Raw genomic sequence first — 70,759 nt, 5'->3', positions numbered from 1 at the left:
ATTCGAACATTTCGGTCGTGGGTTCGCCCCATCGTGGCCATAATGGCGAGCATAACTCGCTCCCTCGCTTTTAGTTGTCTCCAACGTACTACAATTATTAGTAATCCGATTCGGCCCTAGGACCTAGCCATTGTGGACTGAACATTGGTGCGGATATCACCCGCACACAATGAGCCCTTTGTGGCCTAACTTAGTGGACGGGTCAGGATATGATGATTGTAGAAGACGGATGCCAACTCGTGTAGGATAAGCTCATGGCCATGAGTCTCCTCACCATGACCATTGGGCTCTACCTCTTTTCACCTGTATTTATCCTAGCCACCTTATATGATTGCACCACCTTGACCATAGCATTCCTTCGGATCTAAGCGGTGACAACCACACTGCTGCGAACTAGGGAATAGCATTGTGCCATTAGTTGCATGACCGTCATGCCCTATGAGTTGGTTTGGATCGTGGGACTGCATCTCTTCTCTCCAACCTTCGTCCGTTCCATGACAAGTTGGTCGAAAGAGTACAGATTCCATTCTTCTGTCTCTTTGGTTCTCAATCCTCATCAATCCGGTAAGATGTGGATTGAGCCCCTTGCTTGTTTGGTGTTTATTGCGCTCTTGATTCCATTCCTTTGATTCCCGTTGGCTTCTAGGGCGAGTGGATCAAAGGAAGGTGAATCTCGTGTTCTTCTCTTTTGGTTCTTTCGTGCTTAAGCCCTTGTATATTTATACCCAATTGGATCGTAGCATTTCTGTGGTTCTTGCGGTGACAACCGCAACGCTAAGAACCCTAGGGTGTCTTAGTGCATTTAGTGCACCTAGGTCTTGGTACCCTACCAGTGGATTGGGCACTCGTGTCCTTTTGTGTGTCGCTCCTTTCCGATGCCTCGTCCTTTGCCATGGTGTGTGTATAGGAAGGAGTAGACCTTTGCCATATCTTCTCTCTTGCCCCGCCCTTTCTTGGTCCTAGTCAATTACAATGGCGTACAGATTGAGAGAGAACGGAATTGTATAGCCGCTCCTTTCGATTCACGTCAATCTCTATGACGCCCGGATCGAAAGACTGCGAGCCATGGTGTTTGCTTAGGATGAGCTGAGGTCTTGGCCATTTATCTTGAAGCTGTACAGGTCGACCATAGTTGGCTCAGGAAGTACAAGCTAGGCCTTGACTTAAGCCCATGCTTAGTGAACAACCACTCCTATTTCTTTGGCCCATGGATCGGACATCAGCCGAGAGGGCCAAGTCATTTCCTCTTTGTGTTCCTTCTAGGTCTTGTCGCCTTTTTAGAATATTGTTTGTTCTCTTATCTTGAGTGTGTTTTGGAGGTAATTGCCTCGAGGACAATGTTGGATCAGAACCCAATGAGAAGGAGAACGTGATCGACGACAGGACCCTAGGAAGAGGAGACCTTGCTGATCGACTACATCAACTAACAAAGATTTGTACCACTACTACCTCGACATCGCAGGTGTCATGGCAACACCCTCTTTTAGATAATCCTATTAGACATTGCATAATATCTAGAACTGCTAGCGCTTTATAATTATTTCTTTGCTAGTACTTTGATGCATGCTACTACCTAAGCCACTATTACCCTGATGCAATCCACTCTACTACGTCACCCTGCTTTGTGCATTCGCTCGCTTATATATGCTTACTTGCCTGCTTGCTTGCATATTACACCACTATACTTATTATTAACTCCACATCGCATTATATCGAGGATATGATGCTGGTGGTGAACCCCCTAGGAATGGTTTGGCTATGGGTGCCAGACTTGGTGGTGTGTGAGCGTGCTGCGTGTGTCTTGGGTGTGTGGAGAGTGAGGGTTGTGTCGACCGAGCTAGAATAACGATGAGCCTGGGGCGAGTCTTGCCATGTGGTGCTACATGGGCACTTGGATATGGAATACCTGTGGCGGGTAAATGGTAATTGAAGGTGGCCTTGGGTGTGAACCTCGGAGAGGTGGAGCCCGGGGTAGAGGTGTTGTGGTGGTACGTAAAATGGAAACCCTGATAAAGATATTCTGGCTTGGTCAATCCCTAAGGACTTACTAGTACTCAGACTCATCGGGAATCCTTTACATCTCACTCGCCCTATATGGTGTGGGACGGTCGGACTACTTGGTAGAGCGATGCCACTACTGCTAGACGAACGTGTGCAAGGAGGTACGGGGCACGCGGTTTTTCCCCACACCCTTCCGAGACTTCAGGAGGCCTTGTGGACCCGGCTCTTGACATCCGGAGGGCCCTGGCTCTGTCTATGACTCACAGTATCAGCCATTCCAGACTAGACTTGGGATGTTCCAGGGCTGAGAGGTAGGGTGGCATCATTCTAGGCTAGCAAGCGACCAGAATTCTACTTAGAAGATACATAGCTCCGAGGATGGCTAGTCTTGTGGGTATGTAAAACCTCTGCAGAGTGTATGGTTGATCGATCGATACATATGCCGACTTGTCGACTATGGATCTTTTCTGGGTTTCGCTTAAACTAGATAGGAGATGAGTCCTTTCCTCCCTCCAGGGTTGGGGTATATTCCGGTCGTGAGCCTTGGGGGCCGCGGACCTGTTGAGACAAGGCCGAGAGAGAGTTGGCCTGTCGATCTGAGCGTGTATGAAATGAGATATGGTGTGGTGTGGAGATAGTTTGTGATGGATGATTGATGGATGGATATGGATGGTGTGGTGGTGAATGTGTTAAAAATTGGATATTATTATTATATTACTAATGTTATTTACTTCTCATGCGCTAAGGATGCAAACCACAACCAAATATTAGGATCGTCAGATCCCTTGTTTATCTTTTTTCACTAAAGCTCATCGGTGCTGACCATAGTCTGCACACATCTGACGGATGTGTAGATTTCCTGCTTCTCAGAGATGCTGACTTTAGAAGGATTAGGAGGTCTCGTGCCTACGCTCAAGTTTGGTTCGGAGATGGAATCTACGCTGCACTACGCCAACTCTGATGATGCCCGTGAAGGAGGAGCCTTCACTCGATAGTCTTCCGCTAGATTAACTATGTAATAGGTGTGTTCCCAATGATGTAATATCTTGTATTCTTGTAATCTTACGATGTATAACTATGACATTGACTAAAATATGATAATATGATAGAATCTGTTCTTGGTTTTATCATATTAAAATTCATTCTGTGTATTTTTTTTCCTTCAAGGAAAATTGTCGCAGGGCCCTCACTGAACTTGGTATGGTTTGTCTTCCTCCTCCTCAGCTCCTCTGTCCTCTCACATCGAACCGTCCTGGTCTCATCTGCTCCGTCTCCGTGGTAGCAATGCCGCCGCGGACCCGTCAAAGGAGGGAGAGGTGCCTTTCCAGCGCGGAAGAAGAGGGAGGCCGGGCGAAGACGTCGGCGACTTGCTCCGAGAAATCGGGCCAGAAACGGCGAGCGCAAATGGCGGCGGAGATGGTCGGAGGACAAGAGCAAGGTGGAGAAGGAGACGTGGGGCGACCGGACAGCGAGATCTTTGCCAAGTTGGACCCCCGAGTTCTTGACTGCATCATCTGCTCCGAGCACCTCAGGCCGCCCATCTTCCAGGTGATCACCACGCGCACCATTTGTTGCATCTGCTGCTAGTATACTAGTTCTTGCTGCTCCGTTTGTTAATTTTTTCAAAAAACATACTTGCTTCTTAATGTGTGAGGTACCGAACATTTTGCCGGTTTTCCTTCCTAGAAAGTTTTGCCCCCCAAGTGTTGAGACTGGCCTGGATAATAATAAAAAAAAGGGGCGTACTCCCCTTCTGTGCGGGGTCTAGGAAGGGGTTCTTCTGTGGTCTAGGGTAGGGAAGGGTGTTACTGGCGAGCCTTACCCTCGCCTGTGCAATGCGAGGAGACCATGACTCGAACACGGGACCTTCGGGTCACAAGTGGTAAGACTCTACCGTTTGCACCAGGCCCGCCCTTCAAATTAGTGAGAGAATGCTATACTTTGCTCTTTGCATTGCCCACCTGATGATTTGGATATGATGGATATTTGACACAGTACAGCTCCTTATAGTTGTGGTCTTGATTAGGAAGTATTATTCTGGATGTCATCTATATCACTTTGGGCAGAGAGATGATTGGCTCTGGCCTGGCCTGCAGTTTTGGTTCATTAAACATTACCATTACCATATAGGGAGAAAGAGAATACCCTGGAGGGTTATGCCAATTCCATTCTCCACTAATCTTAGTTCGTTCCAAAATCCAATCAAATTGATAAGCAGTAGTAAATTATCAAGTTAGATGGACTTTTTCGTCTTTAGCCTTATAGTTAAGGTGAATACATCTTCCTGCATTCACATAATTTACAAGGCATGGTCCATCAGTGGATTGACACTTTGTTCTGAAACTTGCTGGATTCGTTATGGGGGTTGGGGGGGGGGGGGGGGTATGCAGTTTGTTTTGCCCTCCTCCCTAAGAATATATGTGAATTGCTTTACCAATGGTGAGACTGGCCTGGATAGCACTTAAAGGGGTAAGAGGGGTAATAATATTGTTTAGCTCATTTTGATGATATATGGTGACGTAGCTTGAAACAGTACAAGTTCTTAATACACTGATCTTGGTTCTCGAAAAGATAATTGTTTTTTCTATATTGGGCAGTGAGCAAACATGATTGACTCTGAACTTTAGTTTTGGTTTATTATTGGAGAGGGGAAGAAGATAACACAGGGAGCATTGCCAATTCTACACTCCACTAGTGTAGGTTGGCTCCAAAACCCAGCTAATCTTTAAAGAATTATTACATAACCAACTTAAGAGTTTTGCTCTAATAGACCTTCCAAAAAAAAGATTGCATGAATCTTAAAGCAACCTGGTAATTAATTTAATTAATTTTGAAATGGGTAGTGTTTGGATCCGGCCCTACTCATACCCGATCCAGAATCCAAGCCCAACTCGCATAACTCTGAACCTAGATTGGCCATCGTGTTTCATTTTCCTTCATAGGCCGCATTGTCCGCTGTGCGGACGGATGGGAGGATGGCAACGCCATCCAGCGACAGAGGGTCCTCTGTTGTGCTGCTGACCTGCTGCCCGCACAATAGCTACACTTAGTTTTGGCTTCATATTCAAGTAATTGAAGACATGTAGGTGCAGGTTTTGTTTTAGATATGTAAATTTTAGTGGTTTGCGTGATAATATTAGCTACCTAGAAATCCACTTCTGAACCACTGCACGACTTAAAGCCAAACCCTTTTGCTTATGCAAATGTCAATATTCCCAAATTAGAACTTCTGACTCAGTAGAGGCTCAATAAGAAAATTCGCTGATATTACATCATGTCAAAACAACACACTCAAATATCACAAATGCTCAACCAAACTTTTTCAGTCATTGAAGTCAAAGAACTCCATGCACCTGATCCGAACTGCAAGTTTAGCTTAATCCTTAGTGCTTGTGTGATTATGTCCATTGGCAATGGTCTCCCCTTGCCGCTTCACCTCTCGCGGAGGCACCCATTGTGTGGTGCGGCAGCTGATGGCTATGGTGGTAGCCTTCAATTCGATGGCACTGTTGTGCAGGGCACAGCGAAGGAGGCTGGAGATGCGGCGGCAGGGCGATGGACCTGGACCCTCTATCGCTGGTGGCGCCACCGCCACCATCCGTCCGCACGGGCAATACCTAATCTAGGTTCAGAATTATAGGATAGAAACCATTAGGTGGTTTACTAGGGTTGGGTTTGGATTTTGGACACGGGTAGGTTGCCCATTACAAAATTAATTAAAATAATTATCAGGTTGCTTCAAGATTCGTGCAATCTTTTTTGAAAGGTCCACCGGAGCAATACTCCCATGTTAAATGGAAGTGTTTTCTTTGACCTTAGAAAATAAGGTGAAGGCATCGTGTCATGTGTACCTAGATGTTATAACTTATAATGCGTATACATTTGATGGCATAAGGATCCTTATTAGTACTTTTCTTCCATTTAGTTGCTTGATTGCTGCTCCGCTGGTGCCTATAACCTTGTAGGATCCCATTGTCAGGGAGTCAGAACAAGACATACCTCAATTTTCTGTAAGTTTGAGTACACAACTGATGAGCTGTGTATTTTATTTTGACCTTGTGTGTTCTAGACTTAGTTATGTGTCATATAGTTGAAAGTATTATGAATAAAAACTTGCCATGTGGGACACTCGAAGAAGCCATTGCATGACTTTTTTCTGAGGACATGTATCCTCTCCAAAGACAAGAAAAAACTTGCCATATGATGTTATGAATATATTTTTGAGAGATGATTTGTGGTGTTTTTCTTATGATCTTTTATATAGATTGTTTTCTGTTTGTATAAAAGTAGGTATAGATTCTTCTCTGTTTGAAAGATGTTTGATGAAATAAAAGCACTAAATATGCACTGCTCTCTTTTGTGTATCCATTCCAAATTTTCTGTCCTCTTATCATTCATTTTTTGTTTGAATAACGTGCTGATTTTCTTCATCTTCAGTGTGAGGTCGGGCATGTTTTGTGTTTTTGTCTGCCGCGGAAAACTTCGCTCCAACTTATGTCCCACCTGCTTCCAAGCAATTGGCTTCAACCGCTGCTTTGCAATTGAACAAATGGCCGATGCTGTCAAGGTGCCATTCTCAAACTCAAATTTTGGATGTGACGAGTACATCACATCCCAGAAGATGGTTGCTCATTTGAAGGATCAACGGCATCGCTTCTCAATCACTTTGTCACCGAGCACAAATGGTCTCCGACAAACTTCCATTATGACAAAGACACAGAGGATTTCCATCCCACGGCACAGTCGGTTCGTGCTCCTGGTCGGGGAGGACCAGTCCATGTTCCTCATGGTGAACACCTGTGTTCACATTGGCAATGCTCTCACCACGGTCTGCATCAGGCCCCATGAGTCCGGGTCATGCTATTCATCCAAGATCTCAGCTGTCCACCATGCTGAAGGTGTCGTGGGGAGGTATCTTTTTCAGATGGATCCTCATGTGTCGAGCAGCTCACTTCATGGTGGGGTTCAGCTGGGAAGCAGGTTTTTCCTGCTGGTGCCTCGTGATCTAGTTGATGAATCGACTGATGAACTGACAATCAACATTAGTATTGAGAAGATCAAGTGTGCTGCGCATCAATGGTCGCGTCGACATATTGGCAAGAACTGGTGGCCTCAGACTTTTGGTGTTGCAACAACTGGACTAAAGTATGGATAGTTGAATGTTGAATATCGTTGGTAGAATTTAGAAGACTAAAGATGCATCTTGAGTATCTGGTAGCTGAAGTTCCTTACCCATCATAGCCATGAATAGTTTCTCCTTAACTGTTCAACTGCTAAATTTGCCAGGCACTAAACTATTCTGTTTCTGGATAGATAGTAACTGTGTCTGTTTCAATAGCCAGCACTATGCTGGGCTGCTAGCATTCATGGGCGAGCTCTGAAGTCTGAAATATTTCTGGCTGGTTTGTCGCTTTCTCCAGTGGATTGCACGTTGGCTGTGAATTGGTAGCAGCAACGTGCCAGCGTAGTAGTCTATGGCCGGAGTCGATCGCAAGGACGCAATCGCAAGATCCCACACTACCACCGTGCAAGCATCGATCCGCTGGCCTGTTCGCTTGAACTACTTCAGATCTAACAATCTCGTATTTAACTAGAAAATAGTGTTTGTATTTATATCTTTTTATAAATTTATTATAAAAACGTATTTCAAATTTAATCTAGTGATATATGTCACAGATTTTAGTATATTTGGTTAAATTTAGAATTGCTTGACTACTCTAGAAATGTGAATTCAATGTTTTTTTTTGGACACTGAGTGAGTATACTTATTAACATTTCTTTTAGCACAGACAACAAAAGGGTAGTGCTCCTGCTTTCCCAACTCGCAACCTCCCAGGCCCTCCGAATCCATGCGTCGCGAGGTGGGAACTGGGAACTGGGAACTGGGAAGGACCCCGGAAGTCTCCAGCGGCCGCCGTCGTCCGCCACGCCCGCACGCAACCCGACCAGAGCAGAGCTGCAGGGCAGGCGCGGTAACTTCTCCACTCCTCCCGCCGCGTCTTGCTCAGTTCACGTGTCCTTAAATCTGACTTGTTTGTTTTTTTCATCTAAAATAGTATTATTTTCTCATAAATTCTATCAAATTCATCCAAATTTTTTTAGAATTTCTCCAAGCCAACGGGAGGCCCTGTTGGGTTTCTACGGGCGTTCCTAAAATTTCTGTCACATCGAATATTTAGACACATATATGGAATATTAAATATAGACTAATTACACAACTTACGACTAATTTGTGAACCGAATTTTTTAAATCTAATTAGTCTATGATTTGACAACGTGGTGCTATAGTAAACATGTGCTAATACATATTAATTAGGCTTAAAAAATCATCTCGTAAATTAGTCTTCATCTATGTAATTGATTTTATAATTAATCTATATTTAATTATCTTTTTTAGTATCTAAATATTCGATGCGACATGAATTTTAGAAGCAATTAAAGAATCAAACATCTTTTTATTATAGACAAAGGGTTCAATGTCTATTTTGATCAAACCCAAAGATAATTCTTTCTGTAAATAGATGTTTAGAAGAAATAATACTTAGACTTGGATTACGTCTTTCCTTACACCCAAAATAAAAATGGATATTCCATAGATATTATGTCGTAGATATTAGGTTGGAGACTCGTCTTAGGTTTGGGTTCGCAATGGTCAGACAGCCTGCCGATCTACTTCCAGACGAGGTGCTCTCGCCGTCCCCAACCACAACCTCCGCTTCCGCCGAAGGCCGAATCCCATATCCACCGCCCTAGCAGGTCGCAGCCGACCGTCGCCATCCACGGAACCCGTCACTGCCACAACTCGCCCCCTGCCATTACCGTTCCCCAAGCGCGAGATCTGAGCCGTCACCGTCCACACTGCCGTCAGCATCGCCAGTCAACGACTACGGCGACGGATCATTCACTGGCAGGGTGACGGGGTCCCCGATTCCATCACGCCGGCAAGGACTTCTCCCCGATTCCAGATCTTTTATATTGATGCACTGTGATAAAATCTACTGTATGAAAGAGACATGGTTTGGTGTGTGCGCCTTTTCTAATGGGAAAGCGTGTATTGTTTCTTCAGATATGATTGTTGTTTTGCTCTTTGATCATGCACTCTGTGGCAAGTTGCTGAATCTGAATTCTTGATTGCCATTTGTGTTCATATATTATCTGTAGGGATATGTGTGTGTTGCCGGTATGGTTCTTGAGCTCAGAGTTCAGTTAATAGGCAGGACCAAATTTCTGCCAACATGGCTCAGCTTCAGCCCAGAGGCCATTTGCAGCATGACCAAATTATCTGTGGTACCAGATCTATTATGATTTTGGGACCTCCCTGCCTTTCTACTGCATATGAAATACTAGAATGTTGCAGACCTACATGATGTAGTCTGAATTACATATTAATGTTTTGAGAGAAAATTTGGTTTTACGTTATTAAATCAGAATTGCTAAACAACAACCGGTTGTTTAGCTGGTTCTGGGCAACCGTTTTTTTGGGCCGTTCGATCTGGACGTGGGAATCGCGATCTGGGCGTGGGAATCGCTGGAGCTCGCTCGGGTACGGGTTGCGGAGCCGAAGGAAGAGCGTGAGGCGGCGGTTCGCGTGGGAGAATGAAGGCGGCCTGGTCGGGGCTAACGGCGAGGAGGACGTTGGCGATGGCGAGGAGCTCGTCGGTGCCGGGGAGGAGCGGGTCCGCCTCCACCGCCCGCTCCGAGGTCGAGCAGCCACCGGTAGGCCGCGCCGTCACGGAAGGCGATGTCGCCGCTTCCACCGCCTTCGGCCTCCTCCCCGTGCCTGGGGCACCCGCAGTAGGCGCAGAGGGCAGACCGCGCACTGCGCAGGAGCCCTCCTGCGGCCCTGCAGCGCACGCATCGGAGCTCCGCCGAGACAGAGGCGGCGCCAGAGTGGGAGGCTGCGGCGGCGCCAGATATGAGAGAATTTGTTTTTTTTTTTTGAAATTTGTGAACAAATTGATGATATTTGTGAATAATTTGACATACATTTCTCTGGTGCCTGGAATTCATAGAAATAATTTGTAATTTTTTTTTGAAAAATTTGGCATATATTTGTGTTATTCACAAATTACATCACTCTCTCCAATAAATTACACTGAAGAAATCAGTGTAAATATAGTAATAAAGCGGTGTAAATATAGCTATAAGATAGTGTAAGTTCATAGAAAAAATCTGGTTGTTGGCAAGAGTTAAAACAACCAGTTATTGCCTAGACAGATTCTATTAAATTGCTTGCAAAATGTAGTAGCCAGCATGCAATTGTTGCATTGTGTTTTTGTATTCAAAACCAACCAGATAGCAGAGTTGTGCCTTGGCCATTAACTATCTTTTCAAGTAGATACATGTTGCATTGCTGGACACCAGGAGTACTAAATGTTTGAGAGTATTTTTGAGAAAACAAGGCTTCAAATAGCTAGAATCTCAACTAGAATCCACAATCCAAACAGGTAGGATTTTTCTTATCTAGAATCTGGATTCTACAATGCATATCTAGAATCCAGATTTTTAGAATCTCTCAGGTAACCAGATGGGACCTGAGATCTTCTCTCATTGCAGTATTCTTTTTCAGTCTCTTTTCTGACCATCTTTTCTCTTGCCGCTTTCGTCTACCATGGATCAGAGGACCATTTTTCCTCTCTGTTTTTTTTCTCTCGTTTTCTTTTGAAAAGAATCTTGTGTAATGTTGATTCATCTTGCTAGCTCTTGAGTTGTGCCTTTTTCCCCGCTGAAGCTTTTCTTCAGCACTAATTTCTGAGTAACCGCACGTACGCACACATCCATTGACCATTGTCTTTGAGTTTGCAGCCTGCAGCGAGGTGTGGTTTGTTGTGGTTGAGACTTGAGAGAGCCCTCTACGCTGTCTTGCCAATGGATGAATGGGAACAAGATACGGTGAACATTGACAAGGCCAAACTCCAGTGCCCCATCTGTACCCACCCCTTGAAGCCTCCCATCTTCCAGGTCTGGCTGCTTTATTAGAACCCGTCAACTCGTCACTTGTTCTTTGCATTCTCTTGAGCAAGTCGAGCTTGTGCAGTGCGTTGCCGGACACTTGGCTTGCGGTGCCTGCCATGGCCAGTTCCCCAACAAGGACCGGTGCTACAAGTGCGCCCACCCTGGTGGGTACAGCCGCAGCTTCCTGCTGGAAGACGTCATCCGCTCGACCTCTGCCAAGATCTACTGCCCCGAGTGCGGCTACTATACCTCCATGACCTACAACGACCACCAGACCACCAGGCCAAGTGCCCGCACGTGCCCTGCCGCTGCTCGGAGCCTGGCTGCGCCTTCGTCGGCTCGCCGCTCGCCGGTGTGGTTCATCTACCACCTAAGGGCCACTCATTCCTGGCCCGTAAACAGCATCGACTATGGCAAGGCATACCAACTCCAGTTGCCGGCGTCAAAGCCGCGTTGCCTGCTGGTGGCGAAGGAGGACATGCGTGTGTTCGTCATGTCCGTGGGGGCGCTCGGCGAGGTCTGGTAGGGCCGCACTACACGTGCAAGATGTGGGTGACCGGGACCACGGCCACGGTGACCGGCAAGGTGCCGACCGTCTCCGTGGAGATGGAGGTGCCGAGCAGCGCGGTGGCCGAGGAGGCCACTAGCCACAGAGACGGATGGCGAGCTCGAGGCTGCACTAGTTGTGCAGAGCAAGATGCTGGACGGGCCATCCATGGAGCTGCACCTCAACGTTATAATCGACAAGGTGCAGACATGAACGCGACGAATCATGCTTCATGCTGGTAAGAATGAACGATGTCGTTGTGTTTGATATGTTAGGATTGGCTTCTTTTGTTCATGGCTTGACCATGGAAGGACTAGTACTATGTTGCTAAGTGGATTTGGACTAGTAACTATGTAGTTCAGCAAGCTGCTCAAGAATGTACTGTATTTTATAGTCCCTTTCACATGTTTCACTGGATGGTTCGTCTTACCTGAAGTGATCGCTCGCAAATTTCATTTATATTTCCTGATGGTAGGATAAGTAAATCCCCAATTCCATTAGAACCTGGCTGAACTGGACACAGGCATGGTGAGATTGACGCGAACTTTTACTGCTGGAATTAGTCATAGCAGCGTCAGTCCATACACTAGGATCAGCAGAGCAAATTTTTTGTTTGTCCGAAAACCTTTTGCGGCTTAACGAACTGATGAGTAACTCAAACCTGGTTTAGTTTACATCCATCTGTCATCATCATCAAGTGCTGGCGCACTACTACATGGGCATGGTCACTAGTACTCACTAGTGACTGACTGACTTGCGAGTTCCATACAGAATACTGAATTTTATCACGAATTGTGCTAAATTGCAGTGAGGAGTAATGACTCAAGCACGGCTAGCAACAAACGTGAATGCAGGTCACCGGCCATCGCTGCAGAGTGCAGACTCCTGGAGCTCCGAGCTCGTCTGAGCAAGGCTGTGGCTTCCGTGGGAGTGGTGGTGGCATCGGCGACATCGGGAGCAGGTCAGAGCTGGTCAATGCGTCGTATGCACATCGACAGCTGTCCGCGCGGCCACAAAAATTCCATTGATCACCTTGGCGCCGTCGCCGCCGTTCGGGATCACCTTGGCTCCGCCCGCATGCCCACTAGCGGGACCGTGGTGACCGAGCCGAGCGACGACGACGTGCAGTAGGAGATGCCCGACGAGGCCGGACAAGCACGGCGCGCCGGTGGTCGTCCGCCTGGTTGCCGGAAAGCAGACGCTGCAGGCTGAGTGCCCAGCAACGCACTGCACAGGAGATCGCCGTTGCCGATAAGAGATTCAAAAATAATGCAGCACCAAGCAAGGAATTTGTTCAGTCCTAGTATAGCATGTCTGCAGCTTAGATTGCCTGGAAGATTGGAGGCTTTGATGGAAGAGCTAATACTGTATATACACGAGAATAAACATATGGCTGCTGCAATTTTGACTAGATCGAAGTCAAATGCTCAACGACGGAGATTTTTACCACTCGCGAGAAATCACTTCCAACGATGCGATTCTGTTATGAGCTGCTACATTTGCAGCCACTGTCAACCCAGAAGAAACAATCAAAACACATGTATCAACGCCTGAAATTCCGCACATTGCAAGAACGATCAAAGCTATAAACTTCGGTAGATGATGATGATGCAATTAGCACAGCGCCGCGAGGATGAGGCCTGGATCTATGGCTCGACCACGTCGATGCGGACTCTAAGATGAATCTCCTTCAGCGGCCCGACCAGCATCGCCGGCAGCACGCACAGCGCCATCCTCTCATCCATGGCGACCCCGCCGGCGCCGGGCACCGCGCAGCTCGGCACGTCCGTCTCCATCCCCAGCCAGCGCCCCTTGTTGGCGGGCATGCCCGGCGGCGCCGCCGCTGCAGCCCAGAGCGTGTACGTGTACCGCGGCCCCGCCTTGGAGCTGGCCCTGACGCACGCCAGCGAGACGGCCCAGATGTCCTTGCCGCGCGCGCGCACGGACAGCACGAAGAGGCGCCGCTCGTCGCCCTCCACGACCAGGAGGCGGTGCAGCGGCTCGGACACGGCGGCGCGGAGGTGGAGGAGCTTCCCGTAGGACGGGACCGCGTGCACGCGCCAGGCGTGGTCGGCGGCGAGGTGGTCGCGGAGCACGGGCGGGGAGGCCTTGAAGGGGCACAGCGCGCAGCGGCAGGGCGCGTACGCGCACGCGTCCCGGTGCGCGTCGCTCTCGTGATAGGCGACGGAGCTGTCGCAGCCGTAGTCCTGGAAGGGGCACGGCACCATGAAGCCGCCGATGTAGACGTCCAGGTCCGGGCCGCAGTGCACGAAGGTGGTGTCGCGGCCGCACTTGCGGCAGTGGCCCGCACGGCCGTCGCCGCGGCAGTTGTTGCACAGGCGGTGCCCGGCGACGCACTGCGCAGTCACGATTTTGTAAGAAAGAAAATAAATTTCTTGTTATCTACTAGTAGTAGGAGAGGAGCATCTCGATCGGTGCAGCGGCATTACCTTGAAAACCGGGGGCTTGAGGGGACGGTAGCAATCGGTGACGGCGCAGTGAAGCAGCTGCGGTTGCAAGCTGACGTTGATCCGCGGCAGCTCCATGGGTGGATTGGCCTGCTCCGCCACCACACCTCTTGCGCGCAGTGACGCTCTTCCGCCTTGGGCAACCTCTGCCTCCGATTCCTTCTTCAATATGACACTGGAGACCAGGGAGAGGCAGCTAGGTGACGCGGACGGCGCCTTGGCCTTCTTGCTGACGCTGCCCTCGCCGCTCGCCGTCAGCGGGCGCTTATTTTGATGCTCCTCGCCGTCGTCGGCCATCTGCGGTCGACAAGCAAAGCGGGAGTAGTACACTGCAGTCTTCTCTTTGCTTGGGTCGCTGTGAACTAGGGGGGGGGGGGGCAGAAAAAAAAAAAGAATTCCTGATTTGAAGTTAACGCTGCCCCCAACACCCATACCCGCATTCGATTCATTCCTGGCCGTCGGATCCACCACCGCCTGCAGATTCGGCCTGTTCATCTTCTCCAAGTCCGGTGGCTTTAGAAGGAAGGCTCCGTGGAGGTAGGCCAGCCAGGCGGTAGGGATGGAGGCCGGGCGGTTAGGGGCCCTGACTGCGGTGGAGGTGTCCAGGCTAGGTCAGGGCGGCGGAGCCCATGACCAGAGCTCGCCGTGGAAACCGAAGATTGGGAAGGGGAAGGAGACCGCCGCGGCTACGCTAGGGTTTCGCCGGAGCTCCGTGGCCGTGGAGCTCCAGCGAAATCCTAGTGTGGCCGCAGCGGGGTGGTGGGCAGGGGCAAGGGCAGGGGCGAGGAGGAAGATGAACAATGTAAAAAAAAACGAGTGTTCCTTGGAAGCAATCGGCGAATCCTCCGCAGCACCGCACATAAACTCATACTCTATAGTAGGAGTTCGTACATGCTAAATTCTTTTCTGATTTTGGATACTTCTAAAAAACGGTCGGTTGTTTTTTAGGCGACCCACACGACAGCCTTTTTCTCCGGCGCTAGCGGCTCCCTCTCCTCGCCCTCCTCCTCTCCGGTGCCCCTCTCCCCCGCCGCTGCCACCGGCCCGTCGCGGCGTGATAGGGCTTCGTTGAAGCTCCGCCACGGCCATGGAGCTTCCCTGCCTCAATCTGGCCCGGCCGCCTCCACCACCGTCAACGCTCCTAACCGCCTTCCAGCAATCCCATTGCCTAGCCGGTCTTCCTCGCCCCAAACCTTCTCTTTTAAGCCCACCGGAGTTGGGAAAGATGAGAGGGAGAGAGAGAAGCTCGTCGGAACTCCAACTCGCATATTGAAAGTGTATCTAGCCCTTTAGTGGGGTTTGGATGATTGAATGACAACGTGATTAAAAGTCTAACCTGTTTGTTAAGTATGGACAGGTAATAGGTTATCTCAAAGGTACTTAATGAAAGTCAAAATGATGTATTGTTGGAAACAATCTAGTTCAAACATAAGACAAACAATGCAAATGGAATTCATGCAAATGCTTATTTATTGTGGGATTTTCATGTACTATGTGAAAGCAAGCACCGTAAGAATAAATTAATGAGACATGAGGGATTGCATATGGAATGGTCTCATATTTGAAGCTTGCTAAAATGAAATAAAAAAGATAACAATACAAATGAATGAATGATTCAACACAAGTGTGACTTGATGGCTTGAGATGGTGAAGAAAACAAGGAAAGGCTTCGAGGTACTAAGCAAGGATGAAGGGCAAGCGATGGCTTGGCGGCCAAAGAACCTAGCTAGGGTGAAGAAGGAAGTACTTGCATTTAGTTGAGGTACTAATCAAGCTATGATGGTCGTGTTGATGTGGAGGATCAAATCACTATTGGAGTGTTTGATGGAAGTGACTTGATACATTTGGGATTATTCATTTTTGATGAATGGAATCAAGTCACGTTCTCAAGATGGCTATGCTCAAGTAAAAAGATCAATATCGACATATTGACACCCTCACTTGATGAAGATTGAAAGACACGGCTTCGGTTGAAAGAGATCAACTCAAAAGGTTTAAATTCGTTATACATTTGAATTTGAGTTAATAGGAATGTCGTACTATTAAGAGGGATGCATCATATTGATAGATGATCATTCATAAGTGCTCATGCCAACCCATGTGAGTTTTGAGTGTTTGAGAGATAAAAGAGCTAACTTGGATTTTGCTGGTCTGGCGTATTGATACCAGACGTGTGTGGTATTTGTCCAGCCACGGTAAAATTCTTGGTGTTCTCGGGTTGGTTCATCGGGAGTTCCAGCAATCGTCGGGAGTTCCGAAGTCTCAACACCTAACTGACTTGGAGAGTTGACTGCCTGGTCACACCGGACGTGTTCGGTATAGTAGGCTAGAGCCCAACGGCTTGTTTTCAAACGAGCCGAGGGTTAGAAGTTCCGATAATCATCGGGAGTTCTGACGTCTCGCGCTTAACCGGTATGGCCGACCAGAGCCCCACAGCCAATTTTCAAATGGGTTCGTCGGGAGTTCCGACGGTCGGAAGTCCTAGGAAGCGTCGGGAGTTCCAACACCTCGCATACTTTAACTCAGTGACCGTTGGCGCAGTGCAAGTCATACCGGACATGTCCGGTATGCATACTGGACGTGTCCGGTATTCCAATGGCTAGAAAATGGCTAGTTTTTCAAAGGGGCTATAAATACCCTCAAGCCTCCACCTTTGGAGGCTGCTGATTCTACTGATCCTCTAGCATGTTTTTGAGCTTTGCCAACTCTCCTAAACCCTCTCTTAGTGAGTGTGTGATCCAAATTGCCAAATCCATTAGTGGGTTGAGAGAAATTCAAAAAGAGAGCAATCCAACCACTTGAACACTTGTGTATATTGTCAATCTCGTGATTCGCATTCGTTACTCTTAGACTCTTCGATCCTAGACGGTTAGGCGTCGTCGGAGAGCACCCGAGAGATTATGGTGTGCCTCAGAAAGTTTGAAACGGTCGATTTCGCCACCTTGGAATCAACTAGTGAAAGGAGGAAAAGGAGTTGGAAAAGACTCCAGCTAGAGTGACCTTCGTGGTACCCTCTAGGGCTGATCTTCGCTAGGTCACCCGCAGCCCCATCAATGGAGAGTAGGAGCTGAACGAGTCCGAACTTTGGTAAAACAAATATCGTGTCTCAATTCGTATTTCATTTGATATTTGTATTGATCTAGCTCTTGTGCAGGTTCTCTATGTATCTTATCATCTCTAGTAGGTACCTGCAGTTTGGTTTAAAGATAGAAATCAAAACAAGCAAGTTTAGGGCTGTTCCACTGAAACCGTGTATATCGGACACGTCTGGTATACCTACCGGACATGTTCGGTATTGATTACTGTGCCAGGCTATTCTGCAGAACATGTGTACCTACCGGACACATCGGTATTAGAGCTTAGTGCTGAATTTATTTGATCCATGTTCTAACTCTTGTGTAGCAGGTTCTAGGCTCCTAGGATTATTTAATATCTTTTACATACTCTGTGGCTAACTTATGAGGGGTGGTATTACTCTTATTTGGAGTTTGTTTTTGTATTTAAAGGTGTTATTTTTCATAAACGCCTATTCACCCCCCTCTAGGCGGTATCTTAGGTCATTTCAATTGATATTGGAGCTAGGTTCTCACCTAAAGCTTCACTGCCGTGAGAAAAGGATATCGATGCCTATCGAGTTGGAGTCAGTGCTTCTCCAAAATAATGGTTCAAACTTTCTACCTTGGTCAATTCATGTACTCAATGCTTTTAGGGATATTAGTCCTCTTGTCGAACATATTGTGGATGCAAGCATACCTCTTCCTATAGTTGATTGGAGCAACTACAAAAATTTATCAAAAGAGGAAGAGATATGCGTGCAACTCAATGCTCATGCTATTAATGTCATTTTGAGTACATTGAGTGCAAAGGTTCAAGATGAGGCAATCTTTAATGGACAACCACCTTCAGAGAGTGCTCATCTCATTTGGACTAGACTTGTTGAATTATATGGAAAATCCAAATGTGATGATGCTATTGAGTGCAATTCAATGGAAAATATGTCCATTATGTCTTCATGTAGCGAAGAAGCCTCACAAGACCTCAAGAGTACCTAGCCAGAGCAAAAAGTGCAAGCAATGCATGACCTGCTGTCTGCCTGCAAATATCAAACATGTCCGGTATACCTATCGAACGTGTCTGGTATGGCCAAGGCAGTAGAGCAGCAAGCAGCTGTTTGCAAGGATGCTCAAGACCAGTGGCGACCAAGTGATGAGTCAACCTCAGTATCTCATGATTCTCATCACTTGTGTCTCATGGCTAAGAAAAGCAAGAAGAAGAGTAACAAGAAAGATCAAGAAAAGGAGAAAGCATAAGTAGATGATTAAGATAAGAGTGATGTTGAAGTTGAAGACAACTACAACCTTGATCATCTCAACCGCAAAGACAAGTTCATCATCATAAAGATAGTTGAAAAGAATGATGAGCTTGAAGAAGAGAATGAGAAGCAAGAGCAATCACTTCAAAAGCAAGAATTGTTTCTCATCTCCAAGATGAAAGAACTAAAGGCTCTAAGTGAAAGGTATGAAAAATTGTCAATTGAGCATGCTTTAATTACTAACTCCTCTTCTAGTGTTTTATAACTAGAGAAGGAAAACTTTGAGCTCAAGGCAAGGCTAGATGAACTATCAAGCAAGTATAATGTGCTACAAGCAAACTATGTTCATCTAAAGTGCTCTTATGAGGAAGTAGTAGAATTAAGCATAATGCTTGAGGTGGCTCATGAGGTTGTGATCACATCAGTGAAATTTTCTCAACCTCTCACATATTCACTCACTAGTACACCATCTCAATTAAATATTTCTTGTACTAATGAGTGTGCTCCTCAAGCAAGCCAATCTTCGATTGAGCTAAATCTTATAGAAAATATAGAGCTCAAAGAAGAGGTGGAAAGATTAAAGAAAGATGTGATTCGATTGAAGGGTAAGGAGAAAGCACAACTGTCTCAAGATAACCATGGTAACATGGTGAAGAAGCTTAAGAAGGGTTCAAACCTTGCTTCCTCCAAAGCCCAACAAAAGAATCACATTTCAAGCAAGGCCAACACAACCAAGAGCAAGAAACATAGAAAAAGGTTATGCTATGGTTGTGGATTATATGGACATGAGTGGGCCATGTGTTCACATAAGAGTTGGGCCGACAAGTGTGAAGCGGCCGAACAAAAGGCCTCAAACAAGTTGGCCAACCAAAAGAAAAGTGACGGACAAAGCGCTTGTCTCATGTGTAAGAAATTAGGGCATCCTACCAAGAAATGCCCAATGTACAAAGAGGCAAGAAAGGAAGCCCAAGTTGCAACAAGAAGATGCTATGGATGCAATGAGATGGGCCACAAGGTTGATAGATGTCTATACAAGCAAAATAAGCATAGAGCAAACAAAGGCCGCATATGCTATGCTTGTAAAAGAAAGGGGCATATAAGCTATGAATGCCTAAATGGTAATACTCCTAAGCCAAACACATTTGTTTTATAATGATATGCTTAGGAAGACCACAAATGGAGTTAGCACTAACAAGGTGATGTGTTCACCACAAACTAGTGCTAAAGCTATTTGGATGCCTAAGCACTTGTTGACTAACCCAAAAGGACCTAACAAGAGTTGGGTACCAAAGTGTGCTTAGGTTAATGATGTAGGTACTTGGTGATGAGATGAAGGTTTCAGGGTGGTTGAGCAAGCAAATTAAAAATATTCACTCAATCTATCAACCAATTCTCATCATAATCTCCTATATGGTTGACCCGAAGATAATTTAATAAATATATCATCTACTTCATCCTCACCATTGGTAACAAGTACCTAAACCTTTTACGATAGTCACTTTGTGTATTTTGCGTTCAATGGCTCACAAATAGGTCTATTTGTGAAATATTGAAAGTGGCTAATTAGATTCAATTGAAAAGTATTTTATTTTGCCATATGGTGCTTATGGCTCTCTAGTAGAGCAATTCATTTGTTGAGATGCAAGTATACAAGAAATACTAGAGCTAAATGAAGAATCACAAGCAGCGAGTTAATTGTTTCTGTCCTGCACCTACCGAACATGTCCAGTATACCTATCGAACATGTTTGGTATGGCCAGGGACAGGAAGAAAGTGTTTCTGTTCTACGTATTCCGGACATGTCCGGTATACCTACCGGACGTGTCCGATATTGCAGGAACCAGAACACTGATTTCATTGCAACTGAGTCTTTGATCCATATATTTTTCATATATCCTTAATTTACTCAGAAGCTTGTGATTTACCAAATCTAAGTGGATTGTGAACATCTCTTGAACTCAAATCTAAGTATGGCATTATTACTTCATGTTCGTCAAAATAGAAAATTGACTCCCAAATTCTTAATAGAATTAAGTGTTAGATAAAAATCATTCAAATTACTTAAAACACTTATTTAGGGGGAGCTCAGTTTCTATTTTGCACCATTGTGGACTAACAAATTTATCTAGCATTCTTTGTAGTCCTTTGGATGAAAACCGATTTCATATATGGCATGACTACTTGGCAAATGAGGTCAACATAAAGATTATCATGTTATGTATCTTCTTAGTGAAATTCTTGTGGGCTCAAGGCAAATGTATGTATTTACATACATGCATTGTAAGTGCATCTAAGGCCCTTTATATGTTAGAATGTGCATTTGAGTGACATAGGAGAGATGTTTTTCAAAACCCATAGCTAGCGTGTGTAGGTGGTGTGAATTTGAAAAACTATTTGAATCTTGGTCTTTGTGACCTAGCCTTATCATGAGATGATTATAGCTCTCCTTGATTATTTGATTGGCTAATCACACATGACATGGCTTTCTTAAGTCCACATTTTACTATGTCTCACTATATCTCTCTCAAGTAAGCAAAATCATAAATTTGCCAAATATTTGGAAAAGTGAAAATCAATTAATGGCATTAGATAAGAATATTGATGATTCTCAGTTTAGATCAAGATTGTATACCTTTTTGGACTAAGTAATAACAGAGAAGGGGATTGGAATCAAGAGAATGAATTTTTAGAACAAAAACAGCCAGCCCGCAAATATCGGACGTGTCCGGTATGCGCGGGTCAATAAAAGGCTCGTACCCATTCGGCCCTGGTCCTCTCTCTCTCTCTCTTCTCTCCTCCAAGCCAGCACCGCCACACATCTTCCATCGTTTTGGCGACCGAGTGATTCCACCAAGAAAAAGAAGAGAGGGAGATTGGATCGGAGGAGGTTTGCATCAAGATTGAAGGCTCTGGGACTTGAATTTCGAATCTCATCTTCATCCTCTTTCTCAAGGTACCCTAATCCCGGACCTCATTCGATCTAAGCGGTTAGGGCATGTTTTTGAAATCCCTTCGGTAGAGATGCTACATTATCTGTCTAGAAGCTATGCCTAGAGTTTAGATTGGATTGGTTGAAGATTGAGCCAAGGGCCTTGGTTAGGGTTGCTGTCCGCTTTGTATGTATGAGGAAGCAGAGCAGGTTTTGCTCCCTTGTTTCAAATTTCTTAGTGGTTGATTCTTAGGACTAAGTTTAATTGTCTATCATGTTTTGTGAACCTTGTGACCTAGTTTGGTTGAGGTGATTGCAAGGCATAGGATAATTATTCTTATTTCTATATTTCAACTAAAATAAGCTATCTTTTGGGCATGTATCTAAAATTCCATGCAAATCTTTAGATACAGGGCAGTAGCCATGAGTGGAAGTCAGGAGCCCAAATCCAAGCATAGGCATGATCCAATATTAGAGAAATACAAGAAGGCAAGGCAGGACTTGCATCCTAGATTCAGTCATCAGGAGTAGAGCAGCAGTAGGAGACTCTCCAGAGCTACTAGGGGTGCTCCACAATACAGAGAGGGAGATAGTAGTTCTTCCTCTAACACAGATACAGAGGAGTATAGAGTGGAGCCCAGAGATAGAAAGAGGAAGAGCACTGACAGAGGTTCTGATAGTGGCAGCTCAGATGATGAGCAAGAGATTAAGGAGGAGCAGGCGATACCTCCAGTTCAGCACCAACCAAGTCAGGGTATGCACTATGGCTTACTTGAGACACATCCACCTAGTGTACCCTCTTATGTTTCTAGAGTTGACTATCGAGGGAAAGGCATGACCAGAAGAGCCAGAGATGAGAGGAGAATTGATCCAAGGAGCTTGCCTAGGATTCAATTTGATCATCGATTTCAGACAACCTTTCACATAGATTTCTACTCTAGTGTGATACTCACCAGGAACCCTATGGTTGCTAGATCTCAATGGATTGACTGGCAGTACATCAGAGAATTGCAGAAGTCCTCCATTGATCATGCTATTGCCATTTGTGAGCATATAGGAGTATATGAGATCATGGAGTTCTAGCATAACTAGAACACTAAGGTGATAGCTTAATTCTATGCCACTCTATATGTTGAGGAGGATGAGAGGCGTATGCACTGGATGCTCGAGGACCAGTGGTATAGTGTGGATTATGATGCTTTTGTAGCTCTACTTGGCTTCTCAAAGGATGATCTTCAAAGAGACAGGATCCACACAGAGCAGGTGTTTCCTCTAGAGCAGCTCACCTCCATGTACCCACCAGGAGGTGAGAGAGGAGCAGTGAGGAAGGTTCTAGGTCTTCACCCTACCTATAGATACCTAGACAGGATGTTCAAGAAGACCATTGACTACAATGGTGAAGACAAGGGCAACATAGCAGACTATTCTAGAAACTTACTCCACAGGATGGCACCAGATGCATGACCCTTTAGTGTATTTGACTTCATCTAGTGTGGGATCAGGAGTGTTGGAGAGAGGCCCCTCAAGGGCTGTGGTTTTCCTCCCTACATTATGCACATGATTGAGCAGGTCATAGGGCATACCTTTGAGTATGACAAGGTACATAAGGCCCTAAAGATAGTTGTAGATCTGTCTGAGATTGGAGTACCTCCAGTAGGTCTAGGGGGAGCAGCAGCAGCAGAGGTAGATGCACCTGCAGGTGGTGCAGCAGTAGAGGCAGATGCACAGCAGGAGGAGGAGCTTCCCCTCCGCCACGTGCTCCTTCTCATTCTACTTCACATTGTGGCAATCCTCCCTCGCCCATCCATAGATTCTTCGGTACTATCTTTGGGATGTACCGAGACATATAGGTTAGACAGCAGAAGGAGAGGGAAGCTAGGAGGAAGGACACTCAGACTCTGAAGCAGATTGCTGCTAGACTTGAGCTTGATCCTCCTAGGTCTCCACTATTAGATGAGGCTACTAGTGAGCCTGAGACTGAGGAGGAGGAGTAGGCTAGGTACGACAGAGAGTTTGCTGAGTTTCTTCAGCGATAGGAGCAGCAGTAGCAGTAGGCACCAGAGCACCCTGACACTTTACCACTATAGGCTCGTGTGCCTACTCACTCTCAGTCGTGTCCCAGTGCTGTAAACAAGTATGCTTTAGACTGGTGGGGTGACCTCACATGTGGCTTCAACTACTACGGATCTAGTATCTATGACCCGTCTGGTGAGGGTGGTTCTCCCCCACCTAGTGCTCCATGCTCAGATGATAAAGGAGAAGGCAGAGACAGAGATGAAGATGGTGATGAGTGATCATAGCTTTCAGAGATAGCTTGCAGCCCCTTTGTGCTTAGTATGTCATTGTTGGACCTTTGTGGTGATGGATGACAAAGGGGGAGAGAGAGACTGATTAAAGCTTCAGGATGTTTGTTTTATTTGCTTATCTTTGTACCTAGAGATATGTACTATAGCTATAGTTTCTTGAGCTTCATTAATGTATCTTGAGTTTGAGATAGATTGTATCATGTGAGAGATGAGACTTATGCTTTATGGATGTTTTTGAGCTTCATTGATGTATCTCGAGTTTGAGATAGATTGTATCATGTGAAAGATGAGTCTTATACTTATGCTTTATGGATGTATCATTTGAGACTCATGTGACAATATAATGTATCTTAGTGGTTTGTGGACTTGAGAAAATGTGTAATGAGTGCTATGTGTGACATACATGTGTTGTATTTATTTTCATAAGGACCATGCATGCTAGAATGAAAATATTTGATGTGATGCTTTTATATTTATTCTTGTGTGATATATCTTGTTATATGCATCACGATTTTTACTTTGTCACACACACTTGCACCCCACGGATGCAATGATTTAGGGGGAGTCTCCTATATATTTTAGTATGTGCAATTGACATTTGAGGTCATTTTAAGAATTCTAGTCATAAACACATATTAAGGGGGAGCCTCTCATAAATCATTGAACCCAAAAGCTTAAATGTTTATATTCTTTTGTAAGCTTTAATCAAGTTGTCATCAATCACCAAAAAGGGGGAGATTGAAAGTGCATCTAGCCCTTTAGTGGGTTTTGGATAAATGAATGACAACATGATTAAAGGTCTAACCCATTTGCTAAGTGTGAACAGGTAATAGGTTATCTCACAGGTACTTAATGAAAGTCAAAATGATGTATTGTTGGAAACAATCTAGTTCAAACATAAGACAAATAATGCAAATAGAATTCATGCAAAAACTTATTTATTGTGGGATTTCCATATACTATGTGAAAGCAAGCACCGTAAGAATAAATTAATGAGACATGAGGGATTGCATATGGAATGGTCTCATATTTGAAGCTTGCTAAAATGAAATGAAAAATATAACAATACAAATGAATGGATAATTCAACACAAGATGTGACTTGATGGTTTGAGATGGTGAAGATAGCAAGGAAAGGCTTCAAGGTACTAAGCAAGGATGAAGGGCAAGCGACAGCTTGGCGGCCGAAGAACCTGGCTAGGGTGAAGAAGGAAGTACTTGCATTTAGTTGAGGTACTAATCAAGCTATGATGGTCATGTTGATGTGGAGGATCAAATCACTATTGGAGTGTTTGATGAAAGTGACTTGATGCATTTGGGATTATTCATTTCTGATGAATGGAATCAAGTCACGTGCTCAAGATGGCTATGCTCAAGTAAAAAGATCAATATCGACATATTGACACCCTCACTTGATGAAGATTGAAAGACACGGCTTTGGTTGAAAGAGATCAGCTCAAAAGGTTTAAATTCATTATACATTTGAATTTAAGTTAATAGGAATGTCGTACTATTAAGAGGGATGCATCATGTTGATAGATGATTATTCATAAGTGCTCATGCCAACCCATGTGAGTTTTGAGTGTTTGAGAGACAAAAGAGCTAACTTGGATTTTGTTGGTCTGGCAATACCGGACGTGTCTGGTATTAATACCGGATGTGTCCAGTATTTACCTGGCCACGGTAAAATTCTTGGTGTTCTCAGGTTGGTTCGTCGGGAGTTCTGACGTGAGTCGGAAGTTTCGACGGTCGGGAGTTCCAGCAATCATCGGGAGTTCCGACGTCTCAACACTTAACTGACTTGGAGAGTTGACTACCTGGTCACATCGGACGTGTCCGGTATGATACCGGACGTGTCCGGTATAGTAGGCCAGAGCCCAATGGCTAGTTTTTAAACGAGCCGAGGGTCAGGAGTTTCGACGTCTCACGTTTAACCGGTATGGCCGACCAGAGCCCCACAACCAGTTTTCAAATGGGTTCGTCGGGAGTTCCGACGGTCAGAAGTCCCGAGAAACATCGAGAGTTCCGACACATCGCATACTTTAACTCAGTGACTGTTGGCATAGTGCAAGTCATAACGGACGTGTCCGATATGCATACCGGACGTGTCCGGTATTCCAACAGCTAGAAAACGGCTAGTTTTTCAAAGGGGCTATAAATACCCCCAAGCCACCATCTTTGGAGGATGCTGATTTTGCTGATCCTCTAGCATGTTTTGAGCTTTGCTAACTCTCCCAAACCCTCTCTTAGTGAGTGTGTGATCCAAATTGCCAAATCCATTAGTGGGTTGAGAGAAATTCAAAAAGAGAGCAATCCAACCACTTGAGCACTTGTGCATATTGTCAATCTCGTGATTCGCATTCGTTACTCTTGGACTCTTTAGTCCAAGATGGTTAGGCATCGCCGGAGAGCACCCGAGAGATTGTGGTGTGCCTTAGAAAGTTTATAACGGTTGATTCCGCCGCCTCGGAATCAACTAGTGGAAGGAGGAAAAAGAGTTAGAAAAGACTCTGGCTAGAGTGACCTTCATGGTACCCTCTAGGGCTGACCTTCACTGGGTTGCCCGTAGCCCCCTCAACGGAGAGTAGGACTCGAACGAGTCCGAACTTCAGTAAAACAAATATCGTGTCTCAATTTGCATTTCATTTGATATTTGTGTTGCTCTAGCTCTTGTGCAGGTTCTCTGTGTATCTTGTTATCTCTAGTAGGTACCTGCAGTTTGGTTTGAAGATAGAAATCGAAAGGAGCAAGTTTGGGGTTGTTCCACTCAAACCGTGTATATCAGACATGTCTGGTATACCTACCGGCAGTGACGAATCTAGGATTTTAGCTTAGGGTATGCCGCTCAAAAATTTTCATATACAATTCGATAAATCCATTTTACCAATTCGGTAGTAATTGTAAAGTTGACAACGTAATTCGATTTATATGCACTAAGTAACACAATAAGGCTTAAATTCATGGATTAAGTTCAAACCATCAACTAAATATAGTATAAATAGTTCAAAAGTCATATCGATAATTGAAATATAGGCATAAAAGAGAACCGGAGACTTACAATGCTATTTTTCTGACTATTTTATTCGACGCTTTTGAAAGGACATAAATATCTTGATTATATCATCTTCATCAACTTGAAAAATATCTGAGTTGTAGCAGTGGCGGTGAAGACAGTTGTGGCGGTGGCGGGGGCGGTGGAGGTGGCATAGGATTTGCAATTTCCTCAATTCTCTCATGAGTCTGCTCCTCCACCACACGTTCAACCGGATCGGGGGAATGATTAGAAGCAGAAGCAGTTGCCGCTCCCTTTTTTGCTTGATGCTTCTGAAAAAGTGATGCAATATCCGAGTTTTTCTTTATAACTGTATAAATATTAAACAATTTGTTATTTGTAATGTTAACAAATAGCTATCAAATTAGACAATACTTTTCTAAAAAGACGAGGAGCAGAAAATTAAATTTTATATACCTAACACAAATAGCGAATCGACGAGCCTCCATGACTGCGTGGCCGTGCAAACTACAACTGTAGATGCGTGATCGGAGAACAGAAGGCAGCAAGGCAGAGGCCCGAGGGCACCGGCCACCAGGACCAGCAGGGCGTCGTCGTCCGTCACGCCTCACCACAGCGCGTCGGCGTCAATCGTCAGGGCGGCGGCGTCGTGAGTTCGTGAATCAGCCTCGATGAACGGATCCAGATTATAGAATACCAAAAAGCCAATAGAGAACTATCGTGTAGGCGTGTATGTACATGCTGCGTGGGCCGCTTCCTGGGCCTTCTAACTTGCTGCTTCCATGATGACGTGATTAGGTGAGTATTTTTTCTTTTTTTATAAATACATATGTATAATACTTATATTATATTGTACACTTGCCGGTCAAACAGGGTATGTCGGGGCATACTCGGCATACCCTGTGGCTCCGCCACTGCCTACCAGACACGTCCGGTATTGATTACTGTGCCAGGCTGTTCTGCAGAACACGTGTATACCGGACACGTTCGGTATACCTACATGACACGTCCGGTATTAGAGCTCAGTGCTGAATTTATTTGATCCGTATTCTAACTCCAGTGTTGCAGGTTCTAGGCTTCTAGGATTATTTAATATCTTTTACATACTCAGTGGCAAACTTGTGTGGGGTGGTATTACTCTTATTTGTAGTTTCCATTTTAGAAACTCCTATTACTAAATCGTTTCCGTATTTAAAGGTGTTAATTTTCATAAACGCATATTCACCCCCTCTAGGCGGCATCCTAGGTCCTTTCACATATCCAGGAGGAGGAGGAACCTGCCCACCTCGCGGGTGCCGCCGTCACCGGAGGGGATAGAGGGATCGGTGGAGCCACGTGAGGAGGAGCCGCATGCGCATCGGGGAAGAGCTGCCGCCGGAACCCGCCGCCACCGCGGCGCCGGACAGAGGGAGGAGCCGCATGCCCGCGGGCGCTTCAAGGAGGAGCCACGTCGGGCGCATGGGGAGCGCGCACATCGGGCCGTGCATCGGCTTGAAAACGGACGCCCGTTTTTAAGTCATTACCTATGATTTTCCTTCTTTCCACTTTGCATTACATTTTTCTTGCCTTTTGGATGCCTTGATCTTCATATGACATACTACGCTATAGCTAAGTAGTATGTGAGAATTTTTATATCACTTTCTTACTTTCACTAAATAAATAGAAGTTCTGTAAATATTTGTCTCCCAAACCCGTACGCCATCTAAAAGCAATGGATGAATTAGATAAAACTAATATAGATATCTCACATGGGAGTGAAATATGCTACCAAGTTTAGATATAAGACAGTCACACAAGACACAACTACATAACTCTTACAAGGTTATGTAAAGGGATGCCAATTTTACCCACGAGTATTGTACCCGGGTGTGTTACTGAGGGTACAAAATTCCATTTGTGGCTGCAATACCGACACGGGTACACGATTCTATTTGTGAAAACAAGTGTGATGTTGTCGCTTTCACCCATTAGTGTTTAAAATCTAAGGGATTATATCTATTGACAATCCAACTTGCATGTGTGAGTATCCGCACGTAATACCAGATAGGTGCGGGTATGAAATTTACCCTTTAGACAATTTTGTCTTTGGTGGGTATTTTAGATTTGCATCCAAAATACTTTGAATAGGAAAATTACTTTGATGTAACTATACCAAAAATAGCCTGATAAGTAGCTGCAGCGAACAGATGATTATCGGAGTATAGCACTTGTTGTCGTCCATTTTTCATGACTCCACTAATCAATAGTTTGGCACTTTGGCTTCTCTCGACTTGATCTCACTTTCAGTTATTTTTACATATATTAAAAAGGATATATGGCCATGCACCAATATTTATAACTTTTCTATTGTTCTTTTTTTTTTAAGTTTTTTTTATAAACAGCTGAGTTCTATTCAAACACAAGTGGTTTTACATGGTGGAAGTCACCCATGAAAAGCTTTGTGGTGCCACAAGTACAGGGCATTGTACATTATGGAACATGTGTTTACAGCTTATAGATGGAGTAATTCTATCAACCTGTTTCCACGCATTCCTAGTTAGAGAATGAGATGTTGTGTTTGTCTCCTCATTGATTTTTCGCACTTGAAATGGAATTCCATAATTGCTGAGGTCAGATAGGATGGGCCAAAGGTTCCAATGGCCTGGAGTGTTGATGATCTCTCTTTTTGCAAAGTTGTCACCAACACTTGGTCACAGGAGGCGGAGACGATGGCGGCTATGAGGGGAGGTGACGGCAGTCAGGCACCATTGACTAAAGGCAGCTGAAGCAACAACAAAGATTTGGAGGGGGGACCAAACGGGCTAATACTCACTGAAAACTAGGAGGTTCATTTAGCAGGGAGGGGAGATGTGGGGTTATTGGCCGGAGGGAGTCGGCGATGGCGGGGAATCGGTAAGCGACGGTGGCGGCAGTGGCACTAGAGTGATTGAGAAACCCCGCCTGTTCCCCGTCTCACCAGTGAATTGATCTTGGTACGTTAGGTCCGCTCCACCTCCAACTTGTTTTGTCCGTCTGCTCTTTCTTGTATTAACAACCCGAAATAGGTGATTGAGAGGCATATGTAGACAATACTTTGGACTTTTCTATCTTATTAATTTAAATTTAGAATCGGGAGGTTTTCCTCTCAAACTCCTAACTTTGACACTATACAAAAAGAAGATTCTTCGTCACATCAAACTTACGGTACATGCATGGAATACTAAAAGTAGACGAAATTAAAAACTAATTGCACAGTTTGGTTGTACTTTACGAGACGAACATTTTGAGCCTAATTAGTCAACGGTTGGACAATTATTACCAAATATAAACGAAATGCTACAATGACGCTACAGTACATTTTGCCAACTTTGCACCTCAAAAGTTTGCCAACTAAACATGGCCTTAGTTTTAGTAATGCCAACGGATTATAATTTTGAAAAGAGGCTCCATGCTCTTCCGATCCCTTTGACGTGACTATAGGCTCCGTTCGCTTCGCTGAGAAAACAAGTCAAAATACTGTTTCGGCTAATTTATTGGGCTAATTTACTGTGAGAGAAAATACTATTTCAACTAAAAAAACAAGCTAAAAATATGAATTATAAAAGAAGCAAACGGAGGCACAGGAGCCATGGCACTATCATGCCAAGCGCCCCGACCTCACACCGGAGTAGCGGACGGACGCCAGGTGAACTCCTCGTGAAAGGCGCCCCGCGATAACTTTCTCCGGTTTCATCTCGAACGTTACCTGCCTCGGCTCCGTGCCAGTCCAAAGTGAAAGTGTGCTGTGACGTCGCCTGCGTGATTGGGCAGCAGCAGCGCACCACAGGATTACTGTAGCTGGCTGGCACGGCCCGTGCAGACGCAGCGGCGAATGTTCCTTCATCCTGCGAAAATCTTTTGCTTGGCTGCTCGCCTGCCCAGGGCCCAGGGAGGCAGCATGGCTTGTGTGCTGCGTGCTGAACCGCTGGGCCAACACCAAACAAGACAGGAGAGCCAGGCGTACAAAACTCTGACAACTGAAACTCTGAAGGGTGAAGGGTGAAACTGCGAAAGTATGGACCGGTCCGTGGTGCTTCCTTTTTCTTTTTTGAAAATAAAATAGTGGTGCTTCCTTGGATCAAGGGTCTGTACTCTAGCGTCTACAGTACCATCCTGTTATATCAGTTGCGTCCGCATGATTTAAAAAAAAAAAAAACAGTCTACGTCCGAATTGAAACCTTTGAAATTTGAAAACAGGTACTAGTAGCACGGAGAAACGCAAGAAGAATTTTTGTTTGATGGACGCCTTTAAATTTTTGTTCGGCCACAAATCTTTTGCAGGAGCTGCATTTTGTTTGGAAACCACAGTGGCGTGAAAATAGGCAGTTTTTAGCTGATTTCTGTACGAGTCCTCCAAATCCAATTCAAATTGAGCTTCTAAATTGCGTGTGTTCCTTCTCAAAGTTGGCAATGGCACCATAAGATCTGCCTCTCCTATATGGAAACAAGTATAGAGAAATACTAACAAACACCGGCCCCTGTCCAAAAATATAGGCGACGGATGAACAATCTTGATATCTCATGTGGGCATGTCTTTTCTCTGCAATTTAATTATGCTATGCTGGCAAAAAAAAACGATAATAAAAAGGGTAATTTCCTTTCTGATGTCGCATTTGACTATTTGTGCTATCCTAAAGCAACAGTGGAAACTTGCAAATCCTCACAAAACCATTGCGTTGATTACGAATTGCTCCATCCGTCCCAAAGTAAGTGACTTTTTTTTACTTTCAGGCATTTTATTTGACCGTTTATTTGATTCAAAAATTTTGTATAAATGTTACCTATTTTATTATGACTTATTTTATCGTTAGAGATACTTTAATAGTCATTTATTTATTTTGTAATTTACATAATTTTTTTGAATAAAATGAATGGTCTAATAAGATGTCTGAAAAGTAAAAAAAGTCACTTATTTTGAGATGGATGGAGTCCTACTAGATTCCTGCTATTGCTTTTTGTACTCGGCACCAATTTTGAAGCAAAAGTTGCTTGATCATTAGAGCAAGATTAATAATACAACTGACTCGCGGGCTGTAAGGTTATTTGCAGTATTCTCTTAGCCCACGTATATAGTAAGCTTTTCATTATTAATGCATGGATGACTTATTGAAAGTTCTAGTTTGGTTTTGGTGAATTGATGAAACCCTAAGTGCTAATCTAGTTTATCAAGTGATCATAACATAGGCAGCACACTTCAAGTAGAAGAAGCTAATGAAGATCATAGCATAACAATGGTGATGGCATGGCGATGATCAAGGGCTTAAACTTGAAATGAAGAAAGAGAAAAACAAAAAGCTCAAGGCAAAGGTATAAACTATAGGAGCTATTCTATTTTGGTGATCAAGACACTTAGAGAGTGTGATCACATTTAGGTTTGATAGTCGTACTATTAAGAGGGGTGAAACTCGTATCAGAATGCGGTTATCAAAGTGCCACTAGATGCTCTAACTCATTGCATATGCATTTAGTATCTAGTGGAGTGCTAACACCCTTGATAATATTTGTGAAAATATGCTAACACATGTGCACAAGGTGTGTGCAGGATTCGGCGCTTTCGGGAAAATGAAATGCCTATTTTCTATTGCGCCGGATGCAAATTCTTGGTGGTTGGCACATTGGAGCAAGGGTGGAGAAGATAGAAGTGAGAACAGAGCTGATGCCAGCGTCGGTCCAGTGACCGGATGCTGAATCCAGAAGCACCGGACGCTGACTGCCTGCGTCCGATCGAGGAAAACCAGGTTTCGACCCTTACCGTACTCGACCGGACGCTGAGGTTCCAGCGTCCGGTCAGTTTTAACTGGAGCGTCCGATCAGCGTCATAGCCGTTGGAATCTGACGAACAGCGTTTGAAGGCGATGACACGTGGCGTCCATCTATGGACCGGACGCTGAGCCTTGGGTCCGGTCAAGTGGACCGGAGCGTCCGATCAGAGCACAGAGTACCCAGTGAAGGGGTACAACGGCTCTATTTCGTGGGAGCTTCTATTTAAGCCCCATGGCCGGCTGTGGCTCACATCTTTGGCCATTTTCATTGACATAGCAACCTTGTGAGCTAAGCCAAAGCCCTTCCACTCATCTACATTATTGATTCATCATCATAGTGAGATTGGAAGTGATCCAAGTGTATTGCTTGAGTGATTGCATCTAGAGACACTTGGTGTTTGTGTTTCGCTGCGGATTTCGCTTGTTACTCTTGGTAGTTGCCGCCACCTAAACGGCTTGGAGCAGCGAGGATCGTCGAGCGGAGGTGGTGATTGTCTCCGGCTCCGATCGCGGTGATTGTGAGGGGTTCTTGACCTTTCCCCGGCGGAGCGCTAAAAGGTACTCTAGTGGATTGCTCGTGGCTTGTGTGATCCTCATCTTGTGTTGGTTGTGCGGCACCCTATTGAGGGTTTGACGTGTGAAGCCAATTAACGCGTGAACCTCCAAGTGAGTGAATCGCCACAACGAGGACTAGCTTGCCGGCAAGCAAGTGAACCTCGGTAAAAATCATTGTGTTCATTATTGATTCCGAGGTGATTGGTCTTCATTGTTATTCATCTTTGTGATTGATTGGTTCTTCATCTACACGGCGGTATAATTATCCTAATCACTCTCTTTACTTTACCACAAACTAGTTGGCAAGCTCTTTAGTATAGCTAGTTGTGAGAGCTTGCTTGGTTGGTTGGTGTGACTCTTTAGTTAGTCTTTGAGAGCACACTAACATAGGATAGTGTCTTTGCTATTGTGTGAATAGACACTATCTAAACTAGAATTGTGGTAGGTGGCTTGCATTTTAAGTAGGCTAGCGCAACACTCGCTTCGCCTCATAATTGTCTAACCACTTTATTAAGTGTTGTTGTAGAAATTTTATTAGGCTATTCACCCCCCTCTAACCATTAGAACCTTTCACTTATCTCTCTCACAAAATTTCTTTGTTTTTGTGCTTAAGTCGGTTGTAAGCTTACAGCCTGCTTATGTTCTCTCTCCTCTCCTCTCCTCTCTCATCCATCTCAGCATTTAACTGGCTTACAACCTGCTATTATACTTGCCCTTAACACCACTCGAACTGGTATGGCAGTCAGCCTGTTCGTTTGGCTGGGCTTGTTCGTTGCTGGATCGTGAAGACGTACTGCTGGTTGGTTTGATGTGAGAGAAAAATATTATTCTGGCTGGAAATTTATGATCGTTTACGACCAAGCGAACAGGCCGATTAGCATAAACAGAATAAGTTTCTACATAGTAGTAGCATAACTGCATAAGATGGAACACGTTTTACACAATTAGTGGCTCAAATCCATATTTTTCTAAATCAATGCCAAATATCAAAATCATAATTGACATAGTGGCATAAATCTTTTTTTCAAACTTTCAGCCTGTTCGCTTAGTCGTAAACGATCGTGGATTATAAGCTAGAATAATATTTTTCTCTCACACCAAACCAGCCAGCAGTAATAATCCACGATCGTTTCGACCGAAACGAAAGCTGTTTAATCGTCATGCAGGTCCAAGGCATGCTCGCATGAGCAATGTCATGAATATCACAGTAACGTGCGGTTAGGCATAACATGTGTATCTCTAGAGCATAATGGTATGAGCAATTTGCATGAGCAAATTACTATTACCGAAGCTCAATCAAAAAATATACACTATGTTTGTTTAGGCTTGTTTGGCTGATAAGCTATGACTAAAAGTATTATTGGCTGATTTGGTATGAGAAAAAAATACTATTTATTAACTGAAAAAGTAAGCCTAAGTCCAAAACGAACGGGCCGATGATGTGTGTGATATGTGTCCCTTGGTATGCTAGTTGCAGTTGTGCAGATCCAAAGGACAGTTCTTCATATACGAGAGCCAAAATCCCAATAGGTACCCCTCTCCCGGATGGAAATGGCATCATAACAACACCTGAAATTATCTTTCTGCTAGCTAATCTTCGGCCTGTTCGAGACGCCGTAAACGACCGTGGATTATTTACTGCTGGTTGGTTTGGTGTGAGAGAAAAATACTGTTTCCGGCTGAAAATTTACGATCGTCTACGAGCAAGCGAACACGCTGCTTACTCCTACTTAAACATTATCATCCCAAAAGCCCACGATTTGGTACTAGTATTACTTGCTGATCAGCTTTGAGTGATCATCATCTCCTTGTCTTCCAAAGCAGGTTCAGGCCCGGGCGAGCGATCAATGCGGACGGAGAGGAAGAGCTCCCTGTTGCCCCCGTGCAGCATCTCCCTGGGCACGGCGAAGTACAGCTCCTTCTCGGGCGCGACGCCGGCGCCGTCGGCCAGCGCGCTGCTCCTCACCGGCACGGTCGCGAAGAAGTAGCTCCCCGCGAGCTCCGCCGCGCCGGGGGGCGGGTTGGCGTAGAACGTGCACGTGAACCGCGGGAGCGGGGGAGGTTTGGCCGTCGCCCGAAGAAGCACCACGGACACCGCCGCGCCGTCGCCCAGCGGGCCCGCGGCCATCAGGAACAGCGACGCGTCGTCCCCGCGCAGCAGCAGGCGGTTCGTCGAGCTCCGCCGCGTCGGGGCCGGGGGCGCGGGCACCGGGACGGCGAGCGGGATGGGCGCGCCGTACGCCACGTCCTCGACGGGCCAGGAGTGGTCGCAGGCGAGGTGGGCGGCGAGCGTGCGGGGCGAGCGGAGGAGCGGGCAGCCGGGCTCCGGGCAGTGGCACGGCGCGTGCTCGCACGTGTCCCTGTGGCTGGCGCTGAGGAAGTAGGAGACGAAGCTGTCGCAGCCGTACTCCTGGAAGTCGCACGGCACGCGGAGGTCGGTGAAGAAGAGGTCGGGGGGCGGGGGTGCGCCGCGGTCGCGGCAGGTCCGGCAGCGGCGGCCCGGGAGCTTCACGCGGCAGGCGCAGCACGCCAGATGCCCCACCGCGCACTGGACGCCACTAACACGCCCAACCGCAGACGGCAACACCATTAGAAATTGAAATTTGCCGTGTGGAGATGGAGATGGGGGCAAGCGAAGCGAGCAACCTGGTAGATGGGAGGCGTCAGCGCGCAGGAGCACAGCGAGCAGTAGAGCTTGCCCTTGTCCACCTGAACCGCGGTCGTCGGTGCCGGCTGCTTTTCCGCCTGGGGCTCCCATGGAACGGCGGCGATCGCTTCGGCGCCTTGTGCTGCTGCGTCGCTCGGCTCTTCTTTCCCTTCGTGCCTGATCAGTTGGGTACCGAACAGCAGCGGCCCGTCCCTCGCCCTCTTGCCGGTGCGCTTGCTGCTCCCGGGCGGCGGCGGCGGCGCCAGCAGCTCGCTGGTCGGGCCAGCCTCCCCTGCCTCCATGGTTTCTCTCCAACTTTCGTTTGGCTTGTGCTCGTCGTATAGATTCCTAAATTTTCGGAGTATTTTTCTCTCGCGCAAATAAATAACAATATTTCTTCACGAACCGACCACGACACGAACCAGCCGACAGCGAAGAGTCTGAGCTTTCTTGGGATGCTCCGTCGTACCACTGTAGAGGGAATCAAGGAAGAGAGGACTAGTGCCAGGGAAGAGGGAGGCGGTTAAAAAGGAGAATGAACAAGGAGAAAAGGGAAACTGATTTTTATGCCTTTTTAGATAGAAGGAAAATTTTATATACGCACGGATGTCAGACTGCACAAAATGCTAAAGTTGTCTTTTGAACACAAGATTTCTTAAAAGCTAATAAAAACTGAAAAGAATGAATTCCCTGTAGCTGGAAAGACGTACCACGGATTCAAAATGTAAAAATTGCACAAGAAAGTTGTTTCATTGTTTGGTTGTGGTACAGAAATTGTGAGGGGTCAATATTGGATATCCATGGAGGACTTGAGTGTTTTATCGTGCTCAATCAAATTCAGTTTAGTTCATATACTATAAAAGGGAAGTTTGTAAGGCTATCTCCAACGACAACACCCAAAATACAAGATATATTTATTCTTTGGGTAGGTTACGGGCAAAAGTTTCAATACATATTCGACATCTTCTCTAACAACAAGACCCAAAAGAGAATACTTTCTGTAAATGGGTTTCCATAAAAGAGAATGCCCATATTTGAGTTGTGTCTCTCAGACTGTCTCCAATAGGTGACCCATATGGTCACCCAAACCCAAAATGGGTAGCAGGAGACCCAAAATCAGCCTCTAACAGAGTACCTATATAGGAGACCCATTTTGGGTTGTCTGATAGGCACAACCCAAATATGAGTATCCTCTCTCCTGAAAACTTATTTGCAGAAAGGATTCTCTTTTGGGTCCTATTGTTGAAGAGGATGTCGAATGAGTATCGAACCATTTGACTGTTGCGTTACCCAAACGTTGAATGGGTCTTGTATTTTGGGTGGTGGTGTTGAAGATAGTCTCAGGTAATCTAAAATAGGTCTTTCATATAGGTACTCTGTTGGAGGCTGATTTTGGATCTCTTGCTATTTATTTTGGATTTTGGTACTCATATGGATTCGTTGTTGGAGACCGTCTAATGCGTCCTTTTTTTTTGTCTAGTTTTGAAATGTACCCAGTGTATGCTACTCGGAGCATAAAATCGGCACAGAATGCAGCATCTCGTAGCGGATTGGACAAATTTTGTTGAATTAGTTCAGCAACGGGGCTATGGTGGTATGGGGAACTGGTGTTGAAAGTTGAATACGAATTCAGAAGTGAGGATACTTTTAAGTTTGTATTAGGTTCAATTGGGAATCATCCGATTAAGCCAGCATATGACGAGTAGGGCCTTGTTTAGTTTACATCAAAATTCCAAGTTTTTTCACTCTCTCTCCATCATATCAATTTTTGAACGCTTGCATGGAGTATTAAATATAGGTAAAAAAATAACTAATTACACAGTTTAGTTGAAAATCACGAGATGAATCTTTTGAGCCTAGTTGATCCACGATTGGACAATATTTACCAAATAAGACGAAAATACTACTATTTGTCGGGTTGAAATTATTCACAATCTAAACAAGGCCTAGCACTACTCGTACATGTGATATTGCGGTGTACTACTTGAAGTACCCGTAGCGGTCTGTACACTGTACTTCTGTTCTCTTTTCAGGCCGCTGGTGCTGTGGGGCATGTACTGTCCCGTAGCAGGTTCCAAGCACCCGTTCCTCTGTCTAAAAAAAAACAAGCACTGAACCTGAACGTGAGCCAGCATTGGTCATCAGAAATCAGAAATTTTCACATATCTGGGCTGGCCACTACTGTTTGGATCGGATACTAGAATCGCTTCTTGGATTATTATGAGAGGTAAAAATCTGTGAGTTCAAATGCTACAGAATCTCTAGCTTGTTGGATGACATTCTTAGAATCCGGCTGGATTCAAACAGCCCCTAAAATCAGGGAAACACCATAGATGATTTATTAGGTCGAAACGGACATGTCTTATGACTAGTTTGTAAACGGGGACAAATTTGAATTGTCTGAAATCTAGAATGGCTTCATGCAATAACGTTGCGGGTGGAATATTTGGGCACTAACAAATGGCAAATTTGGTTTTTTTTTTTATAATCAAATGGCAAATTTGGTGACAAGTGACCATCGCAAAGCCCAAGCAATCCCAGGTAGTATCAGAAGGTACAACGTAGAAACAGTATTATTAGAAGGTCTAACACTGTTTGTTTTATCGTATGAACCATACTTATCAGCTATTATATAATGTTTTTCTCAAACACCAAAACAATCATTCAGCTTATAAGTCACAGAATCAATTGAACCAACAGGGTGCTGGTCGCAGGCTTGCAGCGAGTTCCTGCAAGAGGATGGAATTGCAATCTGCAAATGGCATGCATAGTGTTCTCCGAAACCATTTTGGTTGGAGGTTCACAGTTTACATTTGCACATAGCAACAAAATACACATGCAAGCCTTTCTCTTCCAGCTACGAATTGAAATCGATAGTTTTAGCGTAAAATCAGCACAAGAACGAGGCTGGAACCCTAAACTTTGGGAGACGATAAGCAAGCAGCGCGCTGCAGGGCCGGAGTTGAATCTGTAAGAGAATAGAACGCTCAAGTTCATTCAATGTTCAGAGTACAACAATCCTAGCCAATCAACTCTAACTATCCTGCATGTACTTAGCTGAAGACTAGGGACTATCAGTTACACGGTGGAGCAGGTCATACACTAGCTAACAGACTCCTGATGAATAGCTCGCTTACCCCCCCCCCCCCCCCCCCCCCCCCCCCCCCCCCGCAGTTGGAGCAACTGGTGATCGAATACACAACTATCTCTGAACTCGTTGAACAATGGCGTCGGCAGGCCTTTGGTCATTATATCAGCAAACTGATACCGTGTTGGTATGTGCAGCACCTTGAATTGACCTAGGGCCACCTTCTCGCGGACGAAATGGATGTCCAGTTCGACATGTTTGGTCCTGCGATGATGAACCGGGTTCTCAGACAGATACACTACAGATACATTGCCACAATAGATGACCATGGCCTTGTCAAGTACGACGTGAAGCTCGCGAAGAAGATGTCGGAGCCAGCAGCACTCAGCAGCAGCATTGGCGACCCCCGGTATTCAGCTTCAGCACTCGATCGGGAAACCGTGGTCTGTCGCTTGGACGACCACGACACGAGCGAGTCTCCAAGGAACACACAGTAGCCAGACGTCGAACGCCTGGTGTCTGGGCAACCTGCCCAATCGGCGTCGGAATATGCCTTCAAGGTTGTCGATGGAGTTGCCGAAATGGTGATGCCGGTGTTGATGGAGCCGCGCAGATAGCGCAGAATCCGCTTGACAAAATTCCAGTGAGCGTCGTGAGGAGAATGCATATGAAGGCACGCTTGATTCACGCTGTAGGCGATGTCCGGACGCGTGAGAGTGAGGTACTGGAGTGCCCCAGTGATGCTGCGGTAGAAGGTGCCATCGGTGGCAGCGTCGCCGTCCTTGGCAGACAGCTTGGGCGAGACGTCGACTGGCGTGGATGCAGGCTTACAATTCGCCATCCCAGCACGTTCCAGAATGTCTTCGGTGTACTGGGCTTGGTTGAGGTGGAAGCCAGTAGCGTCACGGCGCACCTGGATGCCAAGGAAAAAATGCAGCTCACCGAGATCCTTGATCGCGAACGCTTCCCGGAGCTGATCAACAATGTGGCGCAGTAGTGTGGGCGATGAGGCAGTGAGGATGATGTCATCCACGTACACCAGGAGGTAGGCCACATCATGACCACGCTGATAGATGAAGAGGGAGCTGTCAGAGCGCGACGCGGTGAAGCCCATGCGGAGCAGCTGACCACCAAGGCGGAGGAACCACGCCCGTGGCGCCTGCTTGAGCCCATACAAGGACTTGACGAGCTGGCACACATGATCGGGGTGGTCCTTGTCGACGAAGCCAGCCGGCTGGTAGCAGTAGACGCGCTCGGCGAGATCGCCATGCAGGAACGCATTCTTGACGTCGAGCTGGTGTACTGCCCACCGCCGTGTCGCGGCGAGGTGAAGGACAGTCCTGATGGTTGCCGGCTTGATCACTAGGGAAAAGGTCTGATGGAAGTCGACCCCTGGGCGTTGTGAGAACCCACGCACCACCCATCGGGCTTTGCGGCATTCAAGACTCCCATCAGGCTGCAGCTTGTTCTTGAATAGCCATTTGCCAGTGATGATGTTGGCATTGGCCGGTCGAGGCACCAGCGTCCAGGTGCCATTGCTTTGCAGTGCGTCGAACTCGGCTTGCATGGTGGCCTTCCAGTCCGGGTCACGGAGTGCGGCGCGGACGGACGTCGGTGGTGCAGACAGTACCGTTGTAGTAGCCACGTGCGCGTACTTGGGATTCGGCATGTGAACCCCAACTTACGCACGCGTGACCATCGGATGTCGAGGTGGTGGCCCAGCGTCTGTCGCCGTGGGAGGCGCTGGTGGTTCAGTGGGCGCTGACGGTGCGGATGGCGTAGTGGGCGTAGCCGATGGTTGTGGCGCATCCGGTGGCGTCATGATCGGCGAGGCCGGAGGTGCCAATCCGCGCGCCCGGTCGTTGCGGGATGTAGAGGCCGGGGCACGCGGAGGAGCCATTAGCGCGCGTCGTCAAGCCGAACGAGGGTCGTTTGGGATCAGAACGTCGTCCGACAAGCATGGCGCACAGGGATGATTCGGCGCCGGTGTAGTCTGGCCCTGCACAAATGGAAAACTGGTCTCATCGAAGTAGACGTGATGTGAGACAATTACACGTTTGCTCTCCAAACTGTAGCATTTGTAGCCTTTTTTATCAAGGGGATAGCCAAGGAATACACAACGCACTGAGCGCGGCGCGAGTTTGTGCGGTGCAGTGGACGCGAGGTTAGGGTAACATAAACACCCAAACACCCAGAGATGGCTGTAATCCGGTGTCGTGCCAAAGAGGAGCTCGAAGGGAGTCGCGTTGACACGGGGCCGGCAGGGACGACGATTCAGTAGGTAGGTTGAGGCCGCAAGTGCATCTGGCCAGAAGGTAGGGGGTATGCCCGCCTAGAACAGCAGTGTGCGCACGCCGTCATTGAGTGTGCGAAGCACGCGTTCAGCTTGTCCATTTTGCCGTGATGTGTAAGGACATGTGAGCCGAAGAGCAATGCCGTGCGTGGCGAAGAACGCGCGGGATGCTGAGTTATCAAATTCGCGGCCATTGTCTGTTTGGAAGCACATGATGGGCGTTTGAAACTGAGTTCGAACAAAAGCGTGGAAGGAGATGAGGGTGGGAGAGTCATGGTGGTGAGCACAGCAATCGCCTGGCTGAACTTGTTGTTCAGGCCGCGCAGGGTGTTGATGACGAGGGCGGTGTCCGAGACGGCGGTGCCGCAGTCGTAGAGCGTGTCAGCGAGCCGCTTGAGACGGCTACAGTACTCCCCAATGCCCATGTCGCCCTGGTACAGGCTATGGAACTCTTGTTGGGCGTACACCGCGCGCTGAAGGTTGTTGTCGAGGAATTGTCCGGTGATGGCGACCCAGACGGAGTAGGCGTTGGCGTTGGGGCGGTTGACGTCGTTCCAAATTTCTTTGGAGACGGTGTTGTAGAGCCAAGAAACGATGCAGGCATCGATCTAGAGCCATTCGGCGTCGTTGATCATAGCAGCGGCATCGACGGTGCCATCGATATGATTGGCGAGGCCAAACTTCCGGAGAGTGAGCTCAATGAACGAGTGCCATTGCCGGAAGTTGCCTTCCTCGGCGGACAGCACGACGGGGACATGGTTACGAATGTTGAGCAGCACGAGGGTAGCAGCGGAAGGTGGAGCGGGATCAGCAGGTCCAGCGAAGGGATTGAAGTCGGAGGAGGCAGCAGAACCGGACGGGCTTGCCATGGCTCAGAGAGGCGGAAGCAGTGGGAGGGAGGAGGGATCGTGAGATAGAGCTGATACCATGTAAGAGAATAGAACGCTCAAGTTCATTCAATGTTCAGAGTATAATACATATACATATTGCCGATCAATCCTAGCCAATCAACTCTAACTATCCTGCATGTACTTAGCTGAAGACTAGGGACTATCAGTTACACGGTGGAGCAGGTCATACGCTAGCTGTCAGACTCCTGATGAATAGCTCGCTTACAGAATCGACCACGTCGATGCGGACCCTGAGGTAGGTATAAAAACGGATCGGATACGGACGGATATCACCGATATTACATTTATTCTCATATTTCTGTCCGGATTCGGATTTAAATACGGATAGTATCAACTATATCGGATAGGATACGATTGAATATCGACATCATAAATATACGATTTGAGTATTCGGATACAAATACGGTATCGGATGTTGAATGTCCGGATTCGGTTTCGAATACGATCGGAAAATATCCGTACCGTTTTCGTCCCTGGCCTGAGGTGCATCTCCTTGGAATTGGACGGCCCGCTCAGCATCGGCGGCGGCACGTACAGCGCCATCCCGTCCTCGACGGCGGCCCCGCCGGGCACCGCGCAGCTGGCCACGTCCGTCTCCATCATCCGGCGGCGGCCCGCGCTGCCGGGGGGGCATGCCAGCAGGGACCGCCGGCGACCTCGCCCAGAGCATGTACGTGAACCGCGGGCCGGCCTCGGCGGCGGCGCTCGTCCTGACGCACGACACCGAGACGACGGCGCCGCTGGCCACGCCGGCGCCGCACGGGCGCACGGACAGCGCGAACAGGCTGCGCTCGTCGCCCTCCACGACCAGGAGGCGGTGCTGCTGCTGCTGCGGCTGCGGCTCCGACGACGCCGGCGCCGGGACCGGGACGCGGAGCGGGAGCGCCTTCCCGTAGGCCGGGAGCGTGTCCAGGGGCCAGGCGTGGTCGACGGCGAGGTGGTCGCGGAGCCTCGGCGGGGTGGCGGTGAAGGGGCACCCGGGCACCGCGCAGTGGCCGGGCGCGTAGGCGCACGCGTCCTGGTGCGCGGCGGTCGCGTGGTACGCCACGGAGGCGCCGCAGCCGTAGGACTTGAACGGGCACGGCACCCTGGCGTCGCCGACGAACAGGTCCAGCTCTGGCCCGCAGTGCGCGAAGGCGGTGGCGCGGTCGCACTTGCGGCAGTGCCCCCCGTCAAGGCAGGCGTCGCACAGCAGGTGCCCGGCCTCGCACTGCAGCCAGAAGGACGAAGACAAATCCATCAATCCGTGGTGCAAAGGAATCAAATCTTTCTTCTATCCATGGCCATTGAAGGAAACAAACCATCTACACAGCGCATCTGCTGCCTAGATTTGGTTGTCGCGACATCTCACCTTGACTACGGGAGGCTTGAGGGGGCGGAGGCACTCGGCGACGGCGCAGTGGAGAAGCTGCACGTCGACGCTGATGTTGATCCGCGGCCGCTCCAAGGCTTGACTTGCCTGCTCGGCCACCGCGGCTCCTGCGCCGCGTGACCCTCCGCCGCCGTGGGTTACGCCTCCCTGCTCCGGTTCTTCCTTCACTCCGGCACTGGAGACCGGGCAGCTGGAGCCGGACAATACCACCTTGGTCTTCTTGCTGGTGCTGGTTGTCTCGCCGCTCGGCGATTGAGAGGGCATCTTGGGCTGCTGCTCCTCGGCCATCTCCGTCCGCGTCAATGGACTTCTAGTACTAGTACATTGGCCTGAGGAGGGGACGCTGGAGGAGACTTTATACGGAGTACAATACAGGCACAGCCTACAGGTAAACAACCTCAAAACATTCGGAAAGATTTGTATAATTGCATCTACACTCTAAGGCTGTGTTTAGTTGGGGGAATTTGGATTTTGGGTTACTGTAGCACGTTCGTTTTTATTTGGCAAATAGTGTTCAAATATGGACTAATTAGGCTCAAAACGTTCATCTCGTAATTTCTCACCAAACTGTGCAATTAGTTTTTCTTTTCGTCTACATTTAATGCTCCATGCACGGGCCACAAACATTCGATGTGACAGATACTGTAGCAACTTTTTGGAAATTAGGGTAGAACTAAACAAGGGCTCACTATAAAAATCGCTCTGTGCATGATAATTAACAGTTTTAGGGGGTGTTTGGTTCCTACAGAAAAATTTTAGTCTATGTCTCATCGGATGTTTGGACACATGTATGGAGTATTAAATATAGACGAAAAAATAACTAATTACACAGATTGTGACTAAGGCCCTGTTTAGTTCCCAAAAATTTTTGCGCAATACCCATCACATCGAATCTTGCGGCACATGCATGGAGTACTAAATATAGACAAAAAAAAACTAATTGCACAGTTGGGTGAGAAATCGCGAGACGAAACTTTCGAACCTAATTAGTCCATAATTAGACACTAATTGCCAAATAAAAACGAAACTGCTACAGTAGCCAAAACCCAAAATTTTTGGGATCTAAACACGCCCTAATTTGCGAGACGAATTTTTTAAGCCTAACTAGCCCATGATTTGATAATGTGGTGCTACAGTAAATATGCGCTAATGATGGATTAATTAGGCTTAATAAATTCGTCTCGTAAATTAGTCTCCATCTATGTAATTAGTTTTATAATTAACTCATATTTAATTCTCTTAAATAACATCCGAATGTCTGATGTGACATAAACTAAAATTTAATCCGTAGAACCAAACACCCCCTTAGCGTTAGGTTTTATTACTAGCACGTAGGTCCGTGCCAGTTTTAACAGTTGTAGCTTATTTTTCTACAAACAGATAACCAAAAAAAAGATATACTCCTGTGACCACATATGCGTGCAATGCATCATGCAATTAGCAAGAGCTGGATTGAGGCTATGCAATCGGTACATCACATTACTGTATACACAGGGAGTAAAGTTTAGTATCAAGTATTTATGTACACATTAGAAAGATTAAACATAAGTCTAATTAGGTTTAATAGATTAGTCTTCTAAATTAGTATCAATCTATATAATTAGTTTTATAATTAATCTATGATTAATAATATATATATATATGTGTCAAACATTCGATACGACCGCAACTAAATTTTAGCAGCGGTTATGAAACACACTGGTCCAAAAGGCGAGAGGACGTGCACACCGCAACTAAATTTTAGCAGCGGTTATGAAACACACTGGTCCAAAAGGCGAGAGGATGTGTGCACGTCGGTCAACACGGCCACAGGGGAGCTGCCATTTCCTGTTCGCTCCCCTGAAAAGACAATCTAAAAAGTAGTTGATTTGTTCGGTCGGTTCTGTTTGTTGGTTGGTATTTGGACTGATAAATCTAGTCGGTATTAGTTTATTGTGAGAGAAAAATACTATTGTTTGACTGATAAGCTCTGACTAAAACTAACAAACGAATAAACTAATTATAAAAGAAAAATATTATTCCTTCGTAGCCGGTGCTGTGCTTTTCATCTGTCACCGTAGCAGGTGCTTTTACCTTTCACCACCCGTAGTTAGGCGGGATATTTAACTTTTTATCATTATAACGGATGACGACTCTTTTATATAGCATTTTTAGGATTGACGATATGGTTTTAGCAGCAGAAAGAAAAAAATCGATACGCATTTACCACTTTTGCTCGTGTGGCACGCCTGCACTGCAGTCAGCTTAAATCCGAGCCAGTAGCCTCGGATAAAATGACCGCCCTACCCCTATCCCTAGCTTCTCTATTCACCACCTTCTACCTCCCCATCTCACTGACACGTGAGCCTCACATGTCAGATTCTCCTTCAACCTCCGGCCATCACCACACAGTGAGGTAAGGGAAGGAGCTCGTGGAGTCCCGCCCGATGTTTTTCTTCATCGCAGGCGACCTTCTCAGGCAAGCCGCCGCGGGCCGGCGGCGCCGCGCGCGAGCGCTTCTTCTGCAGGGGAAGGACTGTGCCTTGGCGGGCGCGTCTCCTTCCTCCGAGCCGACGGGCGCTCGCCGGTGAAGCAAGGGTGGTCGTGGACGAGCAGCAGCTCTTTGATTGGCACGCCGGCTCGTGTGAGCGAAGTTGTGCAGCGTGTCGAATGCCGGCCTGAGATGTGCGCCTTGCTCCGATGCTCCAGGTCCAGCGGTGCGCATGGGATCGAGGTCGTGCTCCATGCCCGAGGCCCGCGAGTCGCGAGAGGTCCTAGGCTAGGTCCAGAGATTGGACCCACGCCGTCGCTCACCACCGCGCCGTACATGGAGACGCTGCTGTCGCTGATGCCGCCACTGTTGCACCGACAGATGGTGGCTGTGCACCTCCGCAAGAAGTGGCCAGGCTGTCGGCTTTGGGTCGCTCGATGGCCAGAGAGCTGGTGTTGTTGCAGGAGCTAGAGAAGCACCTACTCAACGACGACGACTGAGTGCATGCGGCTCCATGGTCACCACTCACCAGCTCTGCGTGGGGAGATACAGGAGCCTAATGGCATCACCGCTGCGCCTTTGACGTCTCTTCCCAACAACTACAACACCGTGCCAGCCATGTCAAGGCCTAGGTTGAACTCCTCGTCGTCCACGGCTTCTTCGCCGTCAATGGCTAGCTCGCCGCTGACCTCGACAGCCTCATCGCGGCAGCTGCTATCTGAGGCCACCGCCACCATGTCAACGACAACCAGTCAACCACGGACGAGAGCGTTCGTTCTCTCGCGCGTCCCAGACGAGAGCATGTCCCTGCCGAACCTGCGCGATGAGCTCCTCCGCAGCGTGCGTCGGTGCGCTCGGCCATGTTGTGCGCTCGGCCACGGCTCAGGCCCCTCCTCCGACGAAGGCGCTGCTGTCTGGATCTAGCGCGCCGCCCTTCCCCGGCTACGGCGGGCGCGACCCGGGCTCTAGCGGGCGTAACCGCGGCTTTGCAGAGCGCCGTCCTTCCCCGGCTTCGGCGCGTGCTACCTGGGCTCCGGTGAGCGCGGCTGGCTCCGGCAAGCGTGACCCCGGCTCCGGCGACTGCCCTCGAGCCGAGGAGGAGGGGCAGCCGAGCCAAGCAGACTGACCACGCGACGCTTGCTGCTGTCGCGGCAAGCCGAGACACACAACTTGACCTCCCCAGCTAGCTACTTGTAGCTGCCAGCCGCCTATAAGGCACAGGCAGGCGGCACACGCTCCATCAGTGAGGGAGGGAGGCCCCTGCCACCCGTGCCGTCCCTGCCACACTCGTTTGACTGCACGAGCTCCTCCCATTCGCTCACTGCGTGGTGATGGCGGGAGGTTGAAGGAAAGTCTGACTTGTGGGGCCCATGTGTAAGTGGGGAGGAGGGGGAGGGAGAATAGAGAAGCTAAGGGCAAGGGCGGTCATTTTAGTTGAACCTGCTCGGATCGAGCTGGACTGCGACGGTGGCGTGACTCGATGCTGGTATGCCATGTGAGCAAAAGTGACAAAAGTGTATCGATTTTGCTGCTAAAACCGTATGGCCAATCTAAGGGTGTGTTTAGTTCGTGAAATAAAATTTTTATATCACATCGGATGTTTCGGGGATGTCGGAAGGAGTTTTCGGATACTAATAAAAAAAACTAATTACATAGCTCGCCTGAAAACTACACGACGAATTTATTAAGTCTAATTAATCCATCATTAGCGCATGCTAGTACTGTAGCACGTATGGCTAATCATGGACTAATTAGTCTTAAAACATTCGTCTCGCGATTTCCAACCATATTGTAAAATTAGTTTTTATTTTCGTCTATATTTAATGCTTTATGCATGTGCCGTAAGATTTGATGTGATAGTTTAAGGTGAAAATTTTTGGTAACTAAACCACACCTAAAAACGCTATCCCGCGAGTCGCCGCCTGTTATAACGGTAAAAAAGTTAAATATCCCCGGTCAGTCACGCAATACCAACGCTGTACTAGGCCTGTAGCTGTAGTGATTCGGTTCCTTCTCATCCACACCAGTCGACCAGCAAGGCGAGATGATCCAACAACCGCGACCGCCGTCGACGGGGAGCGACGCGCCCGGCGCCGGCGGCGAGAAGGACAAGGAAGTGCCGAAGCTGCTGCACGTCCAAGTGGCTAACCAAGACCAAGAAAGCAAGCCCCGCGAAGCTGGTGTAACTGTTTCGTTCGGAGGCCGGCCGGCCGCGGGGGCGGCGCCGCGTCCGAAGCGGCTGACGACGGTGCTGGTGGTGGACAAGGCCCGCCTCTGCTGCTCGCTGTGCTCCCTCGCCTTGAAGCGCCCCATCTACCAGGTCAGCGACATCTTCTACTCCGATTCTCGAAAAGTTCGGTTCTTGTTTACACACTGGCTGTGATTGTTGGCTTCCCAGTGCGCGGTGGGGCACCTTGCGTGCGGCGGCTGCCGCATGAAGCTCCCGATCAACGCCTGCCGGACGTGCCGCGACCACGGGACCGCCTCCGACTACGCGCTCTGCCCCGGCCTCGACGTCTTCTACGTCGACCTCCACCTGCCGTGCCCCTACGAGCAGTTCGGGTGCCGGAGCTACATCCCCTACTACAGGGCCGCCAGCCACCAGAGCGCGTGCGGGCACGCGCCGTGCCTGTGCCCGGAGCCCGGCTGCGCCTTCGCCGCCCCGCCGCCGGCGCTCCTCGCCCACCTCGCCGCCGCCCACTCCTGGCCCGTGCACAAGATCCCCTGCTACGGCGCCATCCACTCGCTCCGCGTCCCCGCGTCAGTGCCGGACCGCCTCCTGGTCGTGGGGGAGGAGGAGCAGCAGCAGCAGGAGGAGGAGGAGGAAGGCAAGGACGACGCGGAGGAGCGCCCCGCCGTGTTCGTCCTGTCCGTGCGCGCGCGCGGCGCGGCCACCGCCGTCTCGGTCGCGTGTGTGAGGGCGAACGCCAGGGCGGGGCCGCAGTACAAGTGCGTGCTCTGGGCGAAGGCGCCCGCTCCGCGGGGCGCGGCGGGCCGCGCGGGTCCTCGCCTGTGCATGGAGACGGACGTGCCGAGCTGCGCGGCGCCCGGCCAGGCCGTGACGGAGGACGCCATGTGGCTGGGCGTGGCGCCGGTGATGATGCTCGGAGCGTCCAGGGAGATCCACCTCGGCGTTCTCATTGAGAAGCTCTGATCGCCTCGGGGCTGCGCTGCTTGCCCATCTCCACTGTCGCCGACGGGATCCGTTCATCCATCCTAGTTCAATCGTACGCTAGATTGTGGGTTTGTAAGCAAACGTATGCAGATCGATCTCGCTACTGAACTTGGTTCGGCTATGGAGTAGTAGCTCCAAGCAAAGCCATGAATTCTTTACCCCAGGTTTTCACCTGTCAGTATATTTCCCATCAGAATTGGGTACAGCTGTTTTCTCCTAAAATCTTTTGGTATGATTCAGGGCGCGGTTAGGCCCTCCACAATGTGAGCGGTGCCTGATACTGCTTATGCATACCAACCCACAGTGATGCTTTATTGACTTTCTGGCTGCAGCGTGTAAAAGTAACGTATTCTTTCTCCGCTCCCAGTTTTCGTGGCAGCAGCAGTCTCACAGCAGCAGCAGAGTACTTGCCGCAGTCTCATATCAACAGGACAGTACTAGTTTTTTATTGTTTGGAGCACCGGCGCAGCTACTTTCTTCGCTCCCAGTTTTCGTGGCATCGCTTCAAATTGGCATCGCCTACCACAGCGTGTGAAGTGAAGCCTAAATGCTCTCTCTCCTCTTTTGGCACCACTCAAGCACAACATTGTGGAGGGCCTTAGTTCCCAAAATTTTTTTTGGATCGGCGGTAGCACTTTCGTTTGTATTTGGTAATTAGTATCTAATTATGGACTAATTAGGTTCGAAAGATTCGTCTCGCGATTCCTCACCTAACTGTGCAATTAGTTTTGTTTTTCGTCTATATTTAGTACTCCATACATATGCCGCAAGATTCGATGGGACACTTTGGGTTGAAAATTTTTGAAATCTAAACATGGCCTCAATTAGGCCTTTTTTTTTTGCTATTGTTGAATGTACGGTGGAGTAGGTGCAAAAATGGGAGATTTTATGTAGAACACTAAAAAATTTGCACAAGGTCTCCTTGGAGAAGCACAGTAATTGTTTGATGTTCGGGAATCATGAACAAATTGACTAATCTGGAAGATCAAGTTGATTTCGTAGTTCCAACGTCGGTTTTAGTAGCCCACTATTCTAGTACCAAGGTCATCTAGTGCCAAAATTTCAATATTTAGACTTTGTATCGATTATTTGACACCAAGATGGATTCTAATTTTTCTCGAGCTCTACAATCTTCATATAATCTATATCCAAACTCATATTGAGAAAATTATGTTTTATGAAAAATATTATATAGCAAGAAAAGGAAGTCACGCCATATGCAATAGCAAAATAAAATCTGATCATCTCAATGGTTAAAGGACTGTTTCTACATTTGTTACATGCATAATATTTATTGCCGAAAATGAGTTTCATATTAAAAAATTTAAGAGGTATTTTTAAAATAAAAGTACGAAGTAGTCTACTGCTCTCTCCGTTCCAAATTATAAGTCACTTTGATTTTTTGGTTCATCTACTCCTTCCGTCCCCAAAAGAATGCAATTCTGGAATATTATCATATTTTTGTATATCACTTTGGACCAATTATAGTTAAAAAATATAAATATTTATAATATAAAATAAATATCATTAGATTAATTACGAAATGTATTTTTATAATAAAATAATTTGGAGCCATTAATGTGAATATTATTAACTAGAAACTTGATCAAACGTGAAGCATTCAAAGTGGCATGCAACCCATAGTTGCATTCTTTTAGGGATAGATGTAGTATTTTGCAATGTATATGGACATATTATTTATCTAGATGCATAGCAAAATGAATGTACAAAAAAAAACCAAGCGACTTATAATTTGGAACGGAGGGGTACCTCACAGAACTTGAATTTAAAACTCAACTTATATATCACGGAAGCTGAAATCAAAACTCAACTTATATCCAAAGAAACGAAAAATCTTAATAAGAAGAATGGACCAGTTAAAATAGTTAGGTAAAATAAATGAAACCGTACATTAGTTTGTAGGTTTATTTCAGGCCCAGTTTAGTTTCCAAAAATTTTACAAAATTTTTCACATTTCCCGTCACATCGAATCTTTAGACGCATGCATGAAGTATTAAATATAAATAAAAAATAAAACTAATTACACAGTTTAGACGAAATCCACGAGACGAATCTTTTAAGCCTAATTAGACTATGATTGGACACTATTTGCCAAATAACAACGAAAATGCTACAGTGCTCATTTTGCCAAAATTTTTGGAACTAAACTGGCCCTCAATATAGACCAAACTTAGAATGAGTAGTTTTAACTTTTTTAATTATAAATTATAAAAAAAAAACAACAGAAAGAGAAAGAAATCGTCAATGGGTTTGATGTTCATTCAATTGCGGAGCCGAACGAGGTCTGTCCAAATCTGTCAGCTGCCACTCCCAGCGGTGCCAGTGCAATGCAATGCAGCGCAGCAGCAGCGTCACCAAGCAGAGGGAGGAACAGGAGTACAGGACAGAAGACTAGATGCAGCAGGCCTTCTTCTTTCCGCGTGCTGTTCCCCGAGACGAGTTTCTTCCACGAAAGATTTCGTCAGAGATTTCAGAATTGAATTGAAGGGCCGGCCATTTGAACTTTGAAGCCTACCCAAGGGGCAAGGGCCCATCCGACCCTCCCCCGTGCTGCCGTGCTGCCAAGCGTGGCGCCCTGGGTGAACGTGATGGATCGGTGACCACACGTACTGCACCGTCAGGGTCAGGCAGAGGCAGGCCCTCACCCATCAACCCAGCAGGGCCAGGGCCACAGTAATTGGGTCGTCAGAGGTCGTTGGGCGCATCAGGAGCAAGTGAGCGCTACGAGTCTACCGCTACGCCTTTCCACCGGGCCCATACGAAATTACTACTACTACTACTACCCACGTCTCATACTCTCATCCAATACTAGTACTACCTCTCTCTCTAAAAGGCGCAACTATGATATGCCTATCAATTTAAGTGTTTCAGGTTTGAGTAAATTTGTAGTAAATAATATTCACATTTATGATTCTAAATCATTTTTTATGAAAATACATTTTATAATTAATCTAATAATATTTATTTGATATTATAAATATTTATATTTTTTTCTCTATAATTGATCAAACTTGTAATACTAAAATATTATAATGTTCCATAATTGCATTCTTTCACAACGGAGGAAGTACTCTAGTAGTACTACAGCACACTCATTTCGCCCACCTGCCCGCGCCGCCCAAATGACAAAAACTCGGAAACTACAAATTTGTACAAGGTTAGTTCATTTTTAATATATAACTATCTCATCAAAAAGTTACATTTTTAATATAATAATTATCTTTATTCAAAACTATAAAGATATAATCTTCCTAAGACAACAACGTGTGGTACGCGATTAATATACTCTTAAAACTTTATATATTTTTTATGTATCTTAACAATCTTAAATGAAAAACAGAAAAATTAGAAAGTTGTAAATTTCATCCAGAGCTACTGAAACGAACCGGGATTTCAAAAATGAAATTCCGACTCTCTTGCCCCTCTGTGATAGTCTCAGGATACCTCAGCTACCACGGGCGTCCATTTTTTAGACGATTACAAAGTCATACAACACATTAGCGTACAAAATTAAGCCTATTACATTAATCTAGTTACAAGCCCTCTGGATTAAATCAAACAAAACACTAGAAATCTAACTATCTCTTCGTAGCAGCGAAGCTTGACGAGTCTTCAATCCACAGGCATCCTTGAGAGTAGATCCGCAAACCAACTACGATTCACAACACCATTGCGAGGTAAGAAATCTGCACACCGCCAGATATGTGCAGGCCATGGTCAGCACCGAATGAGCTTTGGTGAAAAAATAGAAAATAAAGGGATCTGATGATCCTAATAGTTTAGCTGTATTTTGCATCCTTGGCGCAGGCAGAATAGCATCAAAAGTAATAATACCTTCTCAAGTCCCAAACCACTCTCATTCTCACCAGCCCCTCATCATCATCACAAGTCACCACTCATCATCCCTCACAACACCCTCAATCTCTCAGTCTAGTCAACGAGACAGCCTCCTCACACCCCTCGTCTAATCGGCCTCAAGCCGTACATTAGCTTCAGGGGGAGAGAAGCAGGGCATAAGAGAAGCTAGTGAGCTAAATCCTGCACACAGGTAAGTGATCATATCTGAGACCGTGGCTATACGTATAGATTTTAACCTCTGTAGAGAGTACACTGTTACCCCACATGAACACCACCGATAAATCACCATCAATGATGAACACCGCCACCGCAAACTAGGCCGACTAACACCAGTCCTGTCCACCAGCCAGAGCGAAGATATATAGACGCCACTATATAAGCTGGGGTCCTATCATCGAGGTAACATGGAGTAACCTCCGTCCTCCTGACACTAATTGCACAGGGCCAAAGGCCGCGTGCCTACTATCTCCCACAGAGACTGATGGTCGCCTGCGCTACTTTGGGCAACGGGCCCCTTCCCCGTTGGCATGTGGTGTGCACGTAAGTAACCCATGATTTATGGTTGCAACCTACAAAGTCCTTAATTTGGCCAAAACGAGCACCTTCCACCAAACCGTGTGCTCTCAAAGCACTAGACTCACCCCTCAGGCCCCGTTCGCTTCACTGAAAAAATAAGCCAAAACACTGTTCCAACTAATTTGTTGTGAGAGAAAAACACTATTTCGGTTGAAAAAGAAGCTAAAATGTACGGATTATAAGAGAAGCGAACAGTGCCTCAGAGTTGATCTATTTCCCCAAGCTCCTCATCCGAATACCCCTCGGGGATCGTACGACGTCCCTCCAGGACTCTATGTTCCCACCATAGGAACTACCCTTGGTGCACTCCATATACCACAACAACCTCTCACTCTAGCTAGTATCTCTAAGAATCAGGTCGAGGGCAAGGAAATATCTCCATAACTCCTCACATCACCACCACCCATTCGGGATTCACTGCTCCCATCGCGTATCAAACCATATACCTCATGGGGGTGCCTCACGGCTAAACCCCCATCCACCATCCACATCATCCAAACATCCATCACACACCACATAACAAGGAATATATGTAATTATGATGGAGTAAATGCAAGCAAGCGGACATGCATATATATAAGTACAAGCACGGAGCTAGGTAATCAGGATGAAGTGGTTTCAATCAAGGCAAATAGGGCTCAGGCAATAGCATGCATCACATATTCGAGCAAAGGAATAAATGTAAAGCATTAGTAGTTCCACTTTGCAATGCCTAATAGGATTCTCTAAGTAAAAGGTGCTGCCATGACACCTATGATGTCAAGGTAGTAGTGTTACAAGTCTCTGTCAGTCGGTGTAGATGTTTAGTGCGGACCTCCACCTCTAGACAGATGGTCAGACTGAAAGAGTGAACTAAATCCTCGAAGATTTGCTTAAAGCCTATGTGTTGACCTATCAAAATAATTGAGAGAAGAGCTTGTCTTTTGCTGAGTTTTCCTACAACAACAGCCATCAAGCTAGCTTGAACTTAACAACTCATGGCCTAACATTTGCAGCAAGATGTCGTGTCACTGCTCTGAATGTCTGAACCATCGCTCCCTATCCCCTGTGCCCACTGGCCGCGGTCGTGGTCGTGGCCATGGCCGTGGAGGAGGCCGCACTACCGCGCACGTTGCCCTTAATCTTGAGGAGGAGGCACCACTCACCGAGGAACAACACATGGAGGAGCCCATCCTTGATGAGCCAGGCGTAGCCTAGCCTAGGGGTTAGGACGCTCCACCTAGGGGCGACAATGCTCCACCACCACCACCACCACTTCTATTGGAGGTGATGGATAGCCAGAAGCGTCTCATGGGGACATTGGCTGAGGGGCCACCAAGGGATGGTGAGTGGTGACTTGTGATGATGATGAGTGGATGGTGAGAATGAGAGTGTGGTTTGGGACTTAAGAAGATATTATTACTTTTGATGCTATTCTGCATGAGCTAAGGATGCAAAATACAGTCGAACTATTAGGATCACCAGATCCCTTTATTTTCTATTTTTTCAACAAAGCTCATTCGGTGCTGACCTTGGCCTACACATATCTGATGGTGGGCAGATTTCTTGCCTCGCAATGGTGTTGTGAATCATAGTTGGTTTGTGGATCTACTCTCAAGGATGCCTATGGATTGAAGACTCGTTAAGCTTTGCTGCTACGATTAGATTTTTGGTGTTTTGTTTGATTTAGTCCAGAGGGCTTGTAACTAGATTAATGTAATAGGCTTAATCTTGTATGCTGATGTGTTGTATGACTTTGTAATCATCTAAAAAGTGGACGCCCGTGATAGCTGAGGTATCCTAGGACTATCACAAAGGGGCAAGAGAGTCGGAATTTCATTTTTGAAATCCCGATTCGTTTTAGGTGGTATCGTAGCAGGTAGCGGTCCAAGAAGCTTTGCGAAGGGCTAGGGCTAGCGCTTGGGTGCCATGGGTCCAGGGCATCCCGTGAAACGCATCATGAGGCACGACTCGGTGGGGTCCACACTCACGTCGTGGCTCGGCACGACTGAACGAAAGCAGGGGCAGTCGAGACGAAAGAGTAGATGGGTCTGGGTGTATGGAGGTAGAAGATGATGGCGCGGTGACTAGAAAAGCAACGGAGGAAAACATTTCGATGGCTGCCGATCTCTCCTCTATGGGTTCTCCTAATGACAGCTTCGACTCCTGTTCATGCCGTGCATGTGAGTGCAGCTGGAGCGGCACTTCCATGCCCGTGTGCAGCGCACGTGAGAGGCAGGGAAGGGAGCTAGGCTATTGCTTGCGTTGGACCGAAAGAGGAGCTGGGCTCAGAAATGCGTCTGGTCCTGTTGGCCACTTGGGCTGAGCGAGAGGCAAGGAAGGGAGTGGGCCAGATAGGGCCTGAATCAGGAGACTAAGAAGAAAAGATTTTTCCTATTTTAGATCAAGGGTTTTAGGTGAAGACACTACCTCCAAGCACTACAAGAGAAGGGCCAAACACACCTGCATCTTACTCTAAATGGTGCATAAGATTATTTTAAATTTAGTTGAATAAGGTGGGAGAGATTAGGGTTTTTTAGGAATATTGCCTTGCCATGATGTTGACTTGGTCAACAACATGACAATGGAGTTATTGTTGCAAAAATTTGAAGTTGTTGATGCAGAAATGTGGCGATACAATCAACACATAGCAAGCCAGACAATCTGAACGGAATGAGATTGGAGATCTGCTTAGCTTCAACACAAGAACGGTTGGTTTCGAGACCAAAGGCGTGCCAGTCAATTTGACCCTGTAATTGACAAGGAGAGAATAATTAGTAGTTTAAGGTGGAACATATCGGTGTTGCTCCAGACAGTTCTAAATATGTGGCTAAACAGCCGATTCGATAGGGCTATCGACTAATTCAACATATCAGTAAAGTGAGGATCACTGAATTGAAGATTGTCGGCTAATATCAATGATGATGGTACGAATTCAAAATAACCAATACTCATGGGTCATAGCGATTTATTATGATTGATTAATCTAGACAGAATAGGTACAATACACCCAAATGTAAGTAATATAAAGAAAAATCATCAGCTAGATGGATATAACCAGTGTAAAGCATTAAGCTGATAAGTTTAATGAGAAAGGATATAACATGCAAACAAATCGACTGTCTAGTACAAATGAATCTACAAACGCTCTGAATCTAATCTGTTACCATCAACAGTGAGGTTCGATCGGATCGATATAGCTATGATAATAGATAACAAACTAAAGCCAAAGAATCTATAAAACCATCTATATATTGACAAGTTCATGAAAAACATGCTATATATGTGAAAGCATAGGCGAATCGGCTAAAATAGCCGATGCATGCATAGCAAACAAACATAGTACATATCTCGATCATGAACAAAACCACTAATTGATAATCTCTAATCTAAAGTCTTACCAGTGAGGTTCGACTGAATCAATGCAACTATGATAGTGTCATTAGGTTAGATCTCATTAACTAGTGAGTTTCTTCAAGATTGAAACATGTCTTTGGATGTATACTATGTTTGTTTGGAATAGAGATAAAGCAGCCGATCTAGCGGAATGAAGTTGTCAATTATAAGATTTAGAGCGTGACTAGATCAAAGGATGACCAATTAAGATGATATGATGTCGATCTGTCTCTATCTCAATCAAGTAATTTATTATAATTAATAAAACATTAATTATAACAAGATTGATAACTGGTGAATCAACCAAAAACAACAAAGAAAATCGTACTAATCTTAGCAGATTCGATAACTGGTGATATTGTATTAAATAACAAGTTATTTAACACAAGATCAATAACTTTGATCTATATTATGGTTCGTAAGAGATCAATCAGCTGATGCAGCCTTACAAACTACGATACATATAGATAACTAACTTATATTATGGCTCATAAAAGATTAATCAGCTAATGCAGCTTTACAAGCACAATACAAGTTGTGACGGCACTCACAAGCAAGCTGGAGGTCGATCAGTCGATGCAACCCTATTTGCTGAAGAACTCATTGAGATCTATAGTACTCCAACTCCTAATGCGATGGCGAAAGCTAGAAAGATTGTGTTGATTGATTGTTCATTTTTTTGTACAATAACCGGGGTCCAATATTTATGCCTAGAACCTGAACATGAATCCTACTCAAATACGACTCATTACAATTCTTAGAATAAAAGAAAATATTCTTAACTTAAAATAACTTGGACCCTAATCTTTTCCTTTCTGTAGAGTCTGACATATCTTTCCCTGTAGTCCATTGGCGTCGTCCTCTGACGTTATCCAAAAAGAGCCGATTTTAGTACCGCATCTGAATTAGCTAACATCGATTTTTACGCAACTGATTCCTTGATGACACAATCCCAGGAGCTTCGAGTTCCCACGCTCTCCTTTCAAAATTTTGGTGTAAACACATGCCCCCCAATTTTGGGATAAAAATGATTTTATTCTAAAATTTCATTCTTCTGCTCACCGCGTTGCAACCACCTATTCCAAAATAAACACGTGACTCCTGACTTTTTGGGCCGAACTCTATATAACATCCCAACAGTATCATCTTCAATCCACCCAGCCGAATTGCTTCCCCTTCTTCTTCGAACAAGCCCTATCAACCAAAGCTGCCACCACCAGAGCTCCAACTCTAGCAGTTTCTGCCTTTTGCTCGGGCTGCTTTTCAAGTCACTTGTCGAGGATCTAATACCGGGGTACCCAATGAGGTGGAACTAATAACCATTAAATGTTGACACTTTCGGTCAGACAAGAACGCTACTGCGCTTCTTATCTGAATGATAGAAGATTGGTTCCGCCTCGCTCGACCACCGAGGGCTAGACTCTGCCTCGCCCGACCACCGAGGGCTAGACTCTGCCTCACCCGACGTCCAATGGGCGGGCTCTGCCTCACCCTATGTTGGAGGGCAGGCTCCGCCTCACCCGATGGCTAAGGGCTAGACTCCGCCTCGCCCGACCCTCGAGGGCTAGACTCCGCCTCGCCCGATGGCTAATGGCAGGCTTCGCCTCACATGACATCCGAGGGTGGGCTCCGCCTCGCCCAATGGCTAAGGGCTAGACTCCGTCTCACCCGACGCCCGAGGGCGGGCTCCGCCTCGCCTGATGATTGTACCTTGATCCTTCATAAAGACAAGCATAGGGTACGACAGGACATTCGAGTCAATCACAGTATCGAGGGCCATGCCCTGTATGCCTATGGGAAGGCACCACCATGATATGATGGGATGGGTGCTTTAAGCCCTTTCCCACCTAACAGTGCCCGAACAGTGTTGTAGGCGCCGACTTTTGTCCCACAGTGTTGTGGGCACCGCCATCAGTCCTTAGACGTGGATACTAACACAAGCATGCGACAACCACTATGATCCAAGGTAGAATTCATATCACCTACCATGATAGACGTTGGGTCACTTCCCCACATACACCCTGAAGGGTCGCTGCTTGGCCCTCTGACATGCCGCACCATCCGCCAGCTAAGGATGGGACGCACCCACCTGCTGACAGAAGCCAGGGCACGGCCCTATAAGGATTAGCGAACACACCATCTCTGACATGCTCTACCATGTTAGTAGGGCAGGCACACAAGAAAAGGAAGACCCAGCTCCCTCGAAGGACCTTCTCTACCTTTGGTTTTTTCCTCTTTCTCCCATCTGTAACCCCTGCTCCCCCTTGGTCTATAAAGGGAGGGTAGGGCAGCCCCACTAAAGGGATGGACTTTTTGAGAGATCAGTTTGACACACAACACATCACTCATATAGCCAAGCAGCGACCGAGCTCTTAGCGTCCTTTCGACCATTCCATCGGAGACTTGGGACCTATCTCTCTCTCGACCGTTTGTACCCCCTACTACGAACCTTTTTCGATACTAATAACATGAGCAGCAGCAGACTGGATATAAGGACATTTAGCCTGATCCAGTATAAACCTTGTGTCCTTTAGTGCACCATCTAGGCCTAGCGCACAACAATTATAAATTTACTAGCCGATGTTTGTTCAAAACACCAACAGTTGGCGCACCAGGTAGGGGCCTTTGCGTGTTCCAAATCAAGCCTCAGATGGCTAGCCATGCAATTAGCTAGGTCCTAGGCGCACATGTGCGTTTTGGTAACCTAGACTTTATCGTCACAGTGGGAGGAGAGTTGGCGTTGGCCCACACCGCCATCCAGTCTCTCCCCTCCATCAGCTTCGACTACAGGAGGCTTGAGTGCCAGCCCAACGTCTCCCCTAGACCCTAGCTGTCTAGGGAGGACCCGCGCTGCCTCACCCCCTCTCTAGGACACTCTGCATGGAGTGCCCCAATGGTGCTTCCATTTGATCTCCGCAACACCACGGTGACCGTTAGCCACCTTGTGGTATAGTGCATGATCCCGCCCCCCACGAACAACAAGTTTGTGGGGATGATTGAAAGCATCACGGAATCCCTCCACAGCCTCCTCATGGAGGGGCTAGGGTTAGACTTTGGGTCTGACTCCAGCAGGGGGGCCATCACCCCTCCTAGGAATGTTTCATGGTGGGTACCCCTGAGGGACACATTGAGAGCATCTCCGTGGATGACGCTACCCCAGCAGGCAACCTCGTCGATGGAACCAAAGGGGGGACAGTGGCCCCACCTCATGTAGGGGTGGAGCAGCTGAGAGCCCAAAAGTGGGAGATAGACAAAGCCAGACAACAGCTTGTTCGGGAGTACGCGGAGGTTGATCGGGAGATCGAACGCCGCGGAGACGGTGGGCGCACACGCGCCATGGCCCGCGACATGAACCGAAGGATCATCGCCGATGATGAAACCCTTCCTTACTTCCCTCGGGCAAGCCAGAACATTGCCGCTGCAACGGCTTTGCTCCATGGCCTTCCACAGGCCACAACGTCCGAGGATCATCGGGCCCACCACAAAATTCACATGCTACTTGAGCATGCGGTAGCGCAGCAGGTGGGAAGCTCATTGTCTCAGTGACATGAGCTTGACACCAGCCAGCATACGCCCTTGATGCATCCCGCCAGGGATGCATCAGTCCACCAAGCACCAGAAGGTGGCGGGAAGCACGCTGTGATCCTAGTACATCAGCATCTCGGCCACAACCACGATGCACGCAGCACCATTGATGCCCGTAGACACTCTTGTAGTGACCCAAGGGAAGGAGCCCACCATGGCTATCATCCTCGACACAATAGATGCTACGACAGCAGCGAGGACCGGAGCCCGAGCCCTGGCATCCTAGGGGCCTCAGGCTTTCAGCCGGCACATCCTCAACGCTGCATTCCTGCCAAGGTATCGACCTCCTACCAATATCCCTAAATACTCTAGGGGAGACAAACCCTGGATTTTGGCTTGAAGACTATCGACTTGCCTGTTAAGCCAGTGGTGTGGATAATGATGACTTCATTATCTGCAACCTTCCACTGTTCTTGGCCGATTTGGCCCAGTTGTGGTTGGAACACCTACCGTCCAACGCAATCCAGAGTTGGGCGATCTAAAGGAGATCTTTGTGGGAAACTTCTAGGGCAACATACAAATGCCCTAGGAACCCATGGGACCTTAAGAACTACCGTTAAAAGGCCAGTGAGACCCTCCGTGGGTACATCCAGCGCTTCTCCTAGCAGTGCAATGAGCTCCCTAATGCCGCCGACGCCGACGTGATAGGAGCCTTCCTATCCGGGATGACCTACAAGTCCTTGGTTCACAAGCTGGGACACAAGGGCCCACGAACCACCAAGGAGCTCCTAGACATTGCCACCAGCCATGCCTCAGGAGAAGAGGCGGTCAGAGCGATCTTCGATCGCCTCGAGGGCAAGGCAAGGTGGGACGAGGGTGCTAATGAAGGCACCTCCAATCGTTCCACCAAAATAAAGAATAAGAAGCAACGGCGTGAGGACTCGCTCGTGGCTGCTGCTGATTGCAAGGGTGGTCAAAAGCTCATGGAGGGTGCCCCAAACCACTTCAAAAAATGCTTGAGGGGCCATGCCCAAACCACACCTTTCTCATAAAGCATCCGCTCAAGGACTATAGCCTCATACGGAAGTTCTTCTCTAGAAGTTCTAACAAAGGGGAGCAGGGGAAGGAACCTACCCCCACTATGGACGACACTGAGGAGAAGGACGATGGCTTTCCAATGCCAGACGGCTGCCTCATGATCTTCAGAGGATCAATGGCCTATGACTCCAAACATCGTTAGAAGGTCACACCATGCCAAGTCTACACGATCCAATCGGCCACACCTCCCTTCCTCCGATGGTCGGAGTCTGCCATAACCTTTGATCGAACCAACCATCTGGATGCCATCCTACACCCGGGAAGATATCTACTTGTGGTCGACCAGATCATTGGCCCAAAGCACCTCACCAAATTACTGATGGACAGAGGCAGCGGCCTCAACATCATGTACGCAATGACGCTCGACGTGATGGGCATTGATCAGACACACCTCCACCCAATCCGAGTGCCTTTCCACGGCGTCGTGCCCGAGAAGCAGGCCATGCCACTTGGCCAGATCGATCTGCCCATTACCTTTGGGGATCAGTTCAATTACAGGACTAAGACCCTCACCTTTGAGGTGGTTGGGTTCCTTAGAACCTTCCACGCCATCCTAGGATGTCCATGCTACACAAAGTTCATGGCCATCCCCAACTATACGTACCTTAAGCTAAAGATGCCGGGCCCCCATGGGGTCATCACCGTCGACACCTCCTTCTAGCGCGCCTACGAGTACGAGGTCAAGTGTTATGGTCACGCCACGGCAATCGTCTCCTCTGAGGAACTCGCCACCCTTAGGAAGGAGGTCGCCGAAGAAGCACCCAGCGTGAAGAAGTCGACCGGGTCATTTGAATCGGCAAAGGGCTCTAAGGAGGTCCTCATAGATCCCAGCAGATTCAAGGGTAAAAAGGTACGCATTGGTACCACGCTCTCCTCCGAATAGGAAAGCACGCTCATTGACTTCCTCCATGACAACAAAGTCATCTTTGCGTGGAAACCCTCAGATATGCCAGGCATTCTGAGGGAGGTCACCGAGCATACATTGAAAATCCATCCAGGCTCCAAGCCGGTGAAGCAATGCCTACGTCGCTTTGATGAGGAAAAGCGTAGGGCCATCGATGAAGAGATAGCAAAACTATCGGCCGCCAGATTCATCAGGGAAGTACACCACCCAGAGTGGTTAGCTAATCCTATTCTTGTATGAAAGAAGAGCGGAAAATGGAGGATGTGTGTTGACTATACGAGTCTCAACAAAGCATGCCCAAAGGATCTGTTTCCTTTACCGTGCATAGACCAAATAGTCGACTCTACCTCAGGGTGCGAAACCCTCTACTTCCTTGATGCATACTCCGGCTACCATCAAATCATGATGAAAGAGTGCGACCAGCTCGTGACATCTTTCATCACCCCTTCGGATCGTACTGCTATGTCTTAATGCCATTTGGTTTGAAGAATGTTGGGGCTATATACCAGCACTGTATGCTCAGTTGCTTCGGGGACCTCATCGGGTGGACCGTTGAGGCCTACGTCAACGACCTCATAGTTAAGTCCAAACAAGCTAATCACCTTGTCGCTGATCTTGAGCAAACCTTTGTGAAACTCTGAGCAAATGGCATCAAACTCAACCCTGAAAATGTGTTTTTGGGGTCTCGAGGGGCATGCTGCTCGGCTTCATCATCTCTGAATGTGGCATCGAAGCCAACCCAGAGAAGATTTCGGCCATCATAAGGATGGGCCCAATTCAGAACATAAAGGGGATTCAGCGAATCACGGGGTGCCTCGCCGCCATCGGCCAATTTATCTCGCGCCTCGGCGAATGAGGTCTCCCTCTTTATCGACTCTTAAAGAAAGCCTACTACTTTGAGTGGACGTCCGAGGCCTAGGAGGCACTTGACATGGTCAAACTGCTTCTAACAAGGCCTCCAATCCTAGTTCCTCTAAGCAAATGGAGAACCCCTCTTGCTATACATAGCGACCACCACGCAAGTAGTCAGTGCCGCCCTGGTAGTGGAGCAGGAGGAAGAGAGGCACGCACTCAAGGTGCAGTGTCCTATGTACTTCATCAGTGAGGTACTATCCGACTCCAAAACCCGCTACTTCTAGATCTAGAAGCTCCTATACGCCATCCTCATCACCAAGAGGAAGCTATGTTACTACTTCGAGTCACACCCCATGATGGTCGTGATGTCGTTCCCCCTCGGCAAGGTCGTCCAGAGCTAGGACGCCATGGGAAGAACCGCAAAGTGGGCACTCGAGCTGATGGACCAAGGCATCACATATGCCTCTCAAACGGTGATCAAGTCCCAGGTGTTGGCTGACTTCATCGCAGAATAGACCGAGGTCCAGACACCACCAGCGGTCGTCGATCAAGAGTATTGGATGATGTACTTCGATGAGTTGCTGATGAAGAAGGGCGTCGGCACGGGGCTGGTCATCGTATCACCCCTCGGGGTCTGCATGAGGTACATGGTTCGTCTCTATTTCCCCTCATCAAATAATGTGGCCGAGTATGAAGCGCTCATCAATGGCCTATGAATCGCCATCGAGTTGGGCATCCGACGCCTCGACATCCTAGGCAACTCCCAACTGATCATCAACCAAGTCATGAAGGAGTCAAGCTGCCACGACACCAAGATGGCTGTGTACTGCCAAGATATCTGATGACTAGAGGATAGATTCAATGGCCTCGAACTCAATCACATCCCAAGGCGCCTCAATAAGGTGGCCGACGCACTTGCAAAGGTAGCGTCTGGTTGAGAACCAGTGCGAATGGACGTCTTCGCTAGCGACCAACACAAACCCTCGGTGCGCTATGAAGGGTCAAAGTGGGTCGATAATGGCCCATCTGATATAGCCCCGGGGGCTAATCAACCGATGGCTCTACCCGGCCCTGATGTCATGGAGCTTGAAGAGGATCTAGTGATAGAGCCCGACTCTCTAGACGACTGAAGAACACTCTACCTCGACTACCTCCTCTATGACATGCTGCCGATGGACAAGACGGAGGCTCGATGGCTCGCACATTGTGCCAAGTCCTTCGTTCTTGTAGAAGGCGAACTCTACAAATGGAGCCACACTGGGATCTTGTAGCTCTATATCCCCGTCGAACAGGGGAAGCTTCTGCTGGGTGACATCCATGGTGGGGTCTGCGGTCACCATGCCACGGCTAGAACCTTGATTGGGAACGCATTTCGACAGGGCTTCTACTAGCCCACTGTAGTAGCCGATGCCGAGCGAATCGTACGCACCTGCGAAGGGTGCTAGTACTATGCTCGGCAAACTCACCTCCCGGCCCAAGCACTCCAGATGATCCCCATCACGTGGCCCTTCATGGTCCGGGGGCTCGATCTGGTTGGGCCTCTCAAAAAGGTGCTCGAGGGCTACACCCACCTGCTTGTCACCATAGATAAGTTCATAAAATGGATCGAAGCTCGGCCAATCTCCACAATCAAGTCCGAGCAGGCTATGCTATTCTTCCTCGACATCATCCATCACTTTGGTGTACCTAACTCCATCATCATGGACAATGACACACAATTCACCAGCAAGAAATTCATTCGATTCTACGATGAACAACACATCCGGGTCGATTGGGCTGCCATCACGCATCCCCGAATGAACAGGTAGGTCGAGCGCGTAAACGGCATGCTCCTACAGGGCCTGAAGCCTAGGATCTTCAACCGGTTGAACAAGTTCGGCACACGCTGGGTCGCTGAGCTCCCTGCAATGCTCTGGAGCCTGAGGACAACTCCCAGCCGAGCCACCGGCTACATGCCTTTCTTCATGGTCTACAGTTCTGAGGCCATCCTCCCAACCGACCTCGACTATGGAGCACCAAGGATTAGAGCATACGACAAATTGGGAACCGAGGCATCCCACCAAGACACCATAGACCAGCTAGACAAAGCTCGCGACATCACCCTCCTCCGTTCAGCCAAGTACCAACAGGTGCTATGTCAGTACCACAATCGACGGGTGTGGGACCAAGCCTTCAACGTCAGGGACCTAGTTCTTCACCTCGTGCAGAGCAACAAGGACCATCACAAGCTCTCCCCACCCTAGGAAGGGCCATACGTCATCATGGAAGTACTCCGGCTAGGCGCCTACAAGTAGAAAACCATCGACGGTGAGGTCTTCACCAACGCCTGGAACATTGAGTAGCTACATCATTTTTACCCTTAAATAAACAAATACCTTTTTTATCAGTTCTTGTCTTCAAAAAATCCCCGATCTTTAGTGACATCCGACCCCTGCATAGTGCTAGGGGTCGGACCTCACTCAGGGACTGATATAAGTACATTTATCTCTCTGTGTTATCTTTGCAAACATTCTCTGTGTTTTCCTCTTTTTCTCGTGGTAAGTCCTAAAGGCTAGAATTTTGGGAACAAAATCTGAGTATAACTGGTAGGACTGCGGGAAACCCATGCCCCAATGAGTACGACCTCCTTGCTCACCAGCGTGATCAGAGTTGGCACTCCCACACTCTGAGTTTTTTGCGACCTTAACTATGAGAAGGGTCGGAATGCACCAAAATATCTTTTACAAAAAGAGGGAGAAAAGCCAAAAAGCTATTTGCCGAAGCGAGAGTTGAAAACTTATTCATTTTTTGCACAAAATTCATTGCTTATAAAGTGATTTTATCACGAAAAGGTCTAATGTATTCATAAATACAAAAGACTATTCACTCGGTGGCTCCCCCACAAACTTATTCAGTTACAGTCTCTGACCAGCTCTACTATGAGTACTACTGCGGTCGCCGTGCCACGCTCCCCATCGGCGACATCCTACCGCTCCACGGGATCCTTGAGGGTGCCGTCATCTGCAACATCGAGCACCACGTCGGTGACTGTGGTGCCTCCATTGGGGCGTCCAGGGACAACGCCATCATCATCTGCTGCAACCCTGACAACGACACCTCTGTCGGGGCGTCCAGGGACTGCACCATCATCATCATCCGCAACCCTAACAATAGCACCTCCGCCGAGGCATCTAGGGACTGTGCCATCATCATCAGCCACAACCCTAACAACGGCATTTGCACGGGGGGTGTTTCTCGCTGAAGAAAGGCTGCCAAGAACGATGGCAAAACCGATGACGCTTAGCACTCTCTAGTCCACCTCCTCCTTCGGTGGAGACGGCCCCTTCTCTACAAAGGTGGCCGACACCATCTCATCTACATTGGATAACCTCCAGCTTGACATCACGCTCTGGATTCATGAGCGGATCTGTGAGTTGTTCTCTCCCTAGGCATTATCCTCTCTCACTTAGGAACCACCGCGATGCACGAACGCATTTGGTGGAAAGGAAGAAGAAGAGGTAGCGGCTCATAAGCAGGTGAAGGAATGGGATGAGAACTCCCCTCCCCCTCCCTATTTAAGGAAGAGGCACAACAGCTGAGGAAAGGTGAAAGGTTGGGACGAAAAACTCTCCTCCTTCCCCTATTCAATGTAGATGGGAAATCAATGCTGACGGGAATCCGAGGGGACATGCTCTGATCAACGAGATGTCACCTGGTCAAAATAGGATGTTGCCTAGGCATGGCCCACCACTACCGCACGCCGGACACGAGAATCAGGGCGCACCCACAAGCAGGCAACTCTCCACTTCCCCAGGCAAGACCATGGAGTGACCCAACGATGGAACCCCCGTCCAAGGGGGCCAATGGGCCTCCTGGGTCGATCGGACGGCCTAGGCAAAACAACGAATGAACGACCACTGACAGATAAGCACCTCTATTACCTACTTCACGTGTTAATTTCATTAACGAGCGTCCAACCCCGGCAATGGCAGGGGCACGGACATTGCTCAGGGGCTGCCGAGGGTGTCTACTTGTTTAGACATCCTCATTGCATGACCCCTCCTTATGTTTAAAAAACCAGAGACGTAGGGTGTGGGTGTAGAACTTTGAGTAGAACTAGATGAACTGCTAGACCCTACGTCCCGGTGGCTATGGTGTTTTCGTTCACCAGCATAATCGAATTCATAGTTCCCCGTACTCCAAGCTTATGTATCCGCCTTCTCAAGAGGGGTTGGGAGGGGTCCGCCTACAGAAACTCCTTCAAGGAGAAACTGTCAGGTCGCTTAAAGTCAATCGAACGGCTCAAATCGCCATCAAGAGACGGAGACAGAAAATCACGATGCTCGTGCAGGTCATGCCAGCCCCATCGCAAATGCTGGACTCGAAATCTGCATGAACATGTCTGGTAAGAGCTTCTTGTCGCTCATACCATCGAGGTAACATTACCGACCCCTGCTTTCGTTTCAATTAAATCGCACATTAATCCCATCATCCAAACGTTGCATATGTGATCTTCGCATCTCAACACTTCATGTCATGCCACGAACCGACGCTCGCCTCATTCGATATGAGCACCAACTGATCGAGGATCGAAGGCCGGCCCACAAAGGGCTCGAGGCCACCTCGTGTCAAATAGAGCTAGGGGAAAAATCATGATGAGCCCCAGCGACCTTGCCCGACCCCGCTAAAAAGCGGACAGGGACATCTTGACCTTTCTCGTTCGATTCTACCCCTAAGCCAAACCCACAGAATCTCCATCGAGGAGAGGCCAACTGGCCACCTGAGCCTACCGAATGGCTCGAGCATCTACCAAGAGACGGGTTAAGAAGTAGTGGAATGCCACATGAGGGCTCTGTCGACCCCGTAAGCGAATGATGGACCCGGATTCCACATGAACATACCCGTTAGCGAGCTCATTGAGCATGACACTCAAGCCATCGAGGCAAGTGTCGTCAACTCAGCCCCTCCGGTTGCAGAAACTGAGGATGGGGTGATGCGCGAAACACGGCCAACCCCTATCAGACCCTAATATGCTTGGGGGCTAGAGCCACTCGATCCAAGATCAAGAGACCGAGGTTCGAAGGCTTACCCGCAAAGGGTCCGGACCACCTCACGTCAAACAAGAGCTAGGGAAAAAATGCAGATGAGCCTCAGCAGCCTTTGCCCAACCCACATTGAGGCGGATAGGATCATCTCAACCTTCTAGTTCAATCTAGCCTCTAGCCGAGCCCATAGAATCCCCATTGAGGGGGAATCTATTGGAAGGCGGGTCAAGGAGCAATGGAACGCCACCCGAGGGCTTTGCCGACCCTGTTGCAAAGCAATGGGATCAGATTCTATCCGAACATCCCTGTTAGTGAGCAGATAAAGCACGTCACTTGAGCCATCGAGGCAAGCAACATCACCTTAACCCCTCTAGTTGTGGAAACCATGGACGGGGCGACAATCACAAAACAAGCCGACCCTTGATCGAACCCCCGTCGCTTGCGGGGGCTCAGAGAAGGCCAGGCTAGCAATGAGACCAAATGCACAGTCATGCAGCGATCACCAAAATCCTAAGTAAGGGGTACATGCGAATGCAAGAGTGAGTTCGCTACCCTCACTCCGGTCCCTAGTAACATCTGGCCCCAGCAATCGCAAGGGGTTAGATCTCACTCGAGGGTTGACAAAGGTACAAATAGCTCCTTTCTTTTTTTTGAAATAGTCATTACAATAGACCTTTTCCTCACAACGAGATAGGCAGCAAGGTTCGGGGGAATAGATAGGTAAGACTACAAAAAGCCCACGCCTAGACGGCTATGGTAATTTTTCTCACCAGCACAATCAAAATTCCCCCCTAAACACCTCAGGCCCTATAGTCTTAACGAACGGAAAGATCGGATCGCATAAACCTTTTTTCAAATACAAAAGGGGAAAAAAGTAAGCTCAAACGAATGAAACAAAATTAAAAAACAAAATCATGAATCTATTTTCGAACACAAAAGTACCGACACTTGTCCACATATTACAGATAAATGTTTATCAAACTTATTCAACTAACTACTTCCTCGAAGGGAGAACCATGTCTTTTAGCCTGTTCATCAGGTTCCGCGCAATGGGAGTCACCGCCTTCTCAATCTCATCCAGCTTGGAGTCTTCATAGCCAGGCGTGAAGCTGGGGCTCATTACCTCCAAGTTGATCTCCTGATCATAATGAGAGCGGGCAATAGTGAAGGCTTGGGTGATCCCGACGTGAAAGGCATCCTCCTCAAGCTGGCCTACCCACGCCATGATACCCGTGGCACGAGCCGCAAGTGAGCTAGTTTCCTCTGGCTGCGCCACCCCAAGTCATCGAAGAGCACCCCGACGGTGGTGTGCAGAAGATCGTGCTCATCACTCTCGGCCTAAAGAATCCCTTGCACTTTAGCAAGCTCCTTGCCTAGCCCAGCAGAGATGCTCTCGACCTCCAACCTTTGGGTCACCGTGACTCCAAGATCTGCCTGGAGGGAGTTGACCACCTGATACGCCTCATCACACGCTCGGATAGCCTAGTCGTGCTCCTCGCGGAGCGTGCCGCTCTCCGAGCAGAGCCTTTCTGTAGTTTGGAGCAACTTGCCTCGCTCCCTGCATAGTCGGGCAATCGCCTCGGCATCCTGATCTGCCCTCCGCTGCAGCGCCACAGACCTATCCTCGGCTTTCAGCTTGAGATCCTGCTCTGTCTCTAGCTCCACCAGGAGCTCGACGGCTCATTGGCTGGCCTCAGCGTCCTTCAAGAGTAGCTTTCCTACTCCTTTCGGACCCTAGCGGCTGCCTCCTCATCCTACTTCAAACTCGTCGATAGGTCCTCAAACATCCGATGGATCTCCTCTGCATCTCGACGCGCCTCAGCTTCCTGCTGCTGGGCGGCAGCAAGCTGTGTGCCCACATCTCCTCTGCCACAGGCTCCTAGTGAGGTCAGTCCCATTCCACCTTTTGCTCGTGGGGGAACCGGGATTTGTCACGCTACGAGCAATGAGGGACTGAAAAAAGATAGGTATCAAAAACACGAAAATACAAAATACATGAAGAAAGAAGAAGCAAGGGAGAAGATCAAGCAGATACCTAGCCAGTGGGAACAATGACACATGTAGGACACCCCTGGCCTGAATCAAGGCATCCAATCATTTCGAGAACCCAATGTCGAGACTCTCCCGCTCCATGCTCTCGTCAGCATCGTTGAGCGAGAAGAGAGTCGATGTTGGGTCTTGAGAGCCATCCACTAGAGCAGCGGCTCACCTCGCACGGGCGAGTGGCTGCCCCCGACATCAGGGCAAGGGCGATCCCTCGCTAGTCCTCTCCACCACCGCCATGGTGCCCGAGGACCCTCTGGCTGTGTCCCCTCGTCCGGCCTGCCTCGGGCTCCGTCGCCTAGGCTACCGGAGGCCGAGATTGTGCCGCCCCATTGGACACCATCGTGGCTATGTCTGGCTGCTCCTGACTTGGCGCGGTTATGGCCACCTCCGCTTGCGATGCCGGGGCCTTGACTTGTGGCACCGCGCCCACCGTAGAGGGCGCTAAAAGCACGGGCGACAGCCCTGTCCGCTCCAACATAGGCAGCGATGTCACCTCCGCTGTCGTCTGCTCGGCAACCCCTGAGGGTGGTTCTTCAGCTTCGGCTCCTGCTTGACCCACTGAGGGTGCGAGTGCCACCATTGGTGGCACCTGACCGGCCAACGAGGCCGCAACGTCGGTTCTGCTCCTACCCGAAATAGGGACAACGTCGGGCGAC

General features: G+C 47.7%; 5 protein-coding genes and 1 long non-coding RNA gene across 8 annotated transcripts; 3 read left to right on the top strand and 3 right to left on the bottom strand.

The window, feature by feature from the left end:
* The first annotated feature begins 3,415 nt into the window (after positions 1-3,415).
* Positions 3,416-7,977, top strand: LOC136460355 (E3 ubiquitin-protein ligase SINA-like 7). The gene is made up of 3 exons (XM_066460088.1): positions 3,416-3,549; positions 6,439-7,146; positions 7,791-7,977. Exons 2-3 carry the CDS (start codon positions 6,452-6,454, stop codon positions 7,975-7,977), a joined length of 882 nt encoding a protein of 293 aa, XP_066316185.1. The 5' UTR covers positions 3,416-3,549; positions 6,439-6,451.
* A 635-nt stretch (positions 7,978-8,612) lies between these two features.
* Positions 8,613-12,926, top strand: LOC136457858 (uncharacterized). Of its 3 annotated transcripts, none has more exons than XR_010759829.1 (3): positions 8,613-10,962; positions 11,039-11,741; positions 12,312-12,926. It is a non-coding gene; the product is annotated as an uncharacterized lncRNA (long non-coding RNA). The 3 variants fall into 3 exon arrangements; XR_010759828.1 differs by lacking the exon at positions 12,312-12,926 and having other exon boundaries at positions 8,613-8,942; positions 10,807-10,962; positions 11,039-11,900; XR_010759827.1 differs by lacking the exon at positions 12,312-12,926 and having other exon boundaries at positions 11,039-11,900.
* Positions 12,927-13,116: 190 nt separating this feature from the next.
* Positions 13,117-14,268, bottom strand: LOC136457857 (putative E3 ubiquitin-protein ligase SINA-like 6). The gene is made up of 2 exons (XM_066457862.1): positions 13,954-14,268; positions 13,117-13,860 (listed from the first exon to the last, which is right to left on the bottom strand). The coding sequence occupies exons 1-2, from the start codon at positions 14,266-14,268 to the stop codon at positions 13,150-13,152; spliced, it is 1,026 nt and encodes a 341-aa protein (XP_066313959.1). The 3' UTR covers positions 13,117-13,149.
* Positions 14,269-34,461: 20,193 nt separating this feature from the next.
* LOC136457856 (E3 ubiquitin-protein ligase SINA-like 7) lies at positions 34,462-35,957 on the bottom strand. Its single transcript, XM_066457861.1, has 2 exons — positions 35,512-35,957; positions 34,462-35,413 (listed from the first exon to the last, which is right to left on the bottom strand). The coding sequence occupies exons 1-2, from the start codon at positions 35,812-35,814 to the stop codon at positions 34,649-34,651; spliced, it is 1,068 nt and encodes a 355-aa protein (XP_066313958.1). The 5' UTR covers positions 35,815-35,957; the 3' UTR covers positions 34,462-34,648.
* Positions 35,958-42,108: 6,151 nt separating this feature from the next.
* On the bottom strand, positions 42,109-43,469 carry LOC136457855 (uncharacterized). Its single transcript, XM_066457860.1, has 2 exons — positions 43,156-43,469; positions 42,109-43,014 (listed from the first exon to the last, which is right to left on the bottom strand). The coding sequence occupies exons 1-2, from the start codon at positions 43,462-43,464 to the stop codon at positions 42,172-42,174; spliced, it is 1,152 nt and encodes a 383-aa protein (XP_066313957.1). The 5' UTR covers positions 43,465-43,469; the 3' UTR covers positions 42,109-42,171.
* A 4,198-nt stretch (positions 43,470-47,667) lies between these two features.
* LOC136457854 (putative E3 ubiquitin-protein ligase SINA-like 6) lies at positions 47,668-49,015 on the top strand. Its single transcript, XM_066457859.1, has 2 exons — positions 47,668-47,966; positions 48,045-49,015. The coding sequence occupies exons 1-2, from the start codon at positions 47,691-47,693 to the stop codon at positions 48,798-48,800; spliced, it is 1,032 nt and encodes a 343-aa protein (XP_066313956.1). The 5' UTR covers positions 47,668-47,690; the 3' UTR covers positions 48,801-49,015.
* The last annotated feature ends 21,744 nt before the right edge of the window (positions 49,016-70,759 follow it).

Source organism: Miscanthus floridulus, chromosome 6 (genome assembly GCF_019320115.1).
Source record: "Miscanthus floridulus cultivar M001 chromosome 6, ASM1932011v1, whole genome shotgun sequence".
NCBI classification, from domain to species: domain Eukaryota; kingdom Viridiplantae; phylum Streptophyta; class Magnoliopsida; order Poales; family Poaceae; genus Miscanthus; species Miscanthus floridulus.
The sequence above is the reverse complement of the archived record's forward strand: the minus strand, read 5'-3'. Positions and strand labels throughout refer to the sequence as shown.

Coding starts and splice junctions, on each gene's coding strand:
- LOC136460355 (XM_066460088.1), top strand. CDS start 6,452: ATGTTTTGTGTTTTTGTCTGCCGCGGAAAACTTCGCTCCAACTTATGT. Junction 7,147..7,790: donor GTTGCAACAACTGGACTAAA/GTATGGATAGTT, acceptor CTTTTAGCACAG/ACAACAAAAGGGTAGTGCTC.
- LOC136457857 (XM_066457862.1), bottom strand. CDS start 14,268: ATGGCCGACGACGGCGAGGAGCATCAAAATAAGCGCCCGCTGACGGCG. Junction 13,861..13,953: donor TCAAGCCCCCGGTTTTCAAG/GTAATGCCGCTG, acceptor GTGACTGCGCAG/TGCGTCGCCGGGCACCGCCT.
- LOC136457856 (XM_066457861.1), bottom strand. CDS start 35,814: ATGGAGGCAGGGGAGGCTGGCCCGACCAGCGAGCTGCTGGCGCCGCCG. Junction 35,414..35,511: donor TGACGCCTCCCATCTACCAG/GTTGCTCGCTTC, acceptor AGTGGCGTCCAG/TGCGCGGTGGGGCATCTGGC.
- LOC136457855 (XM_066457860.1), bottom strand. CDS start 43,464: ATGGCCGAGGAGCAGCAGCCCAAGATGCCCTCTCAATCGCCGAGCGGC. Junction 43,015..43,155: donor TCAAGCCTCCCGTAGTCAAG/GTGAGATGTCGC, acceptor TTCTGGCTGCAG/TGCGAGGCCGGGCACCTGCT.
- LOC136457854 (XM_066457859.1), top strand. CDS start 47,691: ATGATCCAACAACCGCGACCGCCGTCGACGGGGAGCGACGCGCCCGGC. Junction 47,967..48,044: donor TGAAGCGCCCCATCTACCAG/GTCAGCGACATC, acceptor TTGGCTTCCCAG/TGCGCGGTGGGGCACCTTGC.